At 47.6% G+C, this 70,810-nt stretch overlaps 2 protein-coding genes and 1 non-coding gene across 4 annotated transcripts in view; 2 read left to right on the top strand and 1 right to left on the bottom strand.

Annotated features, from left to right (window-relative positions):
• The window catches only part of LOC147415795 (exocyst complex component 3-like), a 24,807-nt gene extending 12,835 nt beyond the window's left edge, over positions 1-11,972 (bottom strand). The window contains exons 1-6 of the mRNA XM_086462858.1: positions 11,669-11,972; positions 9,396-9,993; positions 7,612-7,729; positions 3,456-3,530; positions 1,154-1,254; positions 38-130 (exon numbers count right to left, since the gene is read on the bottom strand). Coding sequence (XP_086318984.1) covers positions 38-130; positions 1,154-1,254; positions 3,456-3,530; positions 7,612-7,729; positions 9,396-9,993; positions 11,669-11,957 — 1,274 coding nt within the window. The 5' untranslated portion in view covers positions 11,958-11,972. The remainder of the gene's footprint in view (positions 1-37; positions 131-1,153; positions 1,255-3,455; positions 3,531-7,611; positions 7,730-9,395; positions 9,994-11,668) is intronic.
• Positions 11,973-40,257: 28,285 nt separating this feature from the next.
• On the top strand, positions 40,258-47,812 carry EIF5 (eukaryotic translation initiation factor 5). Of its 2 annotated transcripts, XM_086462357.1 has the most exons (11): positions 40,258-40,583; positions 42,684-42,963; positions 43,241-43,322; positions 43,497-43,669; positions 43,985-44,096; positions 44,799-44,938; positions 45,474-45,632; positions 45,821-45,982; positions 46,262-46,426; positions 46,669-46,803; positions 47,413-47,812. In XM_086462357.1, the coding sequence occupies exons 2-11, from the start codon at positions 42,892-42,894 to the stop codon at positions 47,503-47,505; spliced, it is 1,293 nt and encodes a 430-aa protein (XP_086318483.1). In that variant the 5' UTR covers positions 40,258-40,583; positions 42,684-42,891; the 3' UTR covers positions 47,506-47,812. The 2 variants fall into 2 exon arrangements, with proteins under 2 accessions (XP_086318483.1, XP_009951511.1); XM_009953209.2 differs by lacking the exon at positions 40,258-40,583 and having other exon boundaries at positions 41,127-42,963.
• Positions 44,466-44,589, top strand: LOC147415794 (small nucleolar RNA SNORA28). Its single transcript, XR_015183468.1, has one exon. It is a non-coding gene; the product is annotated as a small nucleolar RNA SNORA28 (small nucleolar RNA).
• Positions 47,813-70,810: the final 22,998 nt, after the last annotated feature.

The raw sequence follows: 70,810 nt of genomic DNA, 5'->3' as shown, positions 1-70,810 counted from the left end.
ATTTTGCTTCCCATGCCACTAGGGTCTGGATTCTAACCTGAGAATGCAGCAGTTCTCCAGGATTCGTAAGCTGCTGCAGATCCCTGGGCAGACATCGAGCTGGAGAAAGCTTCTTACTTCATTTTCATAGCTAAGTTAGAAGAGGAAGACATATCTTTAAGCTGGCATGCTCCGTAATGCATCTGACAGCGTTAACCCAGCAGCAAATGGGAGAAACATTCTGTGATGGCTTGTCTTTTCAGTGCACACAGTTTCACTCCCCAAGGTGGGATCTACAGCAAGACAAAGGCAGTCTCTGTCCTGTCCAGCTGGCAAGGAAGAAGAACACAGGAATGGCACAGGGAGAACCCTCAAGCTGCCTGGGAGCCATTGCTAGGGATCAAGAGGCAGGAGGTTCATTGTACCATTGCTGTTGCTGCAACAGCTCGGGCTTTGCTGATAAAGCTGCAGAATAAAGCCTCAGTGTGTATGCATAGCCCACAAAGTCTATTGACTGCTTCGTCACAGCTTCAGTCTCACAAATGGCTCCTGACAACTCCATTTTATAGGAATTTCTTTCCTTTCATAATGTGAAGGGCCAAGGATCTTAAATCAACCCCCCTGAAATATTTACCTACAAGCAGCAGTACTGGCAGGGGATACACAGAGAGGGAGATGCCCAAGAACAAAAAGCAGATAAAGGAGCCAAAAGTGGTGAGAGGGCAGATAAGAAGATGACATTCATCCTCCTCTGAGAAGCAGGACAAAGCAGAGCTCCTCACCCTCCCAGGGAGCCAGCAGAAAGCATCATGCCTGGAAAGTTCAGCCAGGGTAGGAAGGGCCAAGTCTGGGCACTGGCCATGTGGCTGCTCCTCTTTCTGGTTGTTTTTACAGTCTAAGCCTCTCCAGAATAACCACCCCCCAAGGCTTTAACCTGTCCAGGCAAGTCCAGGTGCACTTTCTTCCCTCAGCTTTAGTCCGACAGCAAATGCTGAGCACACAAACAGCAGCGAAGCCCTGTCTCTCCAGTAACAGCTTGATGGGAAACAGCCACCAAACTAAAGAGGGGCAATGGCAGATCCGGCTGAACACAGCATCGTCCGTTGCTTCATCAGGATTTCTTTCTTTTGAGCACTGAGGACATTGCCAAGGAGGAAAACAGCATCCTTCCTACCTCTCCAGGAACCTCAGGCACTCCTCCAGGCACACAGCTTCCACCTTCTCTCTCAGGCTCCCACTGACACGCCAGGCAGCCTCCATCTTCTCTGTTAGTATCTGTGGATTTCAAGGTGTGAGAGGAGAGCAGGCCAAAGCCATATGTTCCCTACGCAGTGAACAGGAATACATCCCATCCCTCACCCTGCTGCAAATCCCTCTGCCTTCTAGACAACAACTTCTGTTTCAGTTTTGAGAGTCATTGTGAAAATAAAAGTATTTTTTAGGATCCTGATTGTAATGCCTGATCCAACACCTTTGCTACCACTGCTTTCATTGTGGTCAACAGACTGGAGTCAAGTCCTGCGCTTCGGGGAAAGCCTGTCCCTACAGATGCTCTCTGCTAGCAATGTCCAGCCTGGCAGCTCAGCTCATACAAAGACCCGCCGTCTGCAGGAGCACCTGCGCTTCTACGTGACCCACCCTTGCAGATAAATTTGGGTGCAGACACTAAAAAAAAGGTTAGGCAGCTCTAACTGTGTGCCCTGTGCCTCTGCCAGGGTTTCTACCAGGGATGTCTGAAGAAGACAGGTGTCTTCTTACCAGCCACCATGCTCATGCCAGACACGGCAATCAATCTGTGTTAAACCCTACAGCGCCTCTCTCGTCCCACTGACCTCAGTTGGGTGGCCCAGGTGCCTGTAGGAGGTGGGCTGTGCCAGACAGCTAAAAATCCACCCCATATTGGACAGGCTTGAGCAGGTGGCAACTTAATGCTGCCCATTAGTTGCTCCATGGAAACAAAAGCTTGCAAGGGGAGGAGAGCCAGATGGATAAAAGGAGACAGATGGACCCATACGCTATGCTCTCCCAGTGCTCTGGGAAGCGTCAGCCACAGACAAAGAGTGACTCACATTGTGAATGGGTTTTTCCACTGCTTACAACAGATGTAAAAGTTCACCCAAAGGGACGGGATAAAATATGCCACCCCAAAGTGTCAGGAAACCATGGCTGATGAGTTTCCATGACACCTTGTTCATTTTCTATCTGATCTTTAAGTGTCAGCCTGAGAAAATTGAGGAGGCGGCAATTTCATGAGGCTTGCCTATTCATCCAGGGTTTTCCATCACCTACCCCAGAGCATTCAAACCTGTCAGTTACACACACAACATAGCAAAACCACTCATGCTGAAGCATGGCCAGATGTTGCAGATATGAGGACCACAGCATTCAAAACAGGCTTTGGCCTGGTCCCCATTTGAAACCTTCACTTTCTCAGACAGAAGCAGGGAAAAAAACCAACCAGCCAGCTCAGTAGCTAAAAGCCACCCCAGCACAGATACATCACTGAGTACATCACTGCTTCAGCGGGCACAGGGCAAGGCGAGGAGGGAGAATTCCCACCTACAGGCTCTGCACTTGGTGCCTGGGTCTGAGTTGGGCCAGAAAAGCCAGTTTTTGGCAGCTAAAGCTGTATCCTCAGAAGGAAGGCCAGCTGCTGTTGACCTGCAATGCCTACTGCCAGCCTCCAGCGGGGTGCCTGAGGTTGTCTGCCATCCCAAAGGACCATGAGGCTATTTCCCTCTCTCATGACCTGAAACAGGATTGCCACGGGGGTGGTGGCAGTGGAGAAGAGAGATACAGTCATGGCAGCTCATCACCTGCTGCTGATGTCTAGCATCACTTGAGTCCACCTGTCAACTCCAGGATTTATTTTAAGCCTTCTGTGGGTCTTGATCCAAACACCCTCTGGCCATGGTATGTACTGCTCATAAATCAGCAGAGTGTGCTTCTGCAGTGCCCTTCGAGCACTCGGCTTCGCTGTGCTCTGAAGTAGTCCCTCGTGCTGCCTAACCTGTCGGGGCAGCAGTCGCAGCTGTACCCAGCACAAAAACAGGGAGCAAGCTGCCTGCATTTGCACTGCCAGACACGGGGACCTGCCATGGCTTGGCAGCTCTTGCTGCTTTTATAAAAGTGCCCTGCAAAACTCATACAGAGCAGACTGGTAAACATACTCCACAACTTTCCAAAAGGTTATATGAAAATTCAGGTACATACATGAAAATGCAACTTCAGCTTGAATCAGTTAATCTCAGGCTCATCCTTTCTTAGTTAGTTTATTTTTCTTTACATGCAAGCAAGAGAAAAACAGGTTTGGGAGCAAACAGATGCAGTTTAAGGATGGCGGCTAACTTGCAAGCTTTTAACACACTGAGCTTAGGCCAAGACACGCAAAACTGGATCTGGCCAAAACCTATGTACTTGCTTGCAAAAACACCACTTCCCCAAAATACGAGAGCTTTTCAGTTACCCCAGTTTACCTGAATGACTGCAGCATCTGCACTAGGGGGTTTCCCAATATCAAAGGCTTCTTTCAGGGCTTCCCCTACTTCCTTCTAAATATTACAAGAAAAGAAAAAAGAACAGTTGAGATACAATGGCATTCATAATGAGTTCAGTTTCCCAGCCTCTCATTATGCATTTGGACTAGATGAATTTCTGCCTCTATTTTTTTGGCTGTCTCATTTAACCCAAAGTCTGGCTATTTTCCAGCTGACCTAATAACATTGTTCTGTTTTGTTCTACATTGTTTGTTTGAGTTTAAATGATTTGCAGCTTCCTTTCATCCCAGTGTCAGCTCGGGTTATCTACAGTCTTCCCTAGTTAGCTTAGCTCAAATGAAGGCGCCCACATAGCAAAACAACACTTAGACACAACTCTGTGCTGCCAGCTACTGTAGCTGAGATTTTCCACCCTTCCTAGCTCCAACCAGCACCCGTATAAACCAGCCAGTGCTAATTAAAAGCATTCCTTCACTTGAGCCAGGGACTCATGAGTGCAAAGAGGACTTGGGTTAGTGTTTAAAGCTACTGTCATGGTGAGATGAGTCCCATGAGGCTGCATGATGGGAAATTTCCCAAGACTTGGCTGGCTTATGTGAGTTTGAACGGGCTGTAAAAACAAAACTAACACTGCAGAGAAAGAGCTCATTGCTTAAAACATGATCTGATCTTTATAGAAGCTTTAAACTCAAAAGCCTGGCTCACTTATTTGTTCTTTCATTTCTGCACCTTCCTCCAAGGAAACTGAAAGAATGTAAAGTCTGATCTTCCATTTTTGTCTTTGTTCTTTTCTGGCTGATGAATTAGGGAATTTGTGGCTGTCACCGAAGAATTTCATCAAAAGTATACTCAGAACAACTGCTTTGCCATACTCCTTGAAAAGTGTTAATCAAAGACAAATAAGCAGTTGTAAACAACCCAAGAAAAATTCCTTTCCTCCCGAGTGCCATCACCTGACTGTGAGCAATTGTGTGAATATGATGTGCTGAGATAACACATCTCAGCTGAGCTGCACAAACACTTCTAGCCTGCCCCAGTTGCACAGTAAAATGCGTCAGCCTAAGACAACACGAATGTCTTGCTCTGCAATGGGACAAAGCATGCATTAGGTTAGTAACTGCAAGGCAATAACTTGTTGAGCCACAGTACTTAGTTGCTTTGGATCAAACTATGTGCCTGAATTAGCATGAGCTTGCCCATTTGTAGCTCCTGTGGTGACACCAGCACCTCTGGCACCAAAGCTCCAACATGGAGAGGACCAGAATTTCTGCTGTAACAAACAAGCCCGTAAATAACCCCCAGTTTCCTCCTTGTCCCTCCCTGTCTGACCATGATGTGGTATGCTCTAAAAGTTTCAAGTCCATGGATGGCCAGCCCGCCAGTGCTGACTGCCCAGCCAACCGCTTCCTCTCAGAAAATACAAAGCACCGAGTTATTACTTCGGTCCCTCATCTGTCCAGCTGCTGGTTTAAAACATGTAAAATTTAATACCTTGAGACCTCTACATTGTTATCAAGTGTGGTCAAAATCAGCTAAGAGGCTCAACATGGATGCGAGCATGCCACTGCAGAACAACTGCACAGCCTTATTCGTTCGGGTAGCAGCAAGTCCTCAGCCCAAATTCTCCAAAGCACATGAACTTCTCAGCCCTCCTTCTGACTACTTGAAAAAATAGACAGAGGGAGGAAAGAAGACACAGACCCAAGTGATCCTTTCCAGGTCAGTGTAAACTCTTCTTGAGCTTTTGTCCAAGTGTGCATATCTGGTCCTGCCATCTCCACTTTTGGACAAGGAGCCAGTTTTTTGCTGAGGCTGCAGAAGCAGGGGATGGAAAATTCATTTTCCGCCTCTCAGTATCAGAATGAACCCTGGTCATGCTGGAAGGTTTGCCTTGCACTCTTGCCATATTCCCAAATACAGCAAGGACAGTGGTGACGGATCGACGACCCAGTCAACGGCACCATCATTTCCAGTTCACCCACCTTGCAACCTCAAAAGGCACAAAGTCCCCTTGCCCTAGACATGTCCAGGCTGAGGGAATGCTGCCTGCTTGCAGAGCTGGCTGAGTTCCCCACAGTGGTGTTTGGAAGTGGTTTTGAACCCCTAACAGCATCTGAGCTCTCAGCACCTTCAGATGTGGTCACAGTTCTCATTGCTCATTTCTGTTTAAAGTACTTTTAGTTTGCACAGATATCAGGCTGGCACTTCCAGCCAGGTATTCACAGGCAAAGCAGACCATGGCTTATTCTGGTCAGTCTCTTTGCATTTAGAAAACTCTCATCATCCATTGAAGTGGCAAAATCTGCACTATGTGATTTACAGTCACAACTGTATATCGCAATCGCTCAGGGATAACTGACAGGATATTTTCTCAACAGCAGCTTCCTGTATATGCAGAATAATGAAAGGCTCCAGGGGACCACCCTGGAGAAAAAAGTAGAGGGATAAAGCTGGTTTTATAACATATGCCACTGAGCTGAGCAAAGGGACATCCATAATTTTTCCATATGAAGTCAGCTTATGTCAACTTAAGCTCATTTGCTTGAACATGGAGCTGGTCCTAAGCTGGCCAGGTTTGAAGCAAGCTGGGACGCTGCTCTACCACACTCTCCAGCAATTCCAGCTCTGTGCTCTATGTACAATCTGGCACCCTGTAGACCTGTGATGCTTCCAGATCCAAGCTGGCATGAAAAAATGCAGCCAACTCAGTGCAGCGTGGTGTAAGATCTCATAACCACTGCCAGATCTAGGTAAGCCTGCTCAACGCATGGTGTATCAGGAAAGCAGAAAGCTCATGATTAAACAAAAGCTTTCTCCAGCCATTACATTAGAGGGAACTGGAAAAAAAAAAAAAAAAAGAAAAAAAAAAAAGAGTTAAATTCTTCATCACTGTTAGTCAGCATCTGTGAGGGTTTGTCAATGACTCAGTGACATGCTCTAAGATAACCTCACTAGCACTGCCTTGAGTAAAGTCATTTCCTTCATTGAAATACATGCTAAAAACGGACCTCAAGAACACGTGGTCTTCCCGAGGGTAATGATTAGAAACAGCCCATAAAGATGCTTCATGTTAAACACTGAAATCAGTAGGTCTTAAGCATATTGTCACCAGCTGGCACTTCTGCTCCCATGATTGTCACTACCTTCCTGTTCTCCTTCAGGGAATAGGTCTTGAGGAAAATCTCTGCAATTTAGAGTACTTTCCCTGGGGTGATTCAGCAGTTTGCCATGGAATTTCCCCTCCTCTGCTCCCCGGGGGCTGGTGGAAAGGGAAAGCAAGAGAGATGAGTGTGGTAACTCCTGCTGCTGCATTTTGGCTTTAGCTGAATCTAAAAGGCCCCGCTGAGTTTTCCAAATAGCATGGTTTCCTCTGGAACTCCCTGTTGCTACAACATATCTTCCCTGCTTCATTTGTATTCCACAGGCTGAGACAGCATTCTTCCAAGGGGGAGCTTCACGGACAAAAGAAGGAGATCTTACAGCCCTGGAGCTGAGGTCACCTGTGGGGTCTCAAGGCAAGATGCCCTGCTCCTACCTCACAGGAGATTTGTGCTGGGTGTGCACCAGCTGCACGATTTCTTGTGCTGGGCTCTGGAAATAATCTTTGCTATAACCTCAGCAGTGTCAGTCCCACAGGCTGGAAAGGGCTGGGAGGGGTCCACATACAGACAAACCCAGCAGCCTCAATATCCTGCACAGCTGAGGCAAAGAGGCTATACAAAAACCCAACTGTTGCACACTGTGGGCTCATTAACAGCTGGAGAGATGAACTTGAAATGGCCCTCAATAAGGAAGTGGATTTCACCTGTAGCCTCCCTCTCCTCTAGATAACACTGGCTTCTGAGCAGAGTAGATTGTAGCACTATGAAGGCACAGCAACGGGATGAAGAGAGATTTGCAAATGTCCCAGCATCTCTTTGCTATGGTGCAAGGACAGGGCAGCATCCCTTTGGCAGAAGACAGTCATGGATTTTCACACCTGGGCTCTGCAATGAAACTCGACCTTGGGGCTCACGCACACCTGAGCAGGGCTGGCTCAGCTAGCAATGGAGCAGCTAATTTAACAAGGGTATTCTTTATTTTAAAACTGCAGGAATAAAACAGGCAGATTGGGGTAAAACTCCTGAGTTCTTACCCGTGAGACTGCAAGTAACTTTTCCTCAGTCTTCAAAATAATCCACACGAGACACTGTACAACAAGGGAAAGGCTGTGCTGGGGGGTCTGCCTTGGTCTCAGACATGTCTCGCTGCCACTGCGTACAGAAACAAGAGCTCAGCAAGAGGGGCAGTTTCCTGCTGGTCCACAGCCCGTCGCCCGCCTGGCACCCCCTGCTCGGCACCATGGCCTCATGCTAAGCAAATGGGGTGCCCTGCAAACACCCAGCAGTGTTTGCAGTGTTGGGGCAGCCACTACATGGCAGATGATCTTTGTCATTCCCTTTTGCCCGCTATTATTTTGTGCTGTTTCTTTTCCTTCTTCCTATATTTGCTGCCCAAATTAGAGTTTTTGCTTGTCATTTCCCTCTCCCCTCATTGCTGCTGCTGAATTCCTTCCTGGGCTTGGGCAGAGTCACCCAAGCACACTTCCATGGATGCACAACTTTACAAGTGTCATATTCTCTCTGAATGGAATAAAAAACTATATACCAGGACAGCTGCATCTACACAGAAGCTTTCATTAAGGCTGTAACTGTATTCAGAGAGGAAAATCCAAATAGTTAAGTCTGGCATCTCTGCTGTTCTTATTTCCACCTTCTTCACTGCCTTCTGACCCTAATACAGTCACAGGCTGCTCTTGCTTGTTTTATTTTCTTGAAGGAATTCAGTATTTGCATAAGATATTTTTTCCTGTCTTTGTGCTTTTCTTTACATATTTAAATTATGTAATTATTCACCTCCAATTTCATGTACATTTTCAATATTTCATCAATCCATTACTCTAAAGTTTCACCATTTTAAAAAAGCAGTAGAAGGGATGCATCCTGGCCACATGTCTCCCACATGTGTCTGCGGACAGCATGCACCAATGTGTACTCACCCCCCTGCCTCCCTCCTTCGGGAGCTGGTGAGGGTAAGAGCCCACATGATGAACTGTTTATGACCTAATCAAGGGTTTATAAGCATAATTAATACAAGGAACAGAGAAGCTTTAGGCTTGGACGGAAGCAATCAAATAACCCAAAAGGGCTGAAAACTATTAGAACATAAGTAGATTGGAGCTGCCAAGTAGCAAAGTAACCATGGATGCAGAGAATCAAACACCTCATCTACCACTGTCATACAAAAAGAAATCACAAGAAAGCTTCAGGCTTTGATGATACCCACAGGCTTTGAATTGAAAGCTCTCAGATGTGCCACTCTTCAGATCACGGGGAAATCCACATCCATTTTCCCAAACTTGGGCGGGAATTTAATGATTTGCTAAATGTTTTTCCTGTGATCTGAACACTAATGCAGGAAATATGGAAACAACTGGTCAAACTACATGCCAGATAAAGCAGAGAGAACCAAGAAGATAACAAGGGAAGTCCACAGAGCACCATGCTGACACAAATGCAAGAGGGAATTATTCTGGAGTAATCAGAGTATTATGAACCTTGCTAAAAAAAGGCTTAATGAGAGAAAAAAAATTGTTCAAGAAAGCAGGACACTGTGGATGTCCAACAGGAGTCTAGCAGAGACATACCTGCTTACCTCAGGTAAGCCCCTGAGCCCAATACTAAGGATTTAGAAAGAGGAGTACTGCAATGAAATAAGGCTCTGATTCTGAGAGCACAGAAGATAAAACAGGCAGCGGGCAAGTCTAAACTCTGCAAGAGTCCTGAGCATCACTGTGTTAACAGGAAGCAGAGATTGTGCTCAGAACCGAAGAACAGAGACATAGAAAAATGTAGAGAAAAAGAAGTCCTTCAAACATACCTTTTGTACATTTTAAGACCCCATTCATAAACTAAAAGACACTGGCTGAAGCTGAAATAGTTACTGTTAGTGAGCGTGGAAAGGTGAGAAGACAAAGAGGCATGACAGCAGCGGCCGTAGGTGGCGAGCAGTCCTGCTTCCTTGAAGACACCACTTCTGTGCTCCAGGGTGGGGAGAAACATGGTTTCCAGCTGATTCAGGTGCTGTTTTAGTGCAGTCTCGTCTGTGTTATCAGAGGAACCAAACGGGGGAATCTGGGCTGTCATGTACTGTATTAGTTTTTCCTCCAGATCTTTCCTCCAGAAGCTTGGACTCCAGGTGGAAACAGACTCTGTTTCTTGGCTGCTGTCAAGCCACTCCACTTCCTTCTGCTTCTCCCACTTCAGTGATTCCCCCACTGACTGCAATGGCTCCAGTGTTCCCATCCTATCACTTCCACTGAGTGCATCTCCCACCACAGTCCACATTCGTTCAGCCAGTAGCATATAAAGTGATTCAGACTTTCTCACACCATCATTTCCAGAACGCTCCAAATCATAAATACGATCACAAGCTTCAAAAAATTTTCCTTGCTCAATGAATCCACAGATTGTTTCCTCTGCAATAGAGAGAGTAACAAGACAATTTGATGTTTGTTCACTCCTCTATAGGACCCATTACTTTAATATCCAAGTGTATGTTTCCCAGAATTCCTCAGGATCTACTCAAGATCACCTCACTTAAGGTCTAGCACCTCTCAGTTTCCTCTGGGCAAGCACTTTCTTTCCTCTTTCTTTCTTTCATCCTTTCTCCTCCAGGCTAACTAAGCCTGCAGACTAGTCTTCTGCAGCTTTCTGTCATCAACCCAGTAGACCCCATCATGTGGGCAATGCAGGTTCATTAATGACAATCTTTCCTTAAGGAATGTACCTTTTTTTTTTCCAGAAGAAAAGCATTAGAGAAAGGATGTCTTCTGAAAGAGCCAAAAGCTGAAAGTCAAGACTAGAAGGAATCCTCTGTCTTCTCTACAGAAACCCTGGCAGGACCAAAGTGCTGCAAACTGTCTTGTAAGGTCCCTCCCACCCGTTCACAGTCTGGCATGGCTATGCAGAGGGTGGCACTCCTGCCAGTGAGCTCTTGTCTTAGACTGAGACAGCTCAGTGCAGTCCAGGGCCCTCTCTTTGCTGGGGCTTTGTAACTAGGCCAAATGACTATGCGTGTTATTTCGCCCAAAGGTGAAAATCAGAAGGTGGTCATCTATCTGCAGTGTCTCAGTGATGGGGATTCAAGTAACTCGCCATGAGTTCCACGTCTGCAAGAAGTTGCAGTGACTGAGCCACTGCCCTAATCACCAGACACCCTATCACAGCAGTTACAAAATCTTTAAAGTTCAGAAGTTGGAAGGAGAAGCTTTTTGCTGCTGCTGCTTGTTCTCCAAATGGTTTTTACCCATCACAGCTCACCACCACAGTTAAATGTAATCTCACAACAGGTGCCCAGAGCTGTGGGTTTTTTCCTGTGCATTTTACAGATGACATAATTGAGTAACAAAAGATCAACAAGATTTGCCCAAACGTATCTGTAGCAGAGCCCAGAGGAAAAAACAAACCTGATGAGAACCCAGGGAAGTTAAGCAAGGCCAGAAGCAGTGGGACTCTGATAATTCAGGATACAAGTTTGGGTGTAGAGTGAAGAATGAAACAGTATGAGCTTCCATTACCTTTCACCTGTGTCCTAACCTTCCGCTATGAAAACACCTCATCTGTGTAGTAAGAATTACATCAAACAGAACTGGAGGGAGGCACGTGACACAAAATGGAGAAGGCCTGATGCAAGGATCTTCAGCAAAGCAATGGGCAAGCTGCTCAGGAGGGGTCTAGCAAGCTGCACCCATCCTGGCTCAATACATGCAACACATGGGAAATGTTCCCTTGGTACAATTATCCCATGTACAACCTACCTCTCCCTCCCCATCTGTGGAAGAACAGCACAGTAACACCTGACAGGGTGTCAGTCACACGTACATCATCTTTCTCACAAGACACATCAGGAGTCTTTGCAGAGACAAAAATAAGAATAGTAAAGAGAAATACTTGTGAGGCAAAGGGAAGGTGAAATACAGAAGTTTCCAGAGGAGCAGGTGTACAGTCCAGAAAGGACAAGAACTCAGGAAAAGGGTGGGGAGGAGGAAAGCACGAAGAACCTACTCCAGAAGCTAATGAAAACAAGAGCCTGCGGAGCTGGAAGAGGCAGAGGAGGTTCAGGACTGGACCCAGAGATAACTTCAAGGTTACCTGCAAGCATCCCTCCTTCCGCTTCCTTCCTACTGGTTGCCATCTTCAGCAAATTCCCTGTCACGTCCTCACCGCCAGCCTTCTCCTCCGCTGCCTCTTTCCCACTAGCCATGGCCTTTAGCAGTTTGCCTGCCATCGTTTTCAGTTTCCCTCTTCTCTTCACCTCCTGCTTCTTTCTCTCCTCATGTGTGGCCTCGGGCAGCATCCTTGTGTTTTCCCCAACCGTTTTCTCCCACTTGCTGCCTCTTCCCGCAAAGGCTCCCCAGGAATATTTTGCCTTCCTCATCATCCAAGTAGATTCAGATGCTTTCCGTCCAACTGGGAATACTACCAGGAAAAAAAATACATTAGAAACACTTCTATTCAAGGTAATCTTAGTGGCTGTCTCCCAGAGAAGTAATTTCTCCCCAGATTTATTTTTTTTCTGTGCAGCTACAGGTTTCAGCTGCCTTCGAAGAAGTCTAACCTGGTTCCTGCCCATGCTGAGTGAGGACATTTTTATAGGCTGTCAGCCCTCTTATGTAATCTCTCTCTCTTCTAAGAAAATAACATCAAAACCTCATACACAATCTAACCACAAGCACTGGGGGAAAGCCAGTGGGACTTTTGTCATTTTCTAAATGACCAAAACATCTCTGCATGCTGCCAGTTATTTCAATAACAATCCTATCTGTTTAAGGGAGTTGATTATTAATAGTTTCTATGAAGCACACATCAGTTTCCACCTACACCCCCCACACTCTGGCTGCACCTGAGCTCTCTGGCAAGGAGATCACGCCTGGCTTTGGAAACAAATTTTCCCCCAACTGCCAGCAAGCCTAGTTTAGCCAACAGGGAAGTAAAGCCCTGAAGAATGGGTGTTGGTTTTCATGTTTTAGCAGCATCATTCAGAGGAGAGAAGAGTGATCTCAGCCTTCTGGACTGTGCAATTTTCCAGCAACTATATACACTACTGTATATTATTTTATATTTGTACACACAGACATCTGTATAAATGGCATAGCATTACAGCAATCCACCATGAACATGTGCATGTGTGCATGTCCATATGTGCACGCACACATATACATCTATTCACCAGCCAACCTCTGCAGTGAAAAGAAAGGAGATGTATGCCCACTCAGTGCAAGGACCATATTGGCGAGTCTGGGGCTGTTAAACATCCTGATCCATAATCCTCAGAACAAATTCCTACACAGAAAATATCATGTAACTCCAGTAGTTCATGTTTAAAAAAGATTTTTAAAACGTCCCTGCACTGCTGTGAGAAAGACACTATACTTGGAGATAAGCTGAAATGCTGTCCCTACTGCACTCTCTTTGCTAGACGGTTACAAACTGGTTTTGATTTCTCCTTTCCATTATTATAAAATGAAATCAAGAACTTGAATATTTTAATCAGCTGAAGAAAGTGTCTTGTAGTAGCCATTACAAGCTGTATTGATTCAAAACCATGCATTATTCAAGAATTATTTTGGGGGGGTATGAATTTAAGGGGCAAATTTTCCACACAGCACCTAGATTAATCCGAATATGTGCACTCATCTTTCTGAGCTTAGCGCCTGCAGTTTCTCCCAAGATTTTCTACATTTTCATGACAGTAAAATTCCACTAGTTTCCTACGTGGAAACCAAGTAAATGTTATGTTGTTCTGGCTCTTTTACTCAGTGCTTAATTCCACCAGCATGTTATCACGGAGCCGTTTGATTCATTGGTAATGATAGGGAGGAGGAAATAACTACATTTCTTTTGGAGGACAAACAGAAATTCCAGCAGTGGTTATACATTTGAATTCTTGCCAGTAGGAAATACTGAGGTTGCAAAATACAGTGTTTTCCCAGGTTGTGAAAAAAGTTGAAAACTGAGAGGCTTTATGTACATTCCATTTTAACCTTAATTTTTAATCGGATAAAGTTAAAATGTTTTCTTTAGAATATTATAGCTGCACTACATATGAATACAAGACAAGAGTGAGAGGGTTAGTACTGCAGAGACACATTCCAGGCATGCTGAAACCCTTCAGCAATATTTTCCCATGAAAATTCCAACATAATGTGTTTATGTTTCACTTCATCAGCATTTTTCCAACAAGCCCAGCTCTAACAAAAACCATTTCCCTAGACTTCTCTGTGGAAGAAATTGGATGTCAAAGTGCCAGTCCTGCAGGCATGATTCTCATCAGTATACAGATTTTGAACACACTACAACTGCGCATGGTGAGGTTTAGATTGGATATTATGAAAAATTCCTTCACCAAAAGAGTTGTCAAGCATTGGAATAGGCTGCCCAGGGAAGTGGTAGAGTCACCATCCCTGGAGGTATTGAAAAGATGCATAGATGTGGCACTTAGGGACATGCTTTAGTGTTAGACTTGGCAGTGCTAGGATAACTAGTTGGACTCAATGATCTTAAAGGTCCTTTCCAACCTAAGTGATTCTATGGTTCTAAACTGGGGCAACATGATGTATGGGAATTGCTGTATTTTCCCAGAAAGCTTCTTTCAAGGGAATACAATATAAGCCTGTGGAAGGCAGGGAGTGACTGAGCAAAGATGGATAGACTTTCAGAGGCTAGGACCACCTCCTACTCCATGGCCCACTCAATCCACTCAATCAAAGCCATGGTAGACACTCCCAAAGATGAGAGTGCCCTCAGGGCACATCCCATCTGGGCACTGCAGCACCAACAACCCAGGTGGCTCGTCTGTTCTGCCTTCACCTTATTCACAATGTGTGCGTACAGACAAAGCAGGCAGTGGCCGAGGGGAGCAGGCAGCTACGAGCACCTGGGACAGCAAGTCGGGGATGGCCTTTCTGACTGTAGGCGCTGGGCCCATCAGCAGCGTGACTGTTTATAGCAGTACCTCACGCTATTATTACTGTTTATAAATACTGAGGTATTTAAAAGACATGTAGATGTGGTGCTTAGTGACATGGTCTAGTGATGGACTTGGCAGTTCTGGGTTAATGGTTGGACTCGATGATCTTAAAGGTCTTTTCCAATGTAAACGATTCTATGAGTCTATGATTCTGTGAGGTGATGCCCCACTCCTCCTGCTGCAGTCGGAGCAGTAATCCATCATCACCCACTCTGCATACCCCTGCCCACAACTACTTTCCAAAGCCAAGGGTTGAAGGATGACATCACTGAGGGAGAATACACTGTACTAGTAGAGGATATGCCAAAAGGCCACCAGCAGCCTGCTTCTCTGGGTCTATATGCGCTAACAGCACATGAAGGGTGCACAGGTCTTTCCTCTCTGTCTCTAATGCTATTTTACTGCTCAGGCTAAAGTTCTACAGCTAAAATATGGTGATGATCTGAATCTCCAGGAACATCGTCTACCATAGTGCTTCCTTGAATGGTTTTATGCCTAAACAAGTAAAGTCCCCGGGGAAGCTACATCTTCACAGCAGAGGAGCTGAAAAGTGTCAAGATCAAATTAGAACAAAGGTCTTCACCAAGTGTTAACATAATGCAAAGGGATTGTTTGCTGTCCAAAACCATCGTTTTGGCCAGGGGAATCGGGGCACTGCTACATTTTACCTGCCCCTTCCATGGGCTCCTGAGCTGCGCACCCAAGGGGAGTCCTTCCAAGCAGAAAGGAGGGCAGTAGGAAACCACAAGGACACACCAAGGTAACAAGCACAGTTCTGCTTCTGAACAATCTCCTTTGTCAGGTGTACCAAACGACCTTCTTCTTCCTCAAGAGCCACTTCTTGAAAGCCCCCCCCCTCCTTCTTTCTGGTGTTTCAATGCCTCTATTTATGCACAGTGTGACGTTCTCTAGAGGAGTCATTCTCCTTCCCTCCCTGACCCTTGTTATGCTTACTGCAAAAGAGGAGCAATTTGTCTTCTGGGAACATCCCCAGCATTCAGGAGCTTCCTCCATTGCCTGGAGCACCTGGAAAAGCCCAGAGCCTCCCCACATCACTGAGACTCTGTCTTTCTATCTTGGAAAAACTGTAACTCCTTTGTCTTTGGGATCTTTCACTAAACAAGCGAATGTCTCAGATAAATTTTTATATTGTTTCACTGTTGACTTAACTCTTTATCTTGGTGCTTCCCATTTCTTTTCCTTATATAGATAAAATCTCTTCATAATAAGTGGATTGTGTGCCTGACTCGAACAATAGCTGTTTGGTCTGGATGCTAATTGGATGAAGTCAGGCTATTAGCACTTCAAATGAAATGACTTTGCAAGAGTCCAATTACATTAATATTCCAATTCCAGCAATACAGTGATGCCCCTGCTTGCTTTGCAGGGACTCCACATGAACACAGTCAGGCGCATACAATGGAAACTTTGTGCTCAGTAGCATCTGTTATATGAAATACACTTGACTCCTAACAGGTGGGCTGGATCTGCAGTATCTGGAGAGAGAGATCTGGGGTTTTTTCACTTCATTCTTTGTTTCCAGAACATGCTGGTACTCTCCAACACTTTGAACCAAAGGCATGAAAGATGGCAGAAAGGAGTATTAATTATGATGATAAAACATGCAGAGTAGGGCACAGACACATGGTGGTTCCTTAGGATATAAATCCATGCAAAAGCACTTCATGAAGCTATGCTGTAGCCTGACAATGTGCTCCTCCACCCACACACAGCATCTTTGATTTCATCAGCAATCAAAGAACAGCCAGTCTGTATTATAAGCAAGGTAGGCTTTTTGGAGAGAAAACAAACAAACAAACCAACCAAGCAGAAATAACTTCCCCTCTCGTTTAGGCATTGCAGCTGGCATTGCCGTAATGGTCACACGCAAGAGGTGACTTTGTTAATTGTGCAAAATTATCTGTTTATCATTCTGTGGAAAGCATATCTTTATTCTTATTTCCTCAGCCTAACCCTATTTCCTGAAGAAATGAGACAATGCAGCCACAGGTTGTGTGAGTCTCTGTGTTCATCTGATCCCCTGCCCTAATGCACTTGAGTGGGTTTTAAATCAGTTTTAACTATTTTAAAGCTAGTTTTAACCAAACTGACAGAGAGTGGCTGGCACAAAACAGTACATCCTTACACACTTCATGAAAATACATGGCTGAGGAGAGAGGATAGACCTTCACTGCTCCTGCTGAGGAACAAAGCATGGCATGAACTCAGCCTTTATTAGACTTCAGAGACTCCACCCGGCAGCATAACCTGAAGGCACACAGACATGGTTTCCTTGCCTCTGTTGCTCACAAAATGCGCTATTTACTCTCCAGCTAACCCGTGTGTGTGCAAGAGTAAATAAAGCAGCACAAATATTTAATACAAGCAACCCTTCCCATAGCAACAGTTGAAACGAAGCTGCTTCCCCATGGTGCCTCCTGGCCCCAGGCTGCACCCCCCCACCTCCCCGAGATCTGTGTTACCCGAAACAGGCGAAAGAGCTGTGAGTTGGAGCTAATTTGGAGCTGCCGCTGCTGCCCAACAGCCATGTCTGGAGCAAAAGGGAAAGAAGAAACCTCCTCTCTTACTGAGCACGTTCGCTTGAGGAGCTCTTCGCTGCCCAGACACTGATTTTAATCACGTTTTGCAGAAGCTAATCTGAGACTTCTCTCCTGCTCTGGATTTGTCTGAAACTGGAGGAATTCAGTTTATTAGGAGGGGACAGACAGATGGATTGACAGACAGGCTGCATGGTCTCAGCAGTTTCAGAAATCACACTAAAGACCTAAGAATAAGTTCCCCAAAGAACTGAATCCTGCCCCTTCCCCTACCCTGAATACTGAAACAAAACACGTTTGGACTTGATGTACAATTTGCGCCGCCTCTGTTTTCCTGCTGATTGTGAAGACCCCATTCTAAACTGACCTCAATTTTCACTTAATTAGTAACCTACTTTTCTGTTCCTTTGGAACATTTTTAGCTAATTCCTGGGGATTTTGCCTGATTCTGTGGTTTTGGGTTTTTTTTCAGAATGAAACAAGCATTGCTTTAAGGAAGATGTTTCCCCTTTAGACAACAACAACAACAATAAGAGTAATAAATAAATAAATCACACAACCTCCAAAATCTTAAAGGTGAACTGTAGAAAGCCAAGCAATAGGGATATTCAAAGTGACCCTAAAAATCCCTGCATTAAGAATATCCTATCCATGTAGTAAGGGAAGAATAAAGCAATGCTTCCTGAAGTAGCAGCTTAGTCTTCAGTAAAGAAACTGGGACCAAGCTGGGAATTCCCACTCCCAGATTTTCCCTGCAGGCCTCCAGCAAGGACTGAGGACACTGCAGCAATTGCAACTTGTGTTTTCCTTCGGCATCAGTGGAAGAGGGAGAGAAATTTATCCACCAGACACAGTACGTAGCACAAAATACAGACCAGTTTAAAAAGAGTTTCTCCAGACCCTGAATATGAGGTAATAAAATATTTCAAAGCAAACTTGTTAATTTCCACATACTTAATCAACCCCGAGGCCCTGTTTGGAGCTAGGTTATATCTAGCTGTGGGGAGGTACAGAAATAGCAGCTACCAGGAGGAGTGGGAGGCAGTTTCTATGTCTCCCCCCCCAGCCTCGTATAGAGGCCAGTGGCTGCTTTGGCATTACTGGTGTGGAAGGATGGGGGCTGCAGCCCTCAGCATGTCACTGGCACCTGCAGGGGACACAGGGAGAGGAGGGGGCCCGCAGACCCAGGTCAGAGAAGGGATGGAGCCCATCAGTTCCATCCCCTCGCCGCGTGCACCCTGGTTTGGTAAAAGCCCCCCACCACTTGCTACAGTGTGGGCTGGGCAGAACATGAAGTTTTTGTAAAGGTTTGAGGGCTATTTTCCAATTTCTCCACAAGACAAGAAGATACCAAGGAAAGCAGCTGGTATGGAAAACATCAGAGTTGCAAAGTGAGGCAGGCTGATGAAATCTGTGCTTGCCCAGGGCCTCCAGAGTCCTGCATGGGCAGCAGGTGAAGAAGAGACAGTGTCTGACCATGTTCTCCTACCATATACACCTCTATATAAACACTATAGACAATATATACCCCATGCCAAACTGCAAAGCATACTGTGCCAAGGAGGGGGTTGAAGGACAGGCAACCTGGCCTCTCTGCCTCACGAGGGGTCAAGAAAACATGAAGGAAAAATATCCCAGAAGTAGTTTTTTCACACCTTATCTCTTGTTACTCAGGGTCCACCCTTGTCACTTCAGCGCTCTGAAAGCCCAAGTCCTGAACAGCAGCTGAAGGAAGTGTTTCTGCCACAGAAACCACCGCAGTGCTATGGGCTGTCAGTCTGATCACAACCCTAGAAGAGCAGCCACCCAACAGCTTAGTTTCTAATCCTACAAGCTATCTGAAGAGTTACCCAAGGAAGGCTCCAGGGGCAGGCTTGCCAGAGGAAAACTACAACTTAAACACTGTTTTCTACCCTTGGGATGGAAAGAGGGTTTTTTAAAAAAATTACGGATATTATTTGCTAGTGTGCTAAAGAATGCATTACCTCAACCACCACCATATCTCTTTTCAAGATGATCTATGATTTTACCCAGAGAGAGTTTTTTTTGAAAGCTTGTATTATGAATATTCCATCTCCGTTTGAACAAACAAGCCTAAAATGTTTTATTTGAGTCTTTTCATTTGGCTTAGATTGACAGGATTTTTACATAGATTCTTTTCAGCAGTAAAAACTTTAGGTTCAACTTTGGAGGAAACTTCCTACACACATCTGTACCCACAGCCCTACACAGAACAGCATATGCAGAGATTTGGGACTGAAAATACACATGACATCATTTGCATGTTTTTCCTGCTGCCACAAGAGGCCAGTGATTGTGTAATTTCCAGGCTCCTGTGTTTCACCCCCACCATACTGACATGGCTCCACAGGCACATCTGCCAGACACCATCTGGAGGCTAAAAATCATAACTACAGATTGGCTTCCAGGGCATCCTGAGACCTCTCAGATAGGAGCTGGGCACACTTAAATATTAACGCAAGATCAAAACTCAACATTCATGGTAGGTAACTCCAACTACAAACCAAGGCAGGAAGGCGCCACACACCTGCAGTGCCAAGGAGCCGTTGTATGGGACGAGATACATTTACAACACAACTGAGGGCCCTTACCGTCATTGCTGAACACTCTGACCTGGCAGACAGGTTATTTAGGACAGCAGGTGAGAGAAAAGAGATGGGCTTTCATATAGATACCTAAACGAATCACATTTTCAGAAATGCTCAGCATCTAGCACCTCCCATTGTCACTTCTGGGCAGTCTGAGTAACAATTCCATTCCCACCCCACAGTGTGTGGGGAGCTGGTTTAGCCACTAGCCCTGGTAAAGCTTAGCATATCCAAGAAGATGCCATGTCCCACTGTAAAAAGGTCAGTTTTAAAAGATTTTTGCAATCTCTAAACACTGGAGCTAGGTAGCTCCAGTAAGGGGTTTGCTACAGCAAGAGGAACCCAAAAGGGTCCTAGGAGAGAGTTAATCATCCTCTGAAACTGTTTCAGAAAAATACCCTGGTGAGGAACTCTACATGAACACAAAGAGAAGCAATTAAATTTTTATCAGCATGAATTCAGACTGAATAAAGCAGGCCTCCCAAACACATGGTGACAAAACATTTACACTGCCACTGTGTTTTCTTCCAAAACCAGAAAAGCATTTAGAGCAGACATGGCAGTAGAAAATTCAGCACAGCTACATGATGTGGAACCTCCCTCAGAGTCTTCACCATTTTCTGACCCATTCTTCTCTTACAAGAATGAAAGAAATACTGACAAAGCAAGAGGTGGGCAAAACTTGGGGGAGGAGGCACCAGATACAGGCAAAGTAAAGGAAAGGGAAGAGTATTTGTAATGCATTCATCTGCTGCCAGTACCAGGATGTATCTCATCTTTCTGTTGCTTCCCACTTCTCTGCAAAGTGGAGGGAGCACTATATAAAGATTCAGAGACACTAACCCAGCTCCTGAGAGCTGCACAGCACCGACTGCCAGCACATTGGCAGTGTTCCTCTGCCGCCTTCATCACAACCACACTGCCAGCGTTCATCATGCACAGGAACTTTTTCCCTGCAAAGGGGAAAGATGTGGTCCTCGAGGAACCAAAATTAGGTAATTTGTAAGGATGTTTCTAAATTATCAAGCAAATTAAAAAAGGAACTACTATTTTTTCCCATCCTGAACAAGCTGTCAACAGCCAAGACTCTTGAAACTCAATTAATAAAAGAGCATTAAAGCCACATTCCAACAAAGGATTTAAGTAAATTAATATTTCCTTTAGCTTAAAAGAGAATATTTCGCCTCTTAGCTGTACACATCTGCTTAGTGAGCAGGAAATAGTGGTGTGGAGTGGTGTTTGTAAACTCCATGGCTACATGACAACAAAGGCCTTGGAGTCAAAAACATCTGAAAATCCCACAAACTGCAAAACAATGTAATATAGCTGATCTTGACACAGCACAGAACCGTTGGATTTCAAGGCAGCTGCCTTGGAGCTTGGTTGCTTGAATGAATGGGGTTTTAATGGTATTTTCTGCACAAGGTTTTAATGGGGAGCTTCCAAGCCCAATAATGGTTACATGTTCACTGAGTTCTCCTTGGCTGTTACTACACTCTTCAAAGTTAAATATACCTTAGGGTATGGGCAAAATGGGTAAAAAGGCAGCAAAATATAACCTTGCATGCTCAAAACAGGTTTCACATCAGGAAAAATAAGACTGCACTGGTTTTGTTGGTGAGGATAAAAAGATAAACTGGGCACTCCCTAGCCCTGATTCCTACTAACCTTACCCTGGGTAACCATTTATGTCTATGCAAAGGGAAGGCCAAAGAGCTGTAAAGTATCTTCCGGATCAAAATGGCTATTGATCCCACTTCGTACAAGTGGGACCTGAGTCCTTCATGTCTGCAGTGCCTTCCCACACCCTTTGCATGTGTAAATACAACTGAGAGAAAGCATATTAACGTTTTCTTTCCTCTTGCTTCCCAGTCTCAAGGGGTCATCACACACAGACAAATCGGGAACTTCAAGCTGGACTGTAGTCTTACATAAAATATGTAACACAACAAATCTCACGGTACTAGTTCCAAGAAAAAGCAGATGTACCTTGTGATATTAATTTTTACTAACATTTTTTGAAGGGAAGAGATGGGGAGAAATATTGATATGTATGACAGGTACTGACGGATATTAAAAACCTTTGGCATTACCATATGCGCCTGGAAATAACTGTCAGTGCTATTAGTTGCTGTCATTGATGACAGCATGTAAATTACTATCTAATCTGCATATACAATTAAATAATTAAATGCCATATGTACGAGCAGTTATTTATAGGTGCAGAATCAGAAAAAAAAATTAAGTCCCATCTTCATAATTTATCATCTCATGAATCAGATGCTCTTGAACATAGGTACAGATCTTCATTACTGAGTGCCCCATCTTAGGTTAAAAAAAATTTTAAAATCACGATTAATATTTCATATTATTGATTTTCCCCTGTGATGGACTGGATCGGTAATGCCTGCATCTAGCCTGCTGGCAGGAAGCTATAGCTGCCATCCACAAAATGCCTGTCAACTTTCGGAGCTCATTATGAACAAAACAAGTCAGGAAAAACCCCATCCTGCTGAAGGCCCGTCCACTGCATTCAATGAAGGCTTGATCTATTCTTACGAACAGCTGACCTAGATTCTCTGCCTGAATGAGAGCATTTCCCAGCATCAAGGTTGTTCAGAGAGTCAGAAATTCATGTATTGCTTATCATGAGAGAAGGAGAAAAAAAAGACAGAGGATATAATCTTAAGGGAAAGCGATGGCATCCATTAGTCATAAAAGAGCTTTACCCATATCTGCACAAAGCACTCCCAACACACTTCTGCTCAAGTTTCAGAGTCTGAAAATGACTGCAGCCCTCATTTCAGCACAAGCAGCAGGCCAGGCAGCCACGGCTCCATGGAGAGACTGAGATGTGCCAAAGCCGTGGAGGACACGACGGCACAGCAGGGTGGCCAGCTTGCTGTGCCGGAGCCACCCGCAGCTTTCCGGCAGCTCGGAGGCAGCTCCTGCCCCTGGGCTGCTGGCAGCAAGGCTGTGCTGGATCAAGGACTGCTGGTTCACATCACGCCAAGAGGAAAGAAGCCAGCAAGGTCTGCTGAGCCCTACACTGCCAGGTTGCAACGGGATCCAGCTGCAGACACAGCGCACATCCATCCCCCTGGGAAGCCACGGAGGCCTTGACGAGGTAATGCCATGTCCTGCTGGGGAACCAGGACACTCCTCCATCTGCCAGTTCTTCAAGAGATGGGAAGCACACCCTCTGGAACTCAATAATGTAATGATGGTGGTATGTAACTCGGACAGAAAGGCTGGTCAGCCCTGGAGTAAGGAGCTCTGAGACCTTCACTTCCTACCTCTGCTACTGATTCATTTTGTCTACAATCATATTTCTCATCTCCTTGAGATCCTAGTGAGCCCCTCCATAAGCCAGGCCCAGTAACCTTTCACATTAACCAATAATACTCATCAGACTAGTGATCAGGGGACCTTGAGGGTCTCCATTGCTGTGAGGGATGCCAGCCTGACGCTAGCCCTTGATGGTTGCTGTCACTGATGCTGAGCTGCCCACAGCAAGCAGCTCCAGGTCCAGGCCAGCATCTGAGCAGCATCCCCTTGGGCGGGATGAGGAGGAGCTGGCAGGCAGGGGCTAGTGCAAGACACTCTCCTGTCCCTCAAGGCACAGCTCCCACCCCAGGGCTATGCTGCAGTGCTGGCTGCAGGGAGAACAGGAGCACAGACCAAGTCTCTGGGGTGAGCCGGACCTGGGCAGTCAATGCAGGTTTCCTTCAATATCAAAATGTTTTGATGTGCCTCACAGATGGAGACAGAAAGCTAAATTCACATACATAAATTCAGGTCCTTTGATCACAGAGATATTCTGCCCTTTCTCCAGACATGAACGTCCCAGGCTGAGTCCACAGAAGAGGACTGCTGCTCATGCAGACCCTCACTGACTGCACCACACAGGTGCAACCCACATGTCCAGCCCATGCAGTAGGCAAGCGACTGCTGCCAGCAAGCATCCCCTCTTCACCTCTTCTCTGAAATCTCCAGAGGAGCTGCTGAGAGAAGAACATAAGATCTAATTAACCACCTCTCAACTCGTATCTGCTTCAGCAAATGCAAATACCGCATCAGGCAATTGTTTTTCCTCACCAACTTGTTTTTGTATGTAGGCAACATTGCAAACTAGGTCAGTATTATTCCTACCAAAACACTCACTATGGGTGTTATTTTTAGAAAGCCATGTGATTGTCTGACTTTTATTTGTGAAAGCACAGAAAGATCCACTGTATATTTTCCTGTCCGTCTTGTTTGGCGTGGTTTGGGTTTTTAGTTCTTTGAGCGGGTTGCTGAGATCTCGGGACTCTTTTTAAAAGGCAAAGTCAGGCTCAATCAAGAGACCTTGCAGGCTGCACGCCTTGGCGGTCAATGAAACAAGGCACATGCAGCAGTAAGCAAACCAAACCAGACAAGAGCACGGAGAGGCAAGACAGTGATGCAGGTAACAAGGGACAAGGATATGGAGCAGAAAAGATGCCAGGGGGTTATGGGAGGTGGGGAACCAGGCATAGTTTGAAGGGTGATAGAAAACACTACACATAGATCTTTACAACTCCTGAAAGGGTAACCCAAAATCTCAGCAGGAAAGCCAAGTTTGGCAACAGAAAACTTGTCCAGATATTCAAGTTTATTTTCTGAGACCTCTTCTTACCTCCTTGGCACAAACAAAACAACCCAGGGCAATAAAATCCTGTACCAGCTTTTCATTCAGAAGGTTAGTGGCCACAATCCTGACAGATAACCATCAGACTACTAGGCTGGATCTGCTCAAGGGGGAGAGGGCCGCTATGGCCGGGACCTAGCAGGGACCCTCTGTGTCCAGGTCTCTACTGGCCTGGTTTTTATCTGGCCTGTCTGGCGAATCCCGAGCCTTTGCCCTGTGCATCAGGTAACAGGCAATTCAAGTTCTGCGGATGTGGATGCTTTTACCAACCCTGGTACACGGCCAGTGTGAAGAAGTTTACATCTCTGCTGATAATCCTGACTGCTTTTATAACCAGAAAAAAAGGCACGGGTATAGGCAGTGCCCTTCCTCTCAAGCGAATGCAGACATCTAAAATAGGCCAGTCAAGCAGCATACCAGCACTGCCTAATTCTCTCCGTCAACAACAGAAGGAATTCAGAATGAGTAGCTCAGATGTCAATGTATGTTTTTCAGAGCAGATGAACCACAGCCTAAATTTCCAGAAATTAACCACCACAAAAAGTGTCAGAAACTAGTCTCCAGGCCCACAAGTCTTCTGATTTTCCAGTCACATGAAAAAATTCAGATGTGTACGATCTGTGTGGGCACAGGGTCAGCTGTACGGCTGATGAGTCCCATGCCTTTTTGGGCTGCATATCTTGCAACGGCCCCAGCAAAAGTGGCTTGCTGCACCTGGCTCATCTTGACAAGAGGGGAGCCTCACATGGGAATCCTGCTTGCCCACCTCCCCAGCACACCACTAGCCCAGGGCTTGTGCACAGTTGGGAGACACTGCTGGCTCTTGGCTACAAAACTGTGCCAGCAACATCAGATTTTGCTGCTGGGAGGAGGAAAGCATGGGGACAGGCTGCTCCTGCCACAGGGGAAAGGGAAGCAGTAGAGCTGGCTGGGAGGGCCTGGTGCTTGTTGACACCTTTTCTGCCTCTGCTAAGGAACTGCTGCCCCAGGAACTGGGGCCCTTTGGAAATCCCATTCGCTTCTTTGGCAATCCACTAACATGCTGCATACATCCAAATTAGGAAAAGCTGTTTTCACCTGTTCTTGGTAACTGATCTCAAGCCCTGATCTAACTGCTGCTACCATCAAGGTGAGTCCCCCCTCAAAAGAAGCAAGAACTTCAAAAGAAACAACATAGCCAGAGACAAAGACAACTGGACCAGATCCAACTCAACTTCCAAACTACAGGTAGTACTTCTTTCTCCAGCAAAGACCATGCTGCCACAGAGCATTAGGTATGCACTGTGAATAAAGCCACACAAACTATGTCCTCCACGCCGAGCAGGCAACTGTAGATTTTCCTGCAAAAAGAAACAGCTCAAATGAACGAGGAAAGGCTAGGCCCTCTTACATGCAGCACAGCTCTGTGTTTCAGGGGTGGTCAGTGAGAACCATATGCAGGGATGCTCAGGGGTGTTTTAAGAACATGGGACATATCCTGCAAACTTGCTGGAAGGGCCTGGGTGGTACAAGCTGGCTGGAGGGTTAGCCATTAATCACTATGTCATCATCTAACGCTGCTATGCCACATGATTCTAACATTGCTCCCAGGAAAAACAGGGGTTTGGGACAAACATCACAGAGATGGCTTCTTATACCTCAAACTCTCCATTTTTTTCCCATCCCTTACATAAGACTCACACATGGGTCACTTCTGCTATCACCTGCAACACATTGCATGTGATATTGCACTGAATTTTCTGTAACTATATTTTTTGGGGATCAATTCATATAAAAATAAAACATACTTTATCAGTCACATATGCAGTGACATATGCACTCTCTACCTTATTGTTAAAACCAGCAAACTAATACCGCCCTGAAAAAGAACCAAAGGCAGCAATTATTCACTGCACTCATTAGTAGCAAAAACTGCTTTCCAGCCATTTCCAGTTACCCTCCTGAAATTACGGAGTTGTTGTTGGTGCCAGATTCCCATTTATCTCAAGAGCCTTTTGTAACAACAACAAACAATAGCTGCTTCTTCATTTATCAGGCTTCCCATAAGAGGAAGAACTCATGTTACAAAGGAAGGGCCACATAATGGTGCCTTACTAGCTCAAGGCACATGGGACTTTCACAAGTCCCTTAGAAATTTCAGTATACGCAACACCTAGGAGAGTTATGAGCAGCCCAAGGAAAACAGTCTGATCTCTGTAACAGAAGTAGTACTAATGAGTGCAGGACAATAGGCACACGCAGGCAGGCAACCAAAAAGCAGAAGACGAAGTGTAATGGGAGCCAGGTTATCAGCTGTCCCATAACAAAGGAGCTGGTGCAGGTCTGCTGTGTTGCCCACCAGCACCACGCACTGTGTCACTGAAGCTCACGGGGCCTCTCCAGAAGCTAAAGCTGTCGCAGAGGGAGAAATGCAACTCCTCTGTTTCTGCTGATCAGAAAGCACGAGTCCTCTCCTCCTCTAACCAAAGCGATGTTCCCCTCACTGCTACGTTTCCTCATGGACAACGTGCACACGTCATTCCAGTGCAAAGCTGCTGTGAGAGCAGATTCAGGGTCGCACAAGACAGTCCCGAATTCCCTCATTCTTTAAACATCCTTTCTCTGTGTATTTTTACAAGCATGAAATGAAGACTTTGTGTCTGTTTCAGGAAGAGTAATGTTTTATTTAAGATGGCCTGCTAGCACCATGAATTTTACATGACAGGAGCTCCATCCCATAACACCCTTAAACCTCTCCTCGTTAGTCAGCAGGGCTCTGATCCTGCAGCCGGCAGATGCAGCACCTCCCTCCAGGAGCCCTGGCGTGGGGGCTGACTCACGGTTTTCACAGGGATACCCCTTCTCCCCACTGACCACCGCTGAAACACAGCCTGCCCTGAAGCACCGCCTTAGAGACCTTCCCGGGAGACAGACCTGCTGCATCAGCTCCCCCTCCCAATGCTTCCCACAGAGATCCCCCCCACGCAGGCTGTCTGGCGATGTAAGCGGAGGGCGGGCAGGTCTAGCAGAGCACGCTATCTGCTGCAAGGCCTCTGGAGGTCGCAGATAAGCAAATACAGGCAAGGGCGATGCTAAGGGCATAGATATGTGAGCAAAACAAGATAGGCAGCAGATCAGACGTACCTTCCCACGATTTTGGGTCTAGTGCAGGACTCTGTTGATGTCTGGGGAGCTATGCCTGGCAATAAGTGTTCAGAAAGGCCAGCTTTTACAGTAAACCAACCATATTCAACTCTTAATTAGCCATGGAAGATTAGCTGGGTTGGGGATTAACCATTAATCGGACACTTCCTCCCCACAGCAACAGTGGCTACACCACCATGCCACCACACATGTAACACAGGGCACACGAGCTTCTGGGCTGTGCCCCATTTGGACCCCAGCAGGTTAAAGCTGTCCCCGCTCAGCACAGAAACCAGCAGACTTGTTACAAGCTTTTCACAGGTAGAAAACCAGAATATGTTCTTATCCCCTAAGTAACAGCCTGTACTAGCCAGGATCTGGTTTTATCTAGGTCACCCCATCTCACATTGTCTTCAATGGCTGAAAGTTGACAATATCTAAGCGAACCAGCCAACACTAAAACAAGAACACACTGCGTAGCCTGCAAAAGCTGTCTCAAGAATCAGGCAGCTGGTGCGCTGACACCATTGCCTATGTGCTGAGTAATGATGTCTCACTGTTTCTTTGTGCTGCCTTCCCCATCCCTGTCCATCTGCTGTTCCTTGTCTTCCACCTGGATTGTATGCTGTTCAAAGCAGGGCTTTCTGTTAGCACCTACAAGATAATCTGTGACAGGGCATCACAAAATCAGTCTGATCGAATCACATGAGTAATTAGTGACTTGGAGTCAACGTTGTACAGGGATGCATGTATGAATGGGTTAAGCACGGTATGTCTTGATGGAAAAACGTGACTCAGAAGTGTTACTAACACTATTCTTTCTTATGTCAATAAACTTAAGTAAGAAATGGAAGAAATGGAGTGGGTAGAAAAAGTAGAAAGGCAAAGAGACAGCAGGCTGTCGGGCAAGCACCTCTCAAATACAAATGCACTAAACCACGGGTACGCAGATCAGATGCTGAAAAGAGCTGAGCATCTGCAACTCCTACACACATTCTCATTTCTTCTTTTATAGCTATTAATTTTGCATGCTTCTCCATTTTGTTTCTCCTTCACCAAGACTTGGATCTTACGTTCATCTATCCCAGTGACTTACTGGCCTATCGTGCACATGCACAGCTACACCCACAGGTCGAGGCCTCTCTTTCGCTGCCTTCTGTACATGATGATAGTGACACTACGTTGGTCACCAGGACAACAGTCACAGCCTGTCAGACTGATAAGAAGCTGGTCGGCTGGGCTCATGCTCTGAGAGAGAGCAAGACCGAGGCAATAAATGTAATAGACATCAGTGAACTGCAAATGCCTTTTGGTTTTCCCCTTGGGGAGTTGGAAGGGGAACAAACATGAGAGCAACAGAGAGAGCCTGAAGAGAAGAGGTTTGCTGTTTAACTTTTAAAACTCTACAGTTAATGGGAAACGGGAGAGATTCAAGTAAGACACAGGAATGGAACTCAGACATGGAGCTTATCTCAGCCCTCCCATGCAAAGGGAGCAGTTTTGAGCCCACATAGTCCCAAATTTCCAAAACTGACCAAAGCTACTGTCATGCCAATGGGCTCAGAGGTTGTCCCTGCTGGACACCAAAGTAAGGGGCAACTAAAAGAAATTAGCATTACATTCCAGGCATTCTCTGTTGCTAGACTTGCCTCTCACCAACAGCAGCCAGGGCTGCTAAAGGATTATTACTACCTCATGCCAACACCCACCGTGGCTCCTAGCTGGACCTGAACCCGCTGCAGGAGGAGGAAGCTACCTCTTCCCACAAAACAGCCCCACCAAACAGCGCTGAGCTGAATCCAGAACTGGGGCATGCCATTCAAGAAAACTATTTTGCCAAACAGGCTTTTGGTAGATACGAAGGTCAAGTTGTAAATCCAATCTTTTGAATGCTGCCAAAGTTCAGGGAAACACAGAACTGATATCTCTCATGTTCAGTCTTACAGCTTCAAGGCCCACAGTCTGACCATTCTGCAGTGCAGAAATAGATATGAAAGACAGTCTGAAAAGAAAACCAGTTATAACTGGAAGTCAAGTCCATTTTATCATGTTATCTATAGCCTATGGTGGGGGCAATGTTACAGACAGAATTTATCAAAGTGGTAAAGCCTTGTCAGAACAAGGAATTGTGCATATCTAGGTGAAGTCCAAGAACTCCGATAAGACCATTCCTCATAAAACTGATAAGAAACACTGTCCTGTCTCTTTGAGGGATACTCATGGATGCAGCAGGGCTTCTGCCAGAGCAAGGCTTGCATTAGCTATGTTCAAAATAAGGTCTGGAAATGCAGGTCACACTGGTCAAGCTCTAATCTAAATGGGAACACAGGAGCAATACAAACACCATCATGCTGTATGAAATGGGATCAGTCAGACAAACCAGCCAGTGTTAAAAGGGCAGGTGATGGTTAAAGGTCTCCTCCCCACCTCTCCTCCCAGCTCCTTCCTAGACACAGAAGAACTTCAGTCTCTTTCTCCTGTTTCCCAGCTGTGATTCGGCAGTGAATTCTGCTGTTAGAATGGTGCCCCAGCATTCAGGCACAATGTCCCCCTCTCTGTCCCCCAGCCTGCACATTAGGGAGACAGGAACCATAAAGCCAGCTGCACAAATATCTCTGCTTGGCTGGGGCTGAGATATACACAACCGTCGGACGCATTCAAGGCCTTTCTGAGCACAACAATGCAATGCCAAGAAACAGAAAAATATCAAGGCCATATAGGTGGGTTTCTTGCGTTTGTTCTGCATCCCAGTCAAAACAGGCAGGCATAACGCAGGGAAACAAAGAGGCCTTTCTCAGCAAGCAGTGTGGCATGCACTCCTGGGTCACATCAGGCAGCTGTCTGTCTGCCCAGTCCCCTTTCCCCCGTTTTGATTGTAGCTGCATCCTTTCTGTATCAAGATGTGGACACTTAATGCATGCTCACCTTTGCCCTCAGCTACAAGCTGTTTCTGCTTAGCTAATGCTTTTCTTGGCAGGCTCAGCCAGGCAAGCCAGAGTTCAGCTTGCACCTCGATCAGCTGAAGCACAGATGACTGGCTCTGGGAAATGCTGCGGAGATATGGCCAAAATGAACTGAAATACATGGAGTTGCAAATTGCTCTCTGTTGGTACTCAGCCAGTTTGATTCTGGACCATGACTGGGCATCAAGCCACAGCCAAAGGACAAATCAAAATAAACAAACTGTGAGTTTCTTCTACGGACATATTACGAACAGATTTTCAAAGCAGGATTTAAGAACAGAATCCTGTCTGTCCTTAATACCTCAGCATGGACTGTGCACAATGACAGACCCTCTAAACACAGTTAGTTTAACTGGGAAATGGGCAAGATAGAAGACACAGGACGAGTTAAAACATACAGGGCTTTTCACAGCTCTGGCACAGCTCTCCCATGCAAGTGGTGCACGCCAAGCTTCCAAAAGTGGTCAAAACAAATGGCTGAGGCTTAGCTGGTCCTGAGTAAAGGCTTAAGAATTTGACTTCATTTTATCTGATATTTTTATTTATTTGTTGAGAAGCAGCCATTAGTCAGCGCTTCATGAAAAAGACTGCTATGGGAAACGCATGACTAATCACTCTCCTTTGATTCACTTGTTCTCATTCACAGGTTTTTTGGAAGAATACATTGCACAGCCCCTTGTGCAATAGCCCTGTGCAGTCCATAGACGTAGGGAGATGGACCTCCCCAACACTGATCACGTCTGCCAAAGATCTCTCAGCAGAAATATGTAGGTTGGAATCACTATGGCAAACACAACATTCTTGGCAGATCTGGAGCACAATAAGTAAACAGGCAAAAATCAGGCAAATTACACACAGTAAACTACAGAGCTGCCTCTTTAAGGCCTTTGCCAAGGGTAAGAGGAGACGTTACTGAGCAGTTTACTCCGCAGCAGGGGATAAGGAGGTTTGTGCTGACTCTCAAGCAACCTAGCCAGCAGGCTGTGACTTGGCAGCCCACCGGTACTTTGCCCGCTTCCCTGCTGCTCCAGGAATTGAGTAAGCTGCGAGCGATCTGCCTGCGCACGTCACGGCATGTGCCTCCCTGTGCACCAGAATTAGCACACTGCCTGACAAGGTGCAGGGGCCAAGTCCTTCACCCTCCTGCCCACCCAAAAGTTTTGCAGGGTGCAGAATGCAGCAGCTCATGACTCTGCAGAGGAAGCGGTGGGACTCCCTCGTATCTGCAAGGGGAGGCGTTTCAGGCTTCACCTGCATGACTCAGCTGTTCACTGCAAGTCTCTGGAAGCAGCAGTGGCACTGAGATTCACGATTCACTACCTAGAAAATGAAAAGAAGTTTTATCAAACGTGCACTAGTGAATATCCTCCAGAGCACACAGACTCGCACAGAGACTTACCCTCGCAGCGGACAGACTAAACTATCAAACCCCCTTGTCGCAGCACTCCTCGTCTCAGTGCACCAGGAAAAAAACCAAGCAGGGAAAATAAGGGCCTTGTTTAGCCACAGTAGGTGCTACTAATCAAAAGAACTGAGTATCTATGAACTAAAAATTATCATTTATAAGCATACATCTTTGAAGACAGAAGTATTATGCCTATATGGCATAACCAGGGATAAGTGCACAAAGCTACTACCAGGAAAGACATCCCAGAAGTAAAGTCCCTGAGTTAAACTGGCACATTATGCACTGTTATAAAATGGTGCATCTTCATGGACTTGAATGAGCTCACAAGCATTTACACATGGCCTTTGAGATCCCACTTGCACCCACATACCCTCCCTAACTTCATCTAGAACAGAGAATTCATCCATCACCTAGTCATCCACTAATCTGTCGACTGTGTAAACAATCAGAAACGAGAGGAGCTGTGTATTTATTACATGTTTCTCAATAAGTCATGCCCAATATCTAGGACAAACAATACACTAAACCCTAAGGAACCCTTTGAAAGCTTTTTGCCTGCTGGAGAAAACAACAAAAAAAGTAACATGATAGAAAGGGAACAGTAAATCATTCATGAGAACGATTAAAACCAAACTGTGGGTGAAGTGCAGCAAAACAACACTGAAAACAGCCAGTGTATTCTTCTTGAATATCTCGTCTTTTAGAGGATAGAGTCATCGTGAGCAACTTTAGGAAGTCCTACTTTGACATCTTTAGTGCAGAAGACATACCAGATACAAAATCCATGGAGAACCGCACAGCACAAGTTACAGATTACTCAGATGCCCCATGACTACATCAGGCACCAAAGCAAAAATGCTACTGTGCTTAAAATTACTTGTGCAAATATGGCTTAACTTAACAAAAAGGCATGTTAAGGACACCAGTGAAATAAGTATAGAGTCCCACGGGCTGCATAATGCTTTACACCAGTTATCTTACTTACATGCACGAGATCATTTTGGGATCCTAAAATCAAGTTCTGAAAGAGTTACAGTGCCAAAATGTTTACAGCTACCACCTAATGTAATCCAGTTGTTGGTACCATAGTTTCGCAGATGAGTGTGATAGCCACAAATCTTGTTATTAGCATTTATTTTAGATCCCTTCAAGTCTATGAAAATGCCTGTTTCAGGAAAATGCCTGTTTCCCAAAACTATCTCAAGTAAAAAGCTCAAAAACCATCAGTGTGGACAAGATTTGTTTCTTAAAGAGTCTGAAAATAACATCCTTGAGCTTCAGGCAAAATTCAGCCTCCATTATGTATTTGAGCATTCATTGACCCAACTGCGTGTCTTAAGACCTTTCAAGAACCAATTCTGAAAACATTTCAAGGTGGTAATATCCTTGTAAGAAAGTTCTGCCATTTCAAGGTGGTAATATCCTTGTAAGAAAGTTCTGCCTTCAGTGTGTCTCCTGGGTTGTTCTCAAAAAGAAAAGTCTCCATTAGGTTAATAAAATCATGCTAGACTTTACAGCCAACACGTTTGACCTGAATTCACATTCAAAGGTATTTTTAGCCTTATTTCTTAGACAAGCAAGATTTATGCAGCTGTGGTGTGTGCATCTGTGTGTGTCCATGCACCTGCCTGTCTCTTCAGCCTCATCTACCTGTTCCTGAACCCCCTGGATAATTCCAAATACACTGACATTCGGGTACATGAGGCATGGGCAGATGGGTAGAGTGAGACATTATTAGTGCTTCAAATCAGTTTTTATTAGCCATCACAGAAGCCCCATAGACCAAAACCAAACTTAATTCATTACAGCACTCTTGGAAACCATGTGTGTTATTAGCTATTTTAATACTGCTCCTAGCCTATGTAAAATCCTAAGCATACATAACACTTGGCATGTGCAAACCATGGAACAAAGTTTCTGCCTCTATTTTCTTATTTTAAGTACCACTCTTTTTAAATTTTTTTTCAGTTTAGCAAATAATTTACTTTAGTAATACAAATATTTGAGCTGCAAACCACCAAGGCATTCAAAGATATTGGTGCTGCATTGCAGTCGTGTATTATTTGCCTCATTACAAAAGGTAATCTCCGGAGTGTTATTGATAAGCCCGCACCAGCTGTACTCAAGCTCAAGGCAAAACATACCAAACAAGCAGCAAGTTCTGAATTACAACCTACAAATTCAACATTACCCACTATAAAACCTGTACTGCCCTGCAAAATACCTTCAACGTTGCAAGAGAGGCAACTCTGTAAGGGATATAAAATCCGACTTTGGAGACAAAAACTTTATCTGCTATGTCTAGCTGTCTGTTTCCAAATGCACAGCTCTGCCCTCCCAGCCAAGCAGCACCTTCGAAGCTTTAGTTCTGGGGTCTGTCTGGAAAACAGACTTTTCCTTTGCTTTCAGCACAAGCACCAGGGATACCTTCCCCTCTACCAGATATGTCAGCAGAAGCACAAACGTAATCCCTAGCTGGGCCTCAGTACTGCCTCCCAACCCCAGCTCTCCCAGCAATGCCCTCATATTATTCTAAAGCAAAGAAACCCCTCCATGCTCAAATGAGCAGAAGAGAAGAGCAAAACACGCTGTAACGAGCAGTGCAGGCTCCTAGAAACCAGCTCAGCAGCCACACATTTCTGCCCACAGGAGATGGGCTTTGAGAGCCCTTAAGATCTCCAAGGTATTCCCAGACTGGAGATAGCCTCTCAAAACCAGGGGCTACCGCACCTTCCTCTTGGGAAACGTAGAAAGCCAATAGGTAACTCTAAACACTCATTACTCTTTTTTTACTACTGAGAGTTAACATCCGCTGGGAAATCAATGCTGATAATCACAGCACTAGCTGACAGACCATCAGAGGCCAAAGAAAAAGGATGAGAGAGGATGTGAATGTGGAGGTGTTGGCAAAGCACATGACAGCTGCAGAGGACCTGAGAACCTTCTTTAATGAAATGGAAATGAAAGTGTAAATCGCTAAAAAGATACTGGAAGAGAGATTTAACTTAATGCACAAACAGACAGGTTTTGATGTCTGAAGCCTGGCTATGACAAGTAGCAGGGAAATGTAAATGCAGTGGCTGCTAATGGGCATAATGAACAGGCAGGCAGCTTTGGCAGCATGTTCTCAGCTGGAAGCTATATTCCCCAGGGACTTCTTGTCTTCCACATCCACTCCTTTCAGCAACCATATAAATGCAGCAGCCAGATTTGCCAACCACAAGCATGCAACTGCTGGATAACGCTAGCAGTTGCCAGTTAGACCCGCGGCCAAAGCTCCTACCTAGACAAACTGAGGAAACCTGGCTTCTCTGATTCCTATCACCCACACTTCCACCTACTGCTGAGACACATGGAGAAAAGACAGTTCTCCAAGCTGGGGGCACCCCTCTTTCACAGACCTCCAGACTGTGCTCTGCTGAATTCACCTCCCAATCGAACTTCCACCCCATTTACACTCTCTATTCATTTCTGTGAGTTTGCCTTTGTTTATCTGCCTCTTTAAACACAGACAGCCTGGTTTTACTTGCTCAAAAGGATGTTTTATTTTGTCCTTTCATCCAAACAACTACTGTCTGTAAAATTCCCAACAGACTCCTCCCACAGACAAAGAACCAGCCAAGTGCACTGCCAAAGGTAAAGGTACACCAACACAGAAAAAAACCATGCGAAGCAAATCAATGTGTTCCTGCTAAAAAATAAGTACCACAATAAAAATCCATGGTATCCTAGCAAACCCAGTGAGACAACTCAAATGGCCATTGAGCACATGCGGCCTGATAGCCTGAACACCCACTTTTCACATGCATTGCTGAAGATATACACTGCTTAAAATTCAGTGAAGCACATGACAGCCTTTAGCCCTTCTCTCAGCCCACATGGACGGGTATTAGTCAGCTCTTCAGGAAGCTTGCTAGTTCTTCCAGATGTACCAGGTATCTAAGACACATTACTACTATGATTTTGGAAAGGGTATTCCAGCAATCATACACCCAGATAGAGCCAGGATACTCTCTGCTCACCTTAGCGTTATCCATGGAGCAAAGTGACAACAGGCCCGTTTGGTTGGATGACGCTCTGGGAAGCCACCCCGTACTCTGTTTACTGCAACACAGTGACTGTACTTGGTGCTGGATACAGTGTTGGTACAGGCGGGCAGTGACCCACCTCACCAGCTGGCGCAGTGTGTGGGTCTCACATTGAGCAGCGCTACCTGCAGAGTCAGGCCCAGCCTCCCCTTACCCTGCTCCCCTACCCAGCCAGCATGTATTCAGCCACCACACTGCATCCTGATAGGAAACCCTGGGAGACAGAAAAAGCACCCTTTTCCCTTAACATTTACAGCTATCAAAAGTGGTTTATATTCTGCAGGGAAAGCTGGTTTCTTCTTCTTGCTGAGGTGCCTCCCTAACATAGGCAGCCACACACTGGAAGAGGGAGGCCAGGAGGCAGCCTCACTGTGTCTACTGAGATGGTAACAACAGATTTGGGGCAGAGCCTGCCTCATGCTGCCAGCTAACACAGAGCCCTTTCAGGGCACTTGAACCCAAACACTAGCTGTCAGATTTTAGCATTTCTGCATAGTAATAGAAGCAACAAAAATAACTACCATAAATAATGGCTATGTGTGTATCTAACATCATACACTTGCTCTCCTTTTTTTCTCTGTTTACTAACTCCTGAACTACTAATGATAGCTAATAAGAATGACAATGTTATAGAGCATGGAAAGGAAGGCATTTCACAAAGGGAGTCTCCCCAAGATGAAGAGTTTGCTGCCGGACAGCAATATATGTGGAGCTTCTGAACAGTAAAACCAAAATTAACCTCTGCCCTTGCTACTGATCAGTGTCTAGTTTCAATCCCGATGGATTTTGGACTCCTGCTTCCCCAAAGGCTGCATATTCAAACCTGGGTTGTAAATAATTAAACTTTCTCTACACATTGCCCAGATAGGAAGAAGAACGGCTGTTGCTATTCAGGGTTCAGTGTAACTACACATAATCTTGGCCCTCTTTCCATCTTCTGAAATTACTGAAATTACAGCCAAAGCTGTGAAGATGGCACAATGAGGAATCACTTACTCAGCTGCTGAGGTTCCTGCCCACACTGGACAAAATAACTGCACTGAACCAGCCACTGTGAGACAACACGTACAGCTTACAGCACACAAAAAACATTCTTCAAGGCCAAGGTTACCAACGGGGTATTGAAATAGGGTTATGTTTATAGCCAACCACATCACTGATAGATGACAAACTTGCTGAATAATAAACCACAGACAGGACACAAAGTCTGCTATCAGAGAATATAAACAAACATGACTACAACACCCATTTTTGAGGATTTATATTTTAAATATAGACTTACATTAAGATTTTCAATAGAATTTAGATTTTTGCTGCATTATCACAGGCATTGACTCTGTTATTTTTAACAAAAACTGACTAAGGCAACATAGAACAAACTTGAATTGTTCAAGGCTGAACCAAACGATAATAAAGCATTCCTGTGATAAGGAAAGGCACCCTAAGGTCCACTGTGGAAAACTTCCTATTCTCAGACATGGAACCACTTCCAAAACTGACTTAGTAATGCCATTTAAAATGTCTCAACTACAAAAGTATATAAAAAACCTGCTTAGCTTCTCCCAATGAAATGCAAAGCACGCAAGTGGTCTCTGTTTTGAAGGTCATACAAGCAATGTGAACTATGAACTTCAGGATTCATGAAACTGTGACATTTTAAAATGGAGGAGAGAAAAGATTTTTCTGTCTTGTCCAAGCCACAAAATACTAAAATGAACAAAGTAGAAACATTAAGATTCAGTAAAAATATTTGTAATCCAACATTTAATATTAATGAATTGGTTTGATGAGACAAAAATCAACAACTAGGCACCAAGAAGACAACAATCCACAATTTTAGTCTGTTGTATAATCCAGAATATTGTATGACTTCATCTGGATGGGACCTGCTCTTTGCAGAAGGAACACTACCTTAAAAGTTCCATCTTTAACTCAATGATGTCAATTTATATACTATATTAAAAAAATTATTCTTGATGCTATTAATCATAACTGTTCAAAGTCACTCATTATGACAAATAGCACCAAAGCCAGGATCTCGTTTCCTTTTTCGTGCTCAATAAAGTGGTGTTAGCAGCAGTATGCTTTAACACTCATAATTTATTAACCCCATAGGCGCTGCAGCATGGAACTAAAGCCACAGACAGGAGCTATTTCGCAAGTTACACATGCTGCATATTTTCACAGCAAAGGAGTTCCTGCTGTGCTTTCCTTGCCTCCCATATTTTTATGATTTTTTGCCCCTCATGGTGACTGCCAAGCCTCACATATTTTGAGATGCTTCCTTATTTTGTCCTAACCCTTTTTCTCATGTTTTAAAAGGTGTTGCTGTGTATTTATCATGGAGACATTTAATACGTACTAAAGAATTTTTACCTTTTTCAAATGCAGATAGTGAACTCCAAGACAGACTCACATGATGTTTTACAGGATGGTGTCCTGGCTACAAATACTTGCTATTCCATAGGCTGAAAAGAAACTTACAACTAGGGCAGCAGCCATCACATAGGAGGGTCTTGTTAGAAAGCATGGAGATGTGCACATTTATCTATGGTGCTCCAGCTGAGGGACAAGATTTTTATCATCGTGTGTCACTGGAAGTGTCTATAATGATAGCCTAGCTTTTATGATTTCTAAGAAAACCCCATTTATCAGTCACCTTCATCTTTGAATGCAGTTCTCTTGCAACACCAGAGCAAAAACGTTCAAGATGTACTTGAAGGTTCAACAGGGGGGATGTTTCCTTTGACCACACCAACATGCTATCAAAGTCAACCAGGAAATTTACGTTTCAAAACTAACTTCAGGCAGGAAGAGATTTAGAGTGTATGACATTATTTAATGTCACTACTAGTTCTATATTCACTCCATCTTGTTTCCTCTATACACCCACATAGCCATCAAGCAGCTTTACATTATTCAGTAAGACAGTGACAGGAACCGAGGAATATTGTTCTGCTGGAGAGCGGTTATAGGGATAAGAGAGTTAATTCGTCACTCCATTGATAAAGTCAAAAAAAGATTTTGCCACTTGAGCATTATTCGCATTCCAAATGTGCAAAATACCTAATTCCTGTGATACTGAAAGAGCGAAGATGAAAGAAGATGGGAAAGAACAGAGCACAGAGAAGCAAGGACCAAAGCTTCTTGCTTTTTAAGTGAATGTAAATCCAAACATGTATTTCATCGAGGGTCCCAATTCAGCTAAGGAGTGCTGGCAACATTTTACATCAAGAACAGAGCGTATATGCCCACGGAGATTATGTCATCCTTAGTAAGGTAGCCCAAGCACCCACAGCTACCCAAAGCTGAGTCTTTATGACACTGAAGTTAAATAATAGTATCTTTCCTGCACCCTGAAAGCAGGCTGTACAGGAAAAACACAACTTATTCAGCAACCTAATAGCTTTAAATTATTTGTAATGCAGTTGCTGTGATGTCAAGCATTCAGTCACTGCCGGTCTATCAGGCGTTGCAACGCACCCAAATTTTCACTCCTACAGCATCGGAGGCTCTACTTCCACCAGACGCGCGGCCCCGCACGCCTCGCCCCAGCCCCTGGCCGGGCACCGGCTGCCTGCCACGGCGAGCGGGAGCGCTGCGGGCCGAGGGGCACGGCCGCCCGCGTGCGGAAGGCGAGGGCGGGCAGCGGGACCCGGCCCCTTCCCGAAGCGCCCAGCGCTACCGGCCTGCGCCGGCCCGGCCCAAAGGCGAGAGGCCCCGGCACGCCGCGGGGGCTGGGGCGTCCCTCCCGCCTCCCCGGCACGGGTGGCAGCCCTGAGGGGCCCCTCCCTGCCGCAGGGCGCGAAGCGGCGCTAACCGCAGCGGGGGAGAGAGAACACGGGCGAGGTGTCTGAGCACACCCAGCAGGACGGAAGGGGAGGCCGGGGAAAGCCGCACCGCCAGCCCCGGGACCACCACCGCCGCCCCGGCCCCGCCGCACTGACTCAGCCCCCGCCAGCTCCCGCACCTCCCCCCACCCCGTCCCGCGCTCTCTCGCGAGACTCTGCCGGTGTAGACGCGATGTCCTTTGGGGCACGGGCGGGGGGAGGGCGGAGGGGGAGGGAGGTGAAGCCAGGGCTGCCTTGATTGATAGCGGCCGCCGCCAGTGGGTGAGGGGGACGGCGAGGCCTCCGCCAATACCTTGGGCCCAAGGCGAGCGGCGAGCCAATGGGAGAGCTGGGGGGGCGGGGCGCGCCGCTGGCTGATTGATCCCAGCTTTGGCGTTGTTCAGTCAGAGCGAGAACATTCTAGAGGTGAGTACGGGGCAGCCATTGCCGGGGTCCCATCAGCCGCCCCCTTCTGCCTGAGCTGCGCGCCGGCCGCCGCCGCTCCCTCCCCCCTTCCCTTTTCTCCCCCCTCCTCCTCCTCCCTCTCCTCACAGGTGTGGCCACTAACGATGCCCCTGATTGTGTTTTGCCCGCAGATTGCCCGGCACTGCTGTCCCTGCTGATACCGCCCGCCCCAGGACGCCGGGACCCGGAGGCTGCGGCGTCCGCCTCCGCCTCCCTCTCCGTCTGGATATAAGCGCCCCCACGGCCCTGTTCTCCTCGCACATTCGGCTTCGTCGCAGCCCGGGGCGAGCAGCGTTGGGTTTATGTCTTTATTGGACGAAAACGGTGAGTGTTAGCGCTGGGCTAGGGTGGATGAGGGCAGCGAGGATTGAGAAGAGGGTGTGGGTCCTAGGAAGGTGGGGGCCGCGGGCGGGCGCTTTAGGCTGGATTGGGGCGTCGGGTTGTCGGTGAACAGTGGATAGTGGGAGAGGTTTTGTGTAACGAAGCGTCCGGGAGCGTGATGGGAGGGGGGAGAAAAACGATGAAAAAAGCAAACAAAAAAATCTAAAACCCCAAAGCTTCAGTTGCACCCCTTTGCTTGGTTTTTTTGGTTGTTGTTGTTTGGCTTGGGTGTTGTTCTCTCCTCTTTAATTTTTTCTTTAACACCCCCCCCCCCCCCCCCAGCCAGCCACCGCCATGCGACGAGACAAGATGGCGGCAGCCGGGGCCGCGCCTCCCCGTGCTGAGGGTGGGCGGGGAGGGGGCGCGCGGCGCGGGCAGCTGTGGCGCAGTTACAAACCGCCGCGGGGGGGGGGGGGGCGTGCGCGCGCGCCTGCCCTTCAAGGGTTAGGCCGGGGCGGGGGGGGGGGCAGCCGCTGCCGAGCGTGTGTTTAGCCCCTGCGGCTGGAGAGCGCATGCGTGGCTGGAAGTTCCTCCCCCCCACCCCCATCTCTTCCAGGGCTGACTCAGTGCTTAATTACTGCATTTATGACTCATCATTGGGCCGAGTGGGGCGGGGAAACGGCGCTTTGAGGCAGGGAGTCTGTCGGCCTTCCCGCTTTTTCTCTGTGCATAGCGTGTGTAGGGGGGGTGGTGCTTGGGATGAGGTGTGGTAGGGACCAGGAGAGGGAGCTTCAGTCTGCGGCAGACAAAAGCTGTGATGGGGAAGGGGGGGAGCTGTCTGAGAGCTGGGCTCAGCCGCCGAGGTACCTGCTTCCTCGGTGCCTCTGCAAGCACGTGGTCGGGTCACATGGTGGCTCTTTTTAGGCATCTTGGGGAAGGAAGCCTTGTGTTTGAAATAAGTCCACCATGCGCCTCTTGCTGAGGAAGGACAAAACTGCCTGGGCTAGGGTAGAGACAAGGGGCGTACAAGTCTGTTTGCTTCTTGCGTGAAGAAGTTGTAAGCCTGAGCAGAGGGACTTAAATCCTGTGGAACCAATAGATGTGCTCTTACGCATAAATACTAAGAAGGCTATTTTAATGTGTCAGTGCTTCTGTCATTAATGATAACAACATGATGACGTGTCAGAATAGCTGTGCTGTAGTTAGGGTTGCCTGTGTACTCAACCAGTTGTGGCTTAAGTAGTCTTAGATCTGATTATAGAGACACATGTTAATTTAAATATGTAAGTACTGCTTAAGGCAACTTTAATAATAGGATTCATCCTCCTTCCCCTTCCTCCCCCTCCCCCCTTCCCCTAAGAAAAAAATCAACTGGAAAAGCTGCTGCACTGCTCTGTACCTCTGCATTGCTAGGCTTTCTACAGTGAAGCAACTTATGTCAGACTATATCAGGCTTATTATTAAGTCAAAACTCTACAGAAGCTGCTATGAGAATCCATAAGTGAGAGGGAGAATTACCTAATTTTCAACTCTTTTCCACTCCGATCCAAAAAACTGGTAAGCCATGTAAAAAAAATATGTTGGGCTACAGATTGCTGCTGCTGCTTCATCTTACTGATATTTCTCAACATTCTGACAGACTTCAGTTTATGTGATAGATTCATGCTGTGATGTGGAATTTGAAACTGTTTTCCAGATCTTTCTCCTGATTTCATCTGCCCTGCAGCCTGAAACATATCCCATGACTGTCTCTGTGCAAGAGCCGTTCGTCTCCATAATAAATCAGGCAGCATTCCTTTCCCTTCCTTACTAATTGCTGCACTCCTTCAGGAGTTAACTGTACAGAAGATAGCCCTAAGCTGTCGATGGGTAACAAGAAAGAAGAGGGTGGAAAGCTCTGTGGTATAGTTGAGGAAAAGTTATTTAGCAGTGCAATTCAAGGCTTTTTTTTTTTTCAGTTCCAGGAGCTGAAGAAAGCTGTAGCATAAAGAATGTTGTTGGGTTTTACCCTTTTCACACTAAATGTAGTCCCTTATGTGGTTCTGTAGCAAAATCTGATCGGTGCACATTGAGATAAACTTCTCTGTTTATTGACACTTGCAGAGCTGTTGCGCAGCCACTGGTACCTGTATTGGGGAAACATAGCGTACAAGCAAGAACCTTACAGCCTCAGTGGCGAAAATTTTTTCATGTCAGAGACCGAGAACTCTTGCAGTCGTTTATGTCATCCCGTCTTCTCCAGACAGAAGATACCAAAAAACTGCAATCAAAGATCTCTTCATCTTATTGATAAAGCTACTAATAAGGCAAAATGTCTGTCAACGTCAACCGCAGTGTTTCAGATCAGTTCTATCGCTACAAAATGCCCCGTCTGATTGCCAAGGTAACTTACTAACCACAAGTGGTGAGTAGGTAATGTTTCACGCTGCTTGCTCTCTGGGTAGAGGAGGAAGAGGGGTGTGAGGTAATGATAATGTTTAGCCAGTCTAAGGACAAGGAGGGTGTCTGCTCCTTTCTGTTCAGAGTAAGTCCACAGGACCTCTTCCAAGAAGACACACTTCAAAGCAGAACTTTGATGTACTGAAATGGGGAGCAGTCGCTGGGTTTGGTGGTTGCGATCACTTAATCTTAAAACACTATCGTCTTTTTTTTTTCTTTAGGTGGAGGGCAAAGGAAATGGAATAAAGACGGTTATAGTCAACATGGTTGACGTTGCAAAGGCGCTTAATCGGCCTCCAACGTGTAAGTAGTCTGGAGTGACACAGCATTTCTTTTTCATGCTTTTGCGTTTGAAGTGGTAGTCTTGAAGTAGCTCGTAAAGCATTAGCACCGTTCTTTCAAGATTTGTAAGAAACAAATGTGATTGTCCCAAGAGATGGGGGCAGTGCAGTGGTGGTTATTATACTTTCTTTACAGATCCTACCAAATTTTTTGGTTGTGAGCTGGGAGCACAGACCCAGTTTGATGTTAAGAATGACCGTTACATTGTCAATGGATCTCATGAGGCGAATAAGCTGCAAGACATGTTGGATGGATTCATTAAAAAATTTGTTCTCTGTCCTGAGTGTGAGAATCCTGAAACTGATCTGGTGAGTGCTCTGTCTGTATTAGTGGTAGCTCTATGGAAACACTTCACTAGATGTTTATTGAAGCAGTATGAGGTTAATAGCTAACTGGAGTATCTATGAAGAGAAAATCCACACCCCCTTTGGGAAGGTTTTATATTTATAACAGCTTGAAACTTCTGAGCTAAACTGCTACTCCTAAACTTTGTTGGGGGTAATAAAAAGTATTTAAATCTCTGGCTTAATCCTGTGGACATGATAAACATCAGGTGTAGGCTTTAATGCACAATTGTTTTGTTGTAAGTGGTATGTTACAGTGGAGGTTGTTCTTTTTTACAGCATGTCAATCCTAAGAAACAAACTATAGGTAACTCTTGCAAAGCCTGTGGCTATCGAGGCATGCTTGACACAAACCATAAACTCTGCACGTTCATTCTCAAAAACCCACCTGGTAAGTGTGTTTCCTTATTTGGTGGGGATAAAGGGAACTTGGTCAGTGTAAGTGCTGTTAATGAAGCAGAAAAACAAAAAGCTTTCCTCTAACTGAAGTGTAAAAAGGCTCCAGCATACTCTGGAGTCTGTGGGTCAGGATGAAGTAGCTGTGTTCATAAGTTTCAGAAGGAGCAGTCTCTTCCCTTACAGTTGTGTATCCTTCCCAAGTAGAAGTATTTGTGAAGAGTTGGATTTGTCTGTGCAGGGCAAAACTTGAGAACAGCTAAGCAGCAGGAGCTTGCTGCTTTTTCACCTTTAGGTCAGTGGGAAGTAGAAGGGTAGAGACTGAAAGCAATAAATACTAACTTGTAATGCAGTTGATCTGTGCAAGCAACACTCTGTAGTAAGCATCTAGTTGCCTGCTGCAATTTAAGCTTGCTAGACTAGAAAAGTCTAACCTATTCCAGGGGTCTCTGCTTCGTGAGGTCACCTGTTATATAGACTTGGACAATCTTATGTTTTCATGAGAAACGGGACTTTCACTGGAACCAGGGATTCCCCAGCAGATGCACATCTGCCCCGCACATTTCTGGGGATGGGTACTAAGCATAACCTGCTACTAGTGAAAGCATCCAAACCCCCTGGGGGGTTTGGCAGTTAGTAGCGCAGGGACTTTAGCTTTCTGTGGTTCATGGAATAAAACCTGAACATGCACTTGCAGAAAGTGGTGACACTGGTACAGGAAAGAAAGAAAAGGAGAAGAAAAACAGAAAAGGCAAGGACAAAGAGAATGGTTCTGTGTCCAGCAATGAGACACTTCCACCCCCACCACCAGAGGAGATTACTCCTCCACAGGTTGTGGTAAGTAGAAGGGGAAGTGGGGGGAGAGGGTGTGTGGTGTCTTGCTCTGATGTAAAACTTTGGAATCATTGATATTTCTTGCCAGTCAGCATTGCATCAGAAGTTCTTACTGTATCCAGAACTTCAGTGCTGAAATAAAAGTACCTACTCCTGTGTCTCCTCTAGCAGCTTTGTCAAGTCTTCAGCAATAGTGTTTGTGCTCCTTACTAAGTGAAAGCTGCGTACCCTTCGCCATCCAGGTCCCTGAAAAGGAGTATCTCATGAGTGCACTAGATCAGCGCAGTTTTACCACTCTTAAGTAACTCTACAGGTGGCTCCAAACCTCAAGTCTAGCTTCCCTTACTACTTTTCTACATCTGCCCTTTCTTTATCATCTCTGATTTCCAAATCCTAGTGTAACCCTTTCTTTAGGGAAAAATCAAAAGTAGCTGTTCATAAAAATGCTTTTGGATCTGTATCTAGAAATGACATGCGCCTATTGATAAGCTCACAGTAACATTGTATGAACCTCTTGGTTTGGGTTTGGTTTCTTTAGGAGGAGGAGGATGATGATGACTGGGGTGAAGACACAACAGAAGAAGCCCAGAGGCGTAGAATGGATGAAATCAGTGACCATGCAAAGAACCTCACGCTTAGTGAAGACCTGGAAAGAACAGTGGAGGAGAGAGTCAACATACTATTTGATTTTGTGAAGGTGAATGTTGTTTGCTTGGTAGCCACTCGGCTGTAGTTGTCTAAAACCTTGGCAAGGAGGTGAAGCACAAACCGCTTAAGCTTCTGCCAGAGTAGTGGTTCCACCAGCAGTAGGGAGGAGGCAGTGCAGGAGAGCATTGACACAGACATCAGTGGCTTTAAAATGTTTCTGTATCTTCTGTCTTGTAGAAAAAGAAGGAAGAAGGTGTCATTGATACTTCTGACAAAGACATTGTAGCAGAAGCAGAGAGACTGGATGTGAAGGCTATGGGCCCGCTGGTTCTCACTGAAGTCCTTTTCGACGAAAAGATTCGTGAACAGATAAGGAAATACAGACGTCACTTCCTTCGTGTAAGCAGCCTCTCCTTTTGCACCCTGTGTAACGTCTGTTGGGTTTGGCTTTTTGTAGCAACTGCTTGACTGTTCTGGGTAGCTTGGTGCTGTGGGGAAGGAGGCGGCTTTCTGTGGCTCTTGGGTTTTAAACCACCCCTTAGCTAGGGAGAGCTGCTGGGAGGGCTGGTATGAGCTGCTGTGAATTTCACTGGCTTCAGAGCAGAAAGAAGCAGCAGCAGCTTTGTCTGGAGAGGAAGAAAGCTAATTCAATGGCTTCTGCTTTTATCACTGTTGTAGTTCTGCCACAACAACAAGAAAGCTCAAAGGTACCTTCTCCATGGTTTCGAGTGTGTGGTAGCCATGCATCAGTCTCAGCTTATTTCTAAAATACCACATATTTTGAAGGAAATGTATGATGCAGATCTTCTGGAAGAAGAAGTCATCCTTGGCTGGGCAGAAAAGGTAAGGGGCAGTATTTCATGTACTGTACCAGCGAAGTACTGGGTTGTGGCATACTGCATCTGGTGTCTCTGTTCTGGTGTGATAGCTTGTGCAGATGGTTTTAATCAGTTACTGTGTGGAGAAACCTCCCTTTCAAAAATGGGCTGTTCAGGACTCCGTGTTAGGCTCTTGCTGTATTTGGGCGTGATCTGATGTAAACTCCTTAAGTGCTTAAGCAAAGTCTGTGTACTTCTGTCTTGCAGGCCTCAAAGAAATACGTTTCAAAGGAGCTTGCCAAAGAAATCCGTGTCAAAGCAGAACCATTTATTAAATGGCTGAAGGAAGCTGAAGAAGAATCTTCCGGTAATGAAGAAGAGGATGAAGATGGAAACATAGAGGTAGGAAAGGCTCACTGGCTGGGAGCAACTCAAGGGCTGTGCTATTCCTGCACGCTTCAGCCTTGCACCTCTTCTTGGTGCACTATGAAATGGCTTGTTTCATGTGTTACTGTGCGTGTTGGGAACTGGAGGAACACCTCGTTTCTGCTGCGCCTCGTGTTGTAGGAGAGTGAGTGAGGGGGTGTGTGTTAGAAAAGCTGAGTAAAGAACAAACAACCGTTTTTCCTCACAGTTCAGGCCTAGGTGAAACCTGTGAGCTACTTCCCAGCTGATGGTGGCTGGGACTTTGTTCACATGCGGGTGGGTTGGCTGGTTTGTTCCCCTCCCAGCAGCACCTACTCTTGTTCCCAGGCTGGAGATCTGCTTCCTACAGCCAGGCATGCAGGCCTCTGCCTTCCCGGTCGGGTGTCCGGGTGTAGGTGCAGTTCCAGCCTGCCTGAACTCATGTTTCCCATACAGTGTTAACTCCACACGGGGGGGCGCTGTGAGTTTGAGAACGGTGGCAGGCAGGAGGGCTGTTCCGCGGGTGGGTGTTGCCACTCCAATGTTAAAACGATTCTAGGGCTTAATGGCCGTAGGTGCTGTAGTAAAAGTGTCTTGTCTCCACAGGTGGTGTACTCCACGACTGCCAGTGTACCTAAAGTTGAAACTGTGAAGCCTGCAAACAGTAAAGATGACGATATCGATATTGATGCCATTTAAAGTGATGCAACCTAGCTTCCAGCATAATAATGCAAACTTCTCTGCGTTTTCTGCCAGAAGTGTGACTTGTATGTGCACAAGCTGAAATGGCTTAACATCCTGCTACTCTTTGTACTCTAAAATGTATCTTTTTACTGTGACTGGTCCTGTGTAACTAAGCCTAATACCAAGGAGTCAGCACGTCGGTGAACTGATCTAGTTTGCAACTGGCATGTTCTGTTTTGTTTTTCTAACTTGTGTTGGACACATACTTGGAGCACATTTATACAGTTGTGGAAATAAAGGATTTGGTTTTGGTCAATCTTCATTTGTGACTTTGAACTCCCTTATTTCTCTTCCAAGTAAGTATTTACACAGTTTGAGACGTGCAGAGTTTGAGACAAAATGCCTTAGCTTAGACGCTGTTGCAACGCTGGAGGTCAGAAACCTGGGCAGGAAGCAGGTGTTGGGTGATCTGCAGTGTGCAGATACCAGCTTCTTGAAGTGGAAGGTGACTGTCTGGATTCTGTTCCTGCAGGCTTTCTTTAACAAAAACTTCCACAGGTGATCACTACCTAAGTTTGGTGTTTTGGGTTTTATTTCTGCGGTTTTCAACAGCTCCATTAAATGCAGGTTTCAGTACTCTGATGAGGGCTGAGGGAGCCGGTACCTCTGGTTGGTGGGAGTGCTGCTGAGCCCCTGGTGGTGACCACCTGCACCGCTGCGCCATGTCACCATAGCGCAGGGACTGGGCATCCTGCTCCAGTCTGCTGTGGGGTGGGGAGGGAACAGCGCGTGATGGGCTTCCTGGAGCCTCGGGAGCAAAGCTGCCTGCGAAGCCCTGGAGGTGGGGCTTGTAGACCCCAAGTGCCACCACTGAGGTACCCTGTTGCAGCCGATCGGGAAGCTGCTGTGATGCAGTGAGCAACAGGTTCTGGCCTACGAGTGGGGGTTGGTGTGGGGGTTTGGGGCAGGGTTTTTTTTTTTGCTGTTGCCTTCACAGGCTTTTCTGTTCTGGAAAACCAGAGAGTGACAATAGAGTGACACTGGCTGTTTTCATTAGTGTGAGATTCACTGTGACAAGTTCTGTAATACTGAGGCTCCAGTGCACTGTGAGCTGTTTTTCCTAAGGAAACTTCCTTAGCAGAACTTGACAGCAGGGTGAAGGGGGAGGCTTTGCTTGTTCCAACAGTTGTGACTTGAGGTGCAGGCTTACCGTGGGGTGTAGGTCTGTGGGTTTACTGTGGCATTGCAGATGCCCCTGGTGTCAAATTGTCACTTGGCACTAACCGATGTGGCAAACGGTGTTAGAAGGATGGGGTGAAGCCATGAAGCACTTGAAAGTGTTATTTTAGATGGGCATTCATTGCCCTAGTACAAACCCCTGATTTTTAATTTAGATACAGGTTTATTCCTGGCTTCTTTTTCTATAAAAGAAAATTTGTGCTTTCTGTTTAAACAGCCTTAACTTTCAAAGTAATTGTCAATTTTTGCGCTTGTTGGGAACTTGGAAGACGAATTATTAATTGCTGTGTGACCTCTGGGAGATACCTCCTCCCACCTGGTGGAGGCACACACTCCCTCGTGTGCCAGTTGTGAGCCCACCCTTACGGGCATTTGTCTGCTGGGCTGGCAGGTTGGGGTCCTCTGAAGAAATCCCAGCTGAACACAGTGCAGCTGTCACAGCACTGGTGACTTTGCCTGGCACTGCTGTAGAAAACTATGGGTGGGTTTCCATTCCTGGGGGTGGCAATTAAGAGATGAGAACCTGTGGAAGTGCTTTAAAGCAAAAGGCTAGAATTTCAGGGATGGTGACAGAAGGGCGAGAGGGAAGGGTTAGAAACACTGTCTAGTTGGAGGTCACATTTCAACAGGTTGGGTGTTAGCCATACCCAGAAAATGGAATCATTCACCAGTATTTCCCAGTCACGTTGGTGACATGGGTGTAAGACTTCTGAAGTTGTGCCTCCCTGGTAGTCACTCGCCTGTTGCAGCGGGAGGTGGGTGCTTGTGGGTTCTTTGGGCAGGGGGTTAAGCTGGCGTTGCTGTTGTGAGCAGAGTCCCTACCTGGGGGGGGAGTAACTGGAAGCCTGGCTTGTTCCCAGGAGTGTGCCACAGCTGGAACAGTGAGCAATGCTGTGGCCCCCTAACACTGCACGAGAGCTGCAGAGAGCGCCCTGCAGCGTGGGCAGCACCCTCCCCTGATCCCGATTCTTAGCGCGGGTCAGCTGGTTCACCAAGGCAGGTGCTTGCTCCCTGCTGGTGGTCTGCAGACGCAGTTTTGCAGACCCGGGTTGATACCATCTCTAGGGTGTGACCAGAAGGTTTCTGCCTGAAGTACGGGTTGTGTGCTGTTGGCTGCTGCCAGCTGTGACACAGTGACGTTTCATTTATCCTGTAGTTAGTTTCATTTTAGAGCAGACCTGACTGTTACCGCAGGCTGCCACCAAATGTGATAATCTCTTTTCTCTTTTTTTTTTTTTTTTTCCTCCCACCCCAAGATGTAGTGATTGACAAGACAGACCTGTTCCCATAGGGAAACTAGGAAATAAATCCACCAAAAAAACAGTTTTCCATAGGATCAGTGCACCAATGATGTCATACCAAAGCTATATGATGGTAGATTTGGGGTGAACATGGTGGGAGCACGCAGGGAGTGAAAGCATTCTTGTCTGTAGTAGTCCACAGCTAGATCAGATTAAGCGTATTATAAAGTAAGTGGTGCTCTAAAATTGAGGCATGAGGGAAGCTTCTAGAAGCACTGAGGCCACCCCTAACTATGAAATTCCTGTCACGGAGTTAACCTTCTCACCCTATTTTCACATGCGTATTGCTGTTTCCAGCTCAGATCATTAACTGAGGATTCCACCAGCTAATAAAAGCGAGTGTTCGTTTTGTGAGCGTTTCTTTAGGGAAGGAAGAAGTCAGACTTAGAAGTTTCCTGAGTCTTTGAATTTATTGTGGGTGCTGTCTGATTAAAAGTAACAAGTACACCTTCAAAAGACAGCTTGGTGTTTAGATACAATCTGCTCCAAGCTTCAAAGAGACTCCTGGCACCTGGAAAGGAAACGGTAAGTGTTGGGTGATTTCCCTCACTTCCTACCGTGCAGTCCCTCTGTTCCAGAACCTCGGCGTGAAGGCTGCGGTTTGGCCGGTGGAAGGCCTAGCGGCAGGTGTGTTAGCCTTGGCTTTGCAAACCTTCAGCTCCCTGCAGGAGCCCGCGATCGGGAGCTTTACTGCAGCTCAGCAGCCTTCGCCAGTGGCTTCTCTGCGTCCGGCACAACGGGGAGCTTCTCAGCTGACGGCTTTGCTTGGGGCAGCATCACGAGCAGATGAAAGCAGCTCAGCGGTTTGAAATCCCGATTGCTGTTGCATATATAAGAAGTAAAATTGCTTGGGTTTACTTTTATCAATGAGAACCTAAAAATGGTCAAGAGGCCAGGGCCTTGCTCAGCTGGATATGGCAGACGTGTATTATATGAAAGGGCACTCTCCACTTCTGAGAGTGTACAGCTCAGGCTTGTGGCGAGGTAACGACTAAAGATAAGGGAGAAGTGATTTGGAGGGATTGCAGCAGGCCTGGTAATGTGCTGAATGTTTTTATTTCCCCTTGCTGTGGTAGCGGCTGCCCCAGCTGCTGCAGCCGCACCGCCCCCGAAGAGGTCAGGTTTTCAAACAGGGTGCAGCTCGCTCTGCGGGGTCACTTGCATGAGGCATTGCCACGAGGCTGTCGTTCCTCCCTCCCCGCTAAGATCTTCCTTGGTTTTCGGGTTGAGATGCTCACTGAAAGATCCCGATCTCCACCCGTGTGAAACAGCTCGGTTGATTCGTTGCTGGCCAGGGTACCACAGAGTTAAAAGAGTTGTTTTCTAACTCTAACACTTAGTGCGTGGGTATATTCCAGTTGTGCAAGTTCTGAACCTCCATGTTTGAAAAGAAGAGGTATTACTGAGAAGTAGTTTACGTAGCGATCTGCAACTAAGCCGTCCTTTCAGTTGAGCGCTGCCACAGGGTAGTAATAAAGATCACAGCAATTCTGGGCTCCCAGTGAAACCAGTGAATGGCAATGGCAAGGAGAGATGGAACAAAAGCAGCTGACCCACCAATTAGTCTTCCAAAACCTGGCAGCTATTTTCTTCTCAAACTAATTACTCCGAAAGAGCCTCTCAGGGCTGTTGCTGAGGACTGACTCCTTGGCATTCAGTAACACCACTGAACCGTGAAGATGTGGAACAGAAAACCCAGAAGTAAAGACAATAAAAAGCAGCTTGAAAACAACGCTCTTTAAAGCCTTATCTGTGAAATACTGTTTGCACGCTTGAATTTCCACTTAAGTCTTATGAAGTTGCTGGAGCCATTGGGAGTGCTTACATGCTTGACAGGCTGCTGGCGTTGTCTATGTTTTTCAATTTGAAGACCATCATCTTGCTGCCTGAAAGGTGTCAGAGTCCATCTCCAGACCTGGAATTGGGGAGGAGCTGTTCTGGGGCCACTGACCAGCTTTCCCAAGACATCACTTCCTTATCCAGTGTGGACCAGCACCAGGGTATCCCAACAGCTTCCTTAGAGCTGTTCCAGTTGACATCCATCAAGGACACAGCCCCAGCACTCAGGTGATGCTGCTTTTAATTCAGTAAATTCCACAATTCCTTAATGTTTTTCAGAGGAAAAAGAAAAAAAAAAATCTTCGATGTCTTGGCTTAGGAACCCAAGAACAGGGGTTCACCCAATCATTGTCAGTCAAACAGAGGGAAAAGTTCCTCCTGCTGCAATGAGCATCAGGGAAATCCAATAAATGTTAAACCGTTTTTTCCAGACATCTTTTTTTTCTACCTACATGTGCTTCGAAGTTGGTGCTTACTAAATTGCTTAGGCCCTTTAGTAATTTAGCCTCAGCAAAAAGTTGCATCCTGGGTGTCTGTGAATGGGCTGCCATTAGCTTCCAGTGATGGCCGTGCAAATCCGTCATGACAGGGCAGGTTCAGGGTGAAGCTGGGAGGCCAGGTCAGTGAGGCAGAGTCTTGCATCTGGGAAAGAACCACATCATGCACCAGTGTAGGTTGTGGACTGAGCTGTTGGAGAGTAGCGTAGCGGAAAGAGACCTGAGGGTCCTGGTGGACAGCAGGATGACCATGAGCCAGCAATGTGCCCTGGTGGCCAAGAAGGCCAATGGCATCCTGGGGTGTTTTAGAAGGGACGTGGTCAGCAGGTTGAGAGAGGTTCTCCTCCTTCTCTACTCTGCCCTCGTGAGACCCCATCTGGAATAGTGTGTCCAGTTCTGGGCCCCTCAGTTCAAGAAGGATGGGGAACTGCTGGAAAAAGTCCAGCACAGAGACACAAAGGTGATTAAGGGGGTGGAACATCTCCCTTATGATAAAAGGCTGAGGGAGCTGGGTCTCTTTAGCTTGGAGAAGAGGAGACTGAGGGGTGACCTCATTAATGTTTATAAGTACGTAAGGGGCAAGTGTCAGGAGGACAGGACAAGGGGCAACAGGTGCAAGCTGGAGCACAGGAGGTTCCACAATAACACAAGGAAAAACTTTTTCACTGTGAGGGTGCCAGAGCACTGGAACAGGCTGCCCAGAGAGGCTGTGGAGTCTCCTTCTCTGGAGACATTCAAAACCCACCTGGATGTGTTCTTGTGTGACCTGCTCTGGGTGGTCCTGCTCTGGTAGGAGGGTTGGACTAGATGATTTTTCAGGGTCAACCCCTAACATTCTGTGATTCTGTGTGACCAGCGGGGCCCACGGCTGGATGCAGCCATGGCCGTGCAGGTACACAAGCCTAAGTGCCAAGGTGGGGAGGCCCAGACTGGGCTTCTCCGAGGCCTTTCTCACACTGCTCCTCCTCCCGAGTTGCTCAGCTCCAAGGTTACTTGGCTGCACCATATCAGAGCTGACCTCGAACACAGGCAGCCACGCACCTGCAAGGAGGGGAAGAGGTTGCAGAGCTTGTTCCTGCTCCCAGACCCTGAAGTTTTCTGAGGCTGGAGCTGGAAAGTGCTGGTTTTAACACTGCTAATCTTATCTCATTACTGTGGTGTTAGATACATTTTCTGCACTGTATTTTCTTTCTCAAGGTGAGAAGAGATGATGCAAAGGAGAGCTCTGGTCTGAGCCTAGGGTCATAGGCACTTCAGCCATACATTGCAAATAAGGAAAGCAACAGCACCAGGAACTCCTCAACGGGAGGTTTGTGTGGGTGTTATGTTATTCTCTCTGAATTTTTGCTTGATACTGATTTTTGTATCTACCTGACATTAATAAAACCCAGCTAACAGCACTGACATCAATGGAGTTTGGCTTTGTATCCGTGCAATTGAGGTAGACACCTGGCATCTTTAAAAGAAACATGAGGAAAGTATATTTCCCCAGGAGAATCCAATCCCTGTGTTGTCAGGGAATTGTTAATAAATTATTAATTAATTAATAATCACTCTTATGGACAAAGTTACAGGTATACAAACTGTGAACAGAGTAGTTCACATAGGAAAAGACTAAATAAAGAAGGAAAAGACTAAATAAAGAAGGAAAAGACTAAACAAAGAGACTAAGGGTTTTTCACGTGGTCTCTGAGGCTGGGAAACCTGGATTTAAAGGCTTCCATCTCCTGCCTCTGTGGTTGCAGGAACACACCACATCCAGAAGAGCAAAGTCCCCCGCTGAGAGGGAACAGTACAGAAAAGGGGAAGGAACCTTTCTGTAAGGAAAGCAGGCTGGATCCTGCCCAACGGAGGTCATCGAAGAGCAACACTCGTATTCTGTATCATGAGCCAGAGGAGCTGGCAGTTCCAGCTGGACGTGCTGTGGGGCTCGGGGTGGTTATGGTCAGTGGACAAGCACACTTGGGGGGAAATAGGAAGCAGGAGCACAGCTGTGATGACAGGAAATTACTGCTCTGTATGGGGAAAGTCATAGGATCTTAAATAATCTCTTTCAGATTCTTATTTATCACCTGACCTTTAATCCAGGAGTTTGCATTCTCCATGCCTTCTCCATAAACAGGATGAGTGGATTTTAGTTTCCATTTGTTCTGCTGAAAGAATCCTATCTAAGATCCAGAATGCAGAAGGGGCACTTTTAAGGTAAAAGTCATTGACTGCCAGTGTACTTTTAACAAAATCAGAAGAACTAATTTAAACAATGTCAGCCAGGTCCCATGAGGTGAGCACGACGTGGTGACTGTATCCACTCGGGCTGCTGTCAGGAGCACACCACTCCAGAAGAGCAAAATCCCATACTTAGTTGGAGCAGTACAGAAAAAGGGAAAGGAAACCTTTCTGCAAGGAAAGCAGGCTGGATCCTACCCAACAGAGGTCACCGAAGAATACCACCTTCACCCTGCAGCCAAATGGAGGAGCCAAAGTTTTTAGCAAGCAGCACAACTTGCTGAAGTCAAGAGTCTGGGGGTGAAAAAAACACCATAAAAAGTAGGAACATGTAGGCTGAACTAATTAGCTGTGTGGTCCTCATGCTGATTAAAAATAAAGGGCATGGGGGGTGATGAGTCCTTCTAGCCAGCTCCTGGTCAATCCTGATGCCAGAAGACGGGAGCAACACATTTGACTTTGGCAAAACAAATGCTACAGGAAGGAAGGGGTGCTCGTGAAGCCCCCGGAGCTGCGCAGCCAGCCTCTCCCCGCTAACCAGTCTTGGTGATCCTCCTCACTTGCATGGACCTGGAGATGCTTTCCGTTTTGCATGGCCAGATTTGGGGGCCCGGGTGAAATGTCTGCTCAGGACTGGTCCCTTGGGAAGGGCAGGAGCATGTGGGCTGGGAGGGAGACACAAAGGGAAGCCAGGCTCAGCACCACAGGCACAGCTGGCTGCACCCTGGTCCCGGTTAGCGAGTGGGAAGCCAGGAGGTGAAGGTGGCCACGGTATGTGGGTGGTGGAGGAGTGAGAGGCGACCAGTGAGGCCTTCCTGTTTTGTAACACCAACAGGCTTATCCCAGGCAAGGGGGTGGTTTTATCTGAATCATCGAGGGGGAACTGAGTGTTCCTGCTGGAGAAGTGGGAGAGCGGGTTACCTGCCTGTCGTGAGAGCCTTTTCCGGGGGTGTTTGGTGATGTGCACCGGGGAGCTGCGGTGCTTTGCCAGCACAAGGCACTATCTGCTGCAGTTTCTTTTTTTTAACACAATCTTTTATGATATTGTTGCCTCCTTTGTTCCTTTTTTTTTTTTTCTCAGTGGTGGGGATGGGACTGGAAGACAGAAGGAAGCAGTGGTATCACTAATACCAGAAAACCTGTTCTGCAGGAAAACCTGCAGTTGTGTGCGGGATGGGGAAGGAGCGGCTGCACTCATGACCCAACCTGCCCTGCACATAGCAGGCCGGGAGGGTGAAGGGGGGATTGACAGGCACTTTCCTCTGTCCTCCCTGTTCCCATGAACCCATTTTCAGCCCTGGATCAAAGAGGCCGGATGCTGTTTGGGGCCTGACTTGGTAACCTGTGAGGAGCTACTGGAAGGCATGTCTCCTCCTGGGGTACTTTCCTGCTCCATAGGACTCGCTCTGTTTCTGTGGCAAACAGCCTCTGCCTTGATCTAGAGCTGGTCAGTGAGGGGGGGATTTTGGTGTCTGTAATGGAGATGCCCGTAGCTGTCAGAGGTTGACGCCATGGAGAGGTCCATGCCCTCCAGCGGTATCGGGGCATCAGAGAAGTCACCAGTGCTGGGAATTTTCCATGACCCACTTCCCCTCCCTAAATTTTGTTTCTTGACGGTAGCAGAGACCCATTTCCCACGAACGTCCCCAGGCTGTAGCACAGGAGAACCTGGCCGGGGGTCTCAGCTGGGACTGACCCTGCTCCCTCCAGCGCACGACGACGCGGCGCAGCCCCTCCCGCGCCCTGTGGGACGCAGCCCAGGCAGACAGGGGGGCGATGGGAAGGGAACGGGCACCCAGCCTGGGTGTCACCTGTGGCCCTGAGCACCCCTGCCGCGTTCGCCCGGGCAGCAGGGCACACGCCGCGACGGCTGGCGGGGGGCGCCGGAGCGGCTCACGGAGCCACGGCGAGGTGTCCCGCCCTGCGGGGAGGGCCGGAGCCGCTGGGGCCGGGCACAGGCTGCGGCAGGGACCCCTTCGCCCAGCAACCGGCGGGAAGCGGCGGGGGAACGCGGCTGCCCCGGCTCGGACCCCGGGCAGGCCGGCGGCCGCGGCGCTGGCACCGCCCGGGGCACCGGGCACAGGGCACGGCCCGGCCCCGCCCGCCGCGCTGCGCTGCCCCCGTGCGGCCGCCAGGGGGCGCCCGTGCGCCGGCGGCACCGCCTGCCCCGCTCCTGGTCCCGCTCCCGCCCGCGGACCCGCCCCGGCCCGAAGCGCCCCTGCAGCGGTGGCAGGGGAAAACGGGAAGGAAGAAAAAAAGGAAAAAATACTGAAAATAAAAAGAAATTTCAAAGAAAATAAGAAAATAAGAAAATAAAAATAAAAATAGTAAAAGGAGAGAAGAGAGAAGAGAAGAGAAGAGAAGAGAAGAGAAGAGAAGAGAAGAGAAGAGAAGAGAAGAGAAGAGAAGAGAAGAGAAGAGAAGAGAAGAGAAGAGAAGAGAAGAGAAGAGAAGAGAAGAGAAGAGAAGAGAAGAGAAGAGAAGAGAAGAGAAGAGAAGAGAAGAGAAGAGAAGAGAAGAGAAGAGAAGAGAAGAGAAGAGAAGAGAAAAGAAAAGAAAAGAAAAGAAAAGAAAAGAAAAGAAAAGAAAAGAAAAGAAAAGAAAAGAAAAGAAAAGAAAAGAAAAGAAAAGAAAAGAAAAGAAAAGAAAAGAAAAGAAAAGAAAAGAAAAGAAAAGAAAAGAAAAGAAAAGAAAAGAAAAGAAAAGAAAAGAAAAGAAAAGAAAAGAAAAGACAAGACAAGACAAGACAAGACAAGACACAACAAAGTCCTCCCCCTTCTCCCAGTTTTCACACTCCTGAATATTTCCTGGCTACAGATCTGCCAGGATTGCTCTCCTTTCTCCTAGCACCCACTGAGATCGCATCTCCTTCTGCATGTTTTTGGGGAATAAATGGAAAAATCTCTGTGTTGGAAAGAAAGGGGGTTCCTGGTCCTGGCCTCACACCACCCCTCTCAGCAGCCCCTGCGGAAGGCAGGGTCACGCCTGCCACAGGGCCCCAAGAGACACAGGGAGCCTTGGGACGGGGAGGTGGTACAGTAGCTGCCTTTTCACCCTTCACCCTGGAACAGCCGGGGCATTGCAGCAGAGGAGATGACTCAGTGGGGAGCCGTGTGATAGGGCAGGCGGTGGATGGAGGTGAGGCTGGTGGAAATAATTCTGTCCCAATACTGTCAAGAAAGTGTTGGAGAGAGAGAGCGCACTACAGCTGCCTCTCCGTCACCCACAGTCTATAAATCAGGAGGTATTTTCTTCCTGAAGGTATGTAGTACATCAGTGTTACATCCAGGGAGGACTTGCTTGCTGATACTGTCCAGCCTGCGTTGTGAAGGATGGTCTTAAACCCTTGGGCCGTGTAATCTCAGTTCACATACTCTGAGGGAAAAATAATGCCCTTTGTCTTGGAGGACATATTCAGGCCATATGTAGCCTGCTTGCCCTTGGCAGCACTTTTGCCTGCAGGAACAACTACCACATCTCCACACCCGGCAGAGGGAACACTGCACAGAGTTGGGAGCTGCATCCTGTGCAGCTCCTGACTCTGTTTCCAGGTAATGCATCTTGTGAACGAGCCATTTCACCAGTTGCGCTTGCCCAAATGCGAGGGGATCCTGCACACACAGCTGGGTGCTGCTTCGCCTGCCCTGTCCCACTGATGATCTCAAGAGTTCAACCTTCCTCCTCCAGCATGGGATGTGCTGGTGGTGCTGGGAGGAAGATGGTCCCCTCTCATGCACCCGTGACTCACCATACAGCACCCTGCTGTCCCATGGTCCCCCCTCCAGCTGCATTCCTGGTACCTGGGGTGCTGTAATTAAACACCTCCGAGGAGCTGTGTTAGCATGAGGGTACCCACAGCCGCAGGGAGCTGCGGGGAAAATAAAGCTAGTGGCCTGGCAACACCATCAAGCTCCTGCCCAGCAGTCTGATAGGATGAATCTGAGCATCTATTTTTTTTTCCCACTCTCCTGTGATGTTATTTTTTCTGTGAACATGTCACACAGAGCAAAACTTAAATAAAAAGCACCATGGCAAGAGCATCAGCCATGCAGGAGGAGGGAGTTCCCTACATGATCCCACCCGAAGCTGCTCCCAGGCAGCAGGGCTGAGCATCTTGGCCTTGCTTGGGCAGTGAGAGTGGTGGCACAGGAATGGTGGGATGGGTCGGTGGAGGCTGAGTTGTCTGCTGGTGCAGAGCGCCGGGGGCACCGGCTGCTCTGCCATCCCCTTGGCCCTGGCAGAGACTGGTCCAAAAACTCGCTGCTGGCAACTGGCTGCGTCCCTGTAGCTCTGCCAGGCACAGGCAGGCGCAGCGCCCCACGGGGAGAGGCGAATCCACGCCTCGGCGTGGATTCGCCTCTCCCCGTGGGACGCTGCGCCTGCCCATGCCCAGTAGAGGGGCTGACCCAGCTGCTATCCAAAAAGCAGCTGCAAATCAGCAGTGGGTGCAAATCCACATGGCCAACAGCTCCATGCATCACCTTAGCACCTCTGGTTTCTTCATCTGACCTTTCCCACCAGCAACCCGGAGCCAAGTAACTCTGCTCACCCAAGGGCTATGGATATGTCCAGGAGATATGGGTGGGCATCTTCCTCTTGCCTAGGAACGGAAGGGTTGATCCTCAACATGGTGGTTTCACAGAGCGAGTAGCATGAGCATCAGTCGAGCTCCAACCGGCGTCTCTACACTCAGTAAGCAGGGAAAAGGTCATCATGGAGAAAAGAGAAAATTTGAGGACAATGACATTTCTTGAATACGTAAAAAGGAATATAATTTTTCATGATGTGAAGATACCAGAGGCAGGGTTTTTCTGAAAGAATTTTTTTTCCCCCCAGTCTTCCTAACTTCTTCAAACACAAGCATAGCCTGCATCTTCTGGGAGGGCTTTTAGGTGACTGCCAGACAAGTGAATTTATGGCCTTGCAGGTGTCAGGGAAGCAAAAACCTCATTATCTGACTCAGATTTGGGCGATTTTAATGTATTTGAGATCCTCTCACTTGAAACCTGTGAGATCACATGCCTGGGGAAAGGCTACTTGGCCCCAAGTCTCTGCAGGAGGTGGGACCAAAGTCAGAAAGCTGTGTGAGTCGTTATCCTGGGCCTGGATGACAGGTGCTCTTTGAGAGGACAGTGTGAAAGCAGTGCAACTCATGTCACCCGCAGGAGGACAAGGTGGTTCCAGGAGGGTCCCTGCAGCCCCCTCCCCTGTGCTCCAGGACTCTCCATAGCACTCCTGCCCCAGGAGGGGCCAGACAGACCCTGCAAATCTCAAGGGGGTCCCCATGTTTCTAAGAAGTGGATTTTTTACCCCAAAGGTGGAGAGTGATGAGAGCTGGGTCTCTGTGTCCTGATTTTCTCATTTGGCTCTGAAACATTATACCCAGGTCAGGGCATTAAACCACCCCTGGTTTAGGCTTTCCTGGGTGGGTATTTTCTCTGTGCTGTGCTGCTGATGGAGATGGCAGGTTTCCCCCTCCCTGCTCTCCCCACACCTTCCCAGGCTTTGATCCCAGCATCTCTGGAAACTAAGCTTTGAAAATACAGTGATTTCACAGATGTGTTGATTAGGAAATAAAATTCCAAGAGGCAAATGACAACCCTGCTGCACCGCCTGGCTCTGTGAGGCTGGAGCTCCCCACCAGGAAATGTATTCTCATATCTTTTTGACACATCCAGGGTGTTGTATTATTAATAAAAAATGCAGACAGAACTTCTTAGGAGAAAATGACTTCCAAAGAAACTGCCTTCTTTTTTTTTTTTGTTTTTCCTGTGAATCTGTCGTCTTCCTTGAAGACAGCTCAGTCCTTTCTCTCCTTTGCAGAGCAAAAATTAAGCGTATGATTACCCCAGAGCAGCGACAGCTTCCTGGGCATACAGAAAGGCCCCAGGGATTTGTCTCTCCTAGCAGGCTGTTAATCAAGATTTCCAGTTTCATAGGAAAACTGATTTAATGTAGGATAGAGAGAGGGCTGGGCACCATCATGGTTAATTCTACAGAAAAATAACCCCAGCCTTGCAGTCCTATGAGGACTGGATTGTGTCCCGTCCATCCAGATGGGATGGGGAGAGGACTAGCTGATGTGGCTGCCTCCACAGCAGCCATGATGCCACACAGTGACTCCAAGTAAGTCTTTCTTATTTGAGCATGCCAAAATCCAGCTCTGAAAAACAATCTTTTTCCCCCTCCCGTCTGTGTTAATAGCACTGTGCTTTTTTTGGGTGCGCCTGACGCTATTCTCAGTATATCAGTCCGGGGTGGGAGGGGGTTTGGGGGCTGATTCTTCTTATTTTTGCTACTGGGAAAGCAGGGATTGCCCTCAGCAGGGGATAAGCTTGGGCAGCCTTGTACTCCAAGCCTACGACAAGTGGGATTCTGGATGCCTGGATAGTGACCACCACAGCAGCTGGGATCTGTCAGCTCTCACTGAGGCCACACTCTAGTCCACAGCACAAAGAAAAAAATATGGAAGTAGGTTTCCATTTCTGGAAACTGCCATTTCCTTGGACTCTTGATGTCTTGGCATCAACCTGAAGACAGCTGTGGGGTGGCTCAGGCTCCTCTCACTTCACCCATGGATGCGTTGCTCCCTCAGGAATCAGACCCCTGGGAGCCCAACCCCCCACTATGGCTCTGGCAGAGCTCCTCACAGCCTGGCCAGCTCAGAGCCATTGCAACCACCAGAGCCCTGGGCTGCTTTGCAGGCACCCACCTGTGCAAGGAAGAAACCCCAAAAATTTGGGTGGTGGATGCGGACAAGGTGGGCTCAGCAGCTTAGCAGAGAAGCTGGGAATGGGGCAGGATCCATCAGCCTCCAGAGCCGGCCACCAAAGGCGATGGCAGGGGCTGAGTTGGTTTGGTTTGAGAGGAGGTTCAAGGAGCTCCTTGAGGCTGGCAGAACTGCTGCAGGAGGGGAAAAACCAAAACAGGCTGTGCCTGTGCGGAGCAGACATCTTCCCATGGGGTATCCAGCAACCATGGTGTTGGGTGATGGTTCAGACCCACCCGAGAGTCACAGCTGCAGCAGGGGGTGGGACCTTGGGGTGTATCACAATTTACTTTGTCTCCAGTTTGAAGGTTTTTAAAGAAGGATTGAAAGAAAGATGAGATGTTTGCAGAACCTTCCTGCAAGGTAGAAATACCTCTGTAGGATGGAGGAAGAAATATGGCAAGCATCCAGCAAAGGCATGACCAGTCTCTGATTGGCACCAGAGGTTTGATGTGAAAAGGCTGTAAAGGGCCTTCCAGGACAAGACAGATATTTTTTTCCTGGATGCAGTGAGGAAAGAAAAGCCAGGGAATTGATGCAAAGAAAACCTGTAAAAGCAACAAGCCAGGAAAAGAAGCTTTGCAGAAGTGCTTTGAAAGGATGCACGTGCTGTGACAGGGGATGTATCAGAGCCAGGGAAGTTAAAGTATATAACGTGAGAGGCAATGCTGCCCTAGATGTGACGGACTTTATCCCACTCTCCTCTAGCTTGGATATTCACAAATATCCAAGCAGACAAGGTCTGACCTCCAAACACTGAACAGAGGTACACAACAATAGGCCTGTAGATCATCTTCACCACCAGGACAGAAAGGGTAAAACTATTTCCTTCTCAATGCATTGCTCCCTTCCCTTGGTGTTGCTTAAAAAGCACTTCAAAAATGAAAACCAGGGATCAGCCGTTGCATCTGTAGCTTGTTCTGCACGAGACACCCCATTGTGAAGGGAGTTTTTCTGGTTAACTGCAGGAAATCCATTTTGTGCTCCCCAGCACCCACACTGCAGCAGCCCCACTCCCTCCTGATGCTCCCATACATGGAGGCATCCCTGAAATTGTGGAGGTTCATCTCCCTGCAGCACGGGGGATGCAGGCAGAAGTGGGGCAGGAGGTGGGGGTGCAGAGTGGGACATGGGGTGGGAGAAGGCTGAACAGCCCCAACCCTGACTGCTGTCCCCTGTGGCACAAGGCCGCTGTGCTCCCTGCAGCTGGCTGCTCTCACCCACCCATCCCATCCAATCCCATCCCATCCAATCCCATCCCCATCCCATCCCCATAGTCATCCCCATCCCATCTAATCCCGTCCCCATCCCATCCCCATAGTCATCCCCATCCCCATCCTCTCCCCGTCACTACAAAGAGCAACTTGCAGGTGACATCTCTGACACCTCCAGCTCTCTCTCTGCATATTGTGGCTTTTAATCTCTGACAGCTAATGCCATACGCCAAAGCAGCTCCTCTAAGACACCTTCGTACTAGTAACATCACGTGCCCTCCTAGCAAGAGAAAGGTTTTGATATATGGTTAGAGCAGTGAACAGAATACGTCCCCTCTTGCCATGCTGTAGGTCATGCTTTTGACTTTGTGCTGGTGGCAGGAGGCAGTTCTGGGATGGGATAGGGGGCAGAGTCACCTCTGCTTGGAGTGATAACACAAAAAGCACAGGCTAGTGGCAGCCAAGAGCACGTGCTTCTGCCAAAAGTCCAGTTACAGGAGCATGCAGGGTAAGCAGCTGCTATGCATTGCCGCGATGCTAGAACAAAGGCAGTGGCTGAATTAACCTGCAGAAAGAGCCACCTTCCTTCGCTCTGCTGCCTGCAGGGTGTTTGCTGCAAGTAACAACTGAATCACGACAGCCTCAGGTAATTGGAGGGTGTGAAGCTCAGGCTCAGTTCAGCTGCAAGGAATCTTGGTCCCCTCCTTCCAAGTAACACTGTAGCTCTGAGGATCTCTGGTGCTGTCCTAATTAATGACATATCCCATTAATGACTGATCCTACACAGATAACGCAGGTGTTGGTCATGATTCAGACAGCAGCAGCAAGGTGATGGGTTTGCCCATCAGAGGGGAGAAAGCATCCTCTTCCAGAGGGTGGGAGAAGCCCAAGGGAGGGTGAGAAGCCGTGCTGTCAGGGGATGCTTTCATGCTCTACAGGTCCTGTCTGCTCCCTGCTGCTCTGTCCAGGAGCTAAACTGCATCATATTGCTGCCATGATTTCAAACAGAGATGGTGTCCAGGGCCTGGCTGCAGAGATATGACAGCAGCAGGAGATTGTGCCCATGAGGCCTTGGGAGGCCAGTGATGAATGCTCTGTCAGGGGACTACCTGTGGGGGTTGGTCCGTGAGCATCCATACCAAGACCCAAACCCTCTCCTTGCCTTTTGCTGGCTAGCCTGAAGGGAGGCCAGTAGCTGTGAAGGATGAACTGGTGGCCCTGTCCATCCCTCGGTGCGTGGGAAAACATTGCTTCTGCATCTTTTTCTAAAATACATGGGAGTGCTATATATGTAGGTCTGCTGCTCCAGAGCCCTGGGTTGTGAGATGGTGTCTGCTCTGGTGCGTGGCTGCTGGAAGGAGCTGGGAATCAGCCTGCACAGGGGAGATACACACAGGCTTGCCAGGTTTTCTTTCCAGCTGGAAGAATCCCGATCTGCCTCTGTGCTCTTCCTCCTGGATAACCTTTTCATAAGTCCTCCTGCTTTTTATGTTTGGGATTCTTGAAACCCCTGCCAACAGCAACCGCTCTCACCTTTGCATGCCTGGAGCTCTCTGGGGACTGGGACCCCCCCCGAGCAGTTATTACAGAGAGTTTTCCAGAGGCTGTCTCCTTCCCTATCCCTCTTGCCACTGCCCAATTCACTGGCCAGAGAGGAGGCACGGGCATGCACATGTTTCAGTATGTGTCTCATTTTTAATGCGTTTATTTTTAGCCTGTTTTTGCAGCCCGTAGAGGATTCCACAGGAAATCCTGCAGCCATGGGATCATGAAAAGCTCAGGTTCCCGATTGTGTTACATACGTTAACAGAGATGTGATCTATACCGGGTTTTTTAAAAAGCAGCTATAAATACTTCCTCCAGCTGCACCAATATCCCCTCGTCTCTCTTCCCTCCGTGGCACCTGTTGACACTCATGTACCCAGTTAAGATTAGCTGCTTCATGGGGAAGGGAAGCCGGACTGCAGAGCCATCCCTCCCTGCCTTGTCGCAGCAGCACCTGGCCGGCCCGTGCCGGGAGGCCGCTTGGGCCGTCAAATTTTGCACAATGCTGAAGGGCTGGCTCCACTGTCGGGTTTGCTCAGCCCAGCAAGGAGGGAAGAGACCCAGGAACTGGCCCCGTGGGATGCAGTAGCACCTTCCCATCTGAGCCCCAGGGGAAGGGCAGCCCCAGCCTCCTGGCCAGGCGCTACCACCACTGTGAGGAAGTTGTCAGTTCTCAGCCCTGCTTCCTTCCTAAGCTCAGGCTGGCCCGGGAAGCAGGGGTGGTCAGGGCTAGTGCGTGCATGCGGGTTTTGTTTTGCAGCCATGGCGTGTGCTGTCAAGGGCATCATTTCCCTCCAGCTGTGGAAGGACATGGCTCTTTTTGCAGGACCCCTCTGGGCTCACTGGAAAGAGTAATGCCTGCAGGGTTGGCCTGTGTTTGTGAAATACTGAGATACATGTGTATGCAGCTCAGGTTCAAGGCACCCAAGCGTGGGGGAGACATTTGGGTTCTTTTGGCTAGAAGGAGAGGGACTTCTCACCTGTGCAAGATGGTTCTCGGTCTCTTCACTGGCTCTGAGCATCGTGGGGGGAAGGTGCTGCACAGGGTGCCCCAGCCTGAGCTAGCACATGCCTGGAGGAAGCACCCACTGAGAACCCGTCCCATCTGTTAGCAACTTGTGCAGCCTCTGAGCTCAATCCCAAAAACCCTCTTCTACGCAGAGAAAACCCCAGCAAGGTTGGAGGGAGCTGTGCTGGGGGCCAGTCCCTGCTTCCCTGCAAAGATGCCAGCCCCGTACTAGCATCTGTGGTGGACACCGCTCAGCGAAGTCCAGCTCCGCGCTGTGCCCCCGGTTTTCCCAGCCCCACATGTTGTCATTCCTGGATGCTGGTGAGTCAGTCCCTGGCTGTGCCGGTTGCCTCCACAGCCATGCTCTGCTGCTCTGCAGGAGGCCTCAGCCATCTGGGGGAGCCGGGAATGTCGCGGTTGCAGACGGTGTTCCCCTTCCGCACTGGGATGGAGCCAAGACTTTCTTAAAGGTTTGCTTATGCAGAAATTATCCAACTCATAAAGAGAGATTCCTTCATTTGCCACTTTCTCTCCTACACAAGCAGCACCCTGTCCTGCTCCCTCGTCCCTCTCCCACCGCCCAGGTGACCCATTCCCCTCCACCAACACAACTCAGTCTCAGCAGGGACAGGACTTGGACCCAGGCTTCCTGCTGCTGGGCGAGGTGGAATCATGATGCAAATGGTTAAATTCCTGCTGGTGGAGAAGTGTGATCAGCCCAGCAAGAGCTGTTCAGACATCTTGCATCTCCTTAGACCACCGACTCCAAACCAGGCTGCTGGTGGGAGCTGGCAAGCATGAGATGGATTTGGGCTTGGCGTTCTGGTGGTCCAGGTGAGTGCCATAACCCTTCATACTCCTCTAGCATTGAGTTTGCCTGGAGAGTCTGTCCTGGAGCCTGGAGAGCCACCTGATGAAAGTTTGGCTGAACCTGAAACACAAAACACCTCGGCTTTCACAAATGAGCATTTGCTGGTGAAAACCCACCCATCGACTGCATCGTGAGACTTGGGGCCTGATGCAGGAACTGGAAGATGCATTCAGTTCAAGTTAAAGCACTCAGAAATTTAACCTGTAGCTTGGAAACTCTTCTGATCCTCGCCTACACTCTTAAACTACGCCTCTGAGCAGGCTGGCAGCTGGGTTCGTGTCACGTCCCTCTGACAGTATGCAGGATTGACCACGAGTCAAGTGAAGCCCTTCTCCCCAGGTAGACCCTGCTGAGATCCTGACGTGGGTCCTGTACAAAGGGTTTCAGACTCTTGTTGTCAGCCTTGGTTGTGTTTGCAGCCCCGCTGCTGCCGTACCCCAGTAGCCCAAGCAGCTTGTGCAGATGGGATGGCAGAAATCCTAGGAAAGGCTCATGATACCAGCAGGAAGAAGAGCACAGAGAGAAAAGTGGGATTATGCAGGCTCAGCTGATGGAGAAGGCAAAGCCCTGGGTCAGAAGCAGAGGACAGAGGGCTTTGGAGGTAAATTTGATCCGTTTATGGAAATTTCGGATTCAGACCTAAACCACTGCAACGAAGCCCATCCTGGAGGAGCTGCTGTCACACACCACAGGACACATGAGGTCTGCCCAAGGCCTCCTGAATCTGGAGAAGGTCTTGGCAGAAGGATCGAAGGTAAGGAGCAGGGGAAAAGGAACAGCAGTATTTGCTTTCTTTTACCCTGCTCCTCCCAGGCTGTCGCTTTTGTCAGGGCTCCTGACAGCCCTTTCAGCTGAAGTGCACTCCAAAAATGTATGCCGGGGTTATATAAGACTCTGGTACCTTTGGTGACTCACACGCCTTGTCCTAACACGCCGTTCCCCACAGCCGTTGTGTAACCTCACTGGGAAAGCACGCAGCGGCCAGCCCCAGGGATGGGGAGCTGCAGTGGGGATGGGGAGCTGCAGTGGGGATGGGGAGCCACAGCCCCGGAGGGTCTCCCCTCCCTGGGGAAAGGCAAACCCACTGAAGGACCACCCCAGACCTCTTGCATAGGGTGAGGAGGGAGTCCTGCCACAGGGCTGGTCCTGCAACCAGAGGGACTGCCAGGGAAATGAAAAATGTGAGATTCATTGGACTAGAAAATTTGTGGTCGGCATCCAAACCTGTGGTTTTCCCTGTTGTGTGCTTGTAGTGAAAGGTCTACTAGTGCTTGTAATGAAAGGGCTTGTTAGTAGGAGGGCAGGAAAGAGGATATCTTCTTCCCTCAGCCAGGAAGCCTTCCTCCTGCAGTGAAGGAGCCTGAGTTTTCTCTTTTTTAAAAAAGGGAAACTTCAGGATGGACTTTGCTGCCAGCAGTGGAGATATCAGCTGTCTCTCTGGCACGAAACGAGGATCAGGCCTTTGAGGAGCTCCTGGAGCTTGCAGTGGGTGCACAGGCGGGGCAAGAGGCAGCTCGCTTTGCAGCAGCAAGAGGTGCAGGCACCCACAGCCAGCAGCGCTGGGAGTGTGGGTGATATTCCCAGTAGTGGGGTGGGGATGGAGCAGCCCGAGGATGTCAGGATCGATAAGCCCATGGGGTCAAATGGCACGTGGCTCTGACTCACTGTGAGAGGCTGCAAAGGGGAGCGTGTGTTCCTGTGGACTTGGGAGGGAGTCTGCCCCAGGCTCCTCGCAGCCAGGTCCAGTCTGCCACGTTTCACTATGTGCTGGGACAGCATGCCTGGCAGCACAGAGCATGGCAGGGGCCGGCAGAGCAGAGGGCACCTTGCACCGGCCTCACCTTCCCTCCTTATTTACTGTCTGCACCCGCTGGAAGGGCACAAGTCGCACCTGAACAGCTGCACGTCAACATTTTGCGTTGCTGTGGTTTAGTTTGGTTTTTCACCCTGCCCATATTCTGTGTTTCAATGTGTGTGCCACGAATCAAGCTCAAACATCGCAGCCCCTCAAGGCAGCTGAGTTGCTGTAGATGTGGGTATGTTGGAGGCAGACTGAGCATTAGCAAGTCAGCATCAAATGTCTGCTCTTCTGAACTCACACTGCCGAGGAGGTTTGGACCTCATCCTGCGTTGCACTTGTCTCTCAAAGAAATCAGAGGCACTGAACAGCACACTGCAGGTTCAGGTGCTGCCTTGTGACTTCAGGGCCAGCTCATCAGTTGGGACAAGTCAGGGTAGCTGCACTGAAGGCAGTCCAGATGAGCAGATATTTTCCTGACATCTTGCCAGTCCTTGATTTCTGTCCAGGACTCCACACCTACCCCAGCCTACCTTCTGGTGCAAAAGTGATGGGTTTGAATCATGCAAAGGATTCACAGCCTGGCTTGTTAGCTGAACTGAAAACAAAGTTAATGAAACTCTTCCTGTTCAGCCAAGGATCTGGTTCCCAGTGTTTAGTAGCTCTGCAATGGAGTGATAACATATTGGGACTGACTCTCGGCTTCATGACTCTACTTTTAGACTAGTGTAAAATCACAGTAACGCAGGCATCAGACTCATTATTTGTGATACAGTTACAAATGATACAATTTTGCCCGCTCAGTCCATAGCTAGAAATCACCACTTCCCACATGCGGCATATGCAATACTTTATTTTTAAAAAATAACTTCCATCTTTCTAAAAAGTAAAGGCAGAGCAAAAAGATGAATTAATGTGACCTATTATTAAGTTATGAAATGCTTACAAGCCCATAAAATCATGCAAGAGTTCAGCTTCCTCGGGAAAGAGGGCAACTGAAATGAATTTCCTGGTGGAAAGCAGAAGACACTGCCTTCATCAGAAGCTGGGGACATCCACTTTGCTTTGCTGCAACCCAGGAGTGCCCCCACAGAGGCGAGCACGTGTGCAAGCGACCTCCAGAAAGCTGAGGTTACACACCAGCCGCTCCGGAGTTAGGAGTCACTGCACGAAGACTGTCACTGCACATTTCTCATGTCATTGTCTCCTCAAGGCTCCCCACCCAGGCTCATCTCCACACACAAAATGGACACTTGCCCCCTGCAGAACAAAGGCCAAGCAAAAATCCTGCTTGGAGAGGTACTTGAAGTAGCCCTGTGTGAGCCCTAAAGCAGTTTAACTGCTGAGCTTAGGGGAAATTAGCCCGCTCCATTGCGCTAATGCATTTATATTACTCCTGGTAGAGGTACCTGCTCTGACCCAGCTAACCACGTAGCACAGCCCTACACCATCGACATACCCTGGCGAACAGCTCTGAGCTTTCCTTTTTCTGTGCCGGCCAGCATGTGGGCTCCATGCTGCCTTTACAGCTGATTGCTCAAACTTCCCTTGGACTTCAGCATCCAGGAGTTTTGCAGTCCCTGTTGAGCTCAGCTTTGCAGGCTGCAGCCCCCTGGAGAGACACTTTCCCCCCAACTCTGCAGCTTCGCCACCTCCGGCAGCAAAGCAAAGGGGATTTCTCTCCCACGCGCAGCTCCGTGCCCCCGGAGCAAGTCCTGTATGCGGGGGCCTCTGGAAAGGCAGCGTGCAGTCCTGTAATTAAAGCCTGGATCCTAATGTGCAAGTACAGAGAGGCTACATGCCAGCTGATTTACTTTGTAGCTTGAATAGCATTTCGTTAATGTAGGTGGGTTGTTTTTTTGGTTGGTTTTTTTTTTTTTTTCATGCATGTGAGAAACATAAATAGGACTTAATCTTTTATGCATTTTCTTGTGTCTCCCAGACCCAGAGCTCTTCTCCATCATTTGACATCATTCCTTGTTTTGAAAGATGCACTTAATAGAAAAAGATATAAGGATGCTATCATTGCAGTACATCATATTCACACGCATAAAATATTAAAAGCAATACAGCTGAACCCAAACACAATGCATTACTCTGGAAAATAGCATTAGTCTTTTCCCTAGCTGTTAGAGAATGTGATAAATCATACTCTGTTATACATTACAGCCTCCATGGATTCCCAAGGGGAGCGTGTGTCACACTTACTGATACCAGGAAGATCTGCTACGAAGGGAGCAGAAGGTGGTTTCCTGTTACACGTATGCACAAACACAGGGATATAAATATGCATGTGTATGGATGCTTACACAGCATTTCTCAGCGCTGCCGAGGTGCATTGGCTCTGTCTGCCCCACACCGCTATCTGCTGAGGACAGAGCGCATCTCCCAAGTCCTCTCCCAGTCTGTGCTGGGACTTCCCAGAGAAGCCCTGACAGAGATCCTGAAGTCCAAGGGCACGATGCCGTGGAGGAACTACTGGACATAGCAGCAGATGGCAAATACAGAGCAAATGTAGCCTTGTGGAAAAAGCACATTTTCCTGTAACATGCAGCCCCGTTAAAGGAGCCCTTTATTGTCCTCCAAATGCCTCCACTCAACTCATCGCAGTCAGACTTCGGTGCCAGGTGAGCCCAGGCTTGGTCTCAGGTGGCTGCAGGTGATGTCTCAGACCTTCAGCAATGTTCCCTGGGGACAAGTGCCCGAGCAGGTCATCTGCCTCATATAAGGAGGAAGAATGATTTCCCTCCTCTTAAAGAGGATCCTAGAGGCTCAGCCCCACAATAACCAACTACAATATTCACTGAAGCCAGGTAGTACAAGGAAATGAGAACACAGACCATTCAGGATCATACCCAGCATGGGACCTAATGTGGCCTCTCAGTTCGCTTCTCCTTACGAGAGGAGCAGATTTACTCAAAAGGAAAATTCTCCTGCCACTAGTGCCTGCATGTTTTTCCAGCTGCTAGCTCTTTCCCCACCCCTCAGATCCATGTGCTTTACCAGTTTGTC

Source organism: Leptosomus discolor, chromosome 3 (assembly GCF_034619465.1).
Source record: "Leptosomus discolor isolate bLepDis1 chromosome 3, bLepDis1.hap2, whole genome shotgun sequence".
Lineage (NCBI taxonomy): Eukaryota > Metazoa > Chordata > Aves > Leptosomiformes > Leptosomidae > Leptosomus > Leptosomus discolor.
Note: the sequence above shows the minus strand (reverse complement) of the source record. Positions and strands in the feature narration are given on the sequence as shown.

Bases quoted from the DNA above. Each gene is read 5' to 3' on its own strand.
- EIF5 (XM_086462357.1), top strand. From the start codon at position 42,892: ATGTCTGTCAACGTCAACCGCAGTGTTTCAGATCAGTTCTATCGCTAC. The intron at 43,670-43,984 runs GTGAGTGCTCTG...TCTTTTTTACAG, and splicing joins AGAATCCTGAAACTGATCTG to CATGTCAATCCTAAGAAACA. The intron at 44,939-45,473 runs GTAAGTAGAAGG...TGGTTTCTTTAG, and splicing joins TTACTCCTCCACAGGTTGTG to GAGGAGGAGGATGATGATGA.